The sequence below is a fragment of the Chlamydotis macqueenii genome, chromosome Z (genome assembly GCF_036417535.1).
Source record: "Chlamydotis macqueenii isolate bChlMac1 chromosome Z, bChlMac1.mat, whole genome shotgun sequence".
Lineage (NCBI taxonomy): Eukaryota > Metazoa > Chordata > Aves > Otidiformes > Otididae > Chlamydotis > Chlamydotis macqueenii.
In genome coordinates this window covers 83,853,791-83,925,427 of record NC_141593.1, presented here as the reverse complement: position 1 = coordinate 83,925,427, position 71,637 = coordinate 83,853,791, and the positions used below count along the sequence as shown (strand labels likewise).

The 71,637-nt window shown below is 50.1% G+C and overlaps 1 protein-coding gene across 1 annotated transcript; it reads right to left on the bottom strand.

The window, feature by feature from the left end:
* Window positions 1-49,989: 49,989 nt before the first annotated feature.
* On the bottom strand, window positions 49,990-50,913 carry LOC147596464 (olfactory receptor 14C36-like). The gene has a single exon (XM_086771414.1). It carries the CDS (start codon window positions 50,911-50,913, stop codon window positions 49,990-49,992), a length of 924 nt encoding a protein of 307 aa, XP_086627540.1.
* Between the last annotated feature and the right edge of the window lie 20,724 nt (window positions 50,914-71,637).

The window sequence follows — 71,637 nt, the reverse complement described above, 5'->3', positions numbered from 1 at the left end:
GACCCCAAAACGGAGCAGGGGAGGAATGCGAGGAGTTCTTCCCCCAACCATGAAGCAACGGCGTGAAACAACATGTGATGAACTGACCACAACCCCCATTCCCTTTTCCCCCCTGTGCCACTCGGGGGGGAAGGTAGTAGAGATAATGTTAAGCTTGGGAAGAGGGAGGGGTGGAGGGAGGTTATCTTGATCTCTGCCTTATTATCCTGATGTTTGTAGTAATAAATGAATAGTTTTCCCCAAGTCGAATCTGTTTTGCCCGTGATGGTAACTTTAAGGATTTCTTCCTGTCCTTATCTCAAACCTCGATCTGTTTTTCCTTATATTATCTCTTCCTGTTCTCTGGGAGGGTGGGGGGAGTGAGAGAGAGACTGCATAGTCTGGTCCCAATCGGGGCTGAACTATGACAACGTTAACGAGACTTTAATGAGACTTGGAAAGCCAGACAGTGTCCTTGGTCTCATTAACAACAACTCGTATCATCAGAATATTTTTATCAACATTCTTCACACACAAAATCCAAAACACACCGGCTACTGAGAGGAAAATTCATTCCATCCCTGCTGAAACCAGGACAATCTTAACAAACGTGTACCAGAGATGTTTAAGGGTCTTCCAGTGCTGCTGGATTCTCTTGGATCTGCAAAGGACTTCAGGGCTATTAGAATAACATCACCCTTGTGCGACAGCATTCTGCAAGTGTCGCTCATACTTGTCACCATGGTGTCATGTACAGGTGCTGCAGGCTGTGAGGAGAGCCCAATCTGAACAATTAGTCATTCACTATCGAACATTGGAGCTAAAATATTTCAGGCCCAAGAGGCAACATCACACCGAGAGGATAGACTGGTGCTGGGGATGCCATAATGGATGCTGATGCACATGCAGAGGAGGAATTCAAGACTGTAAGAATCACAGTACCTGTCACCAGAGGTGGCAGAACAACTGAGCCATTCAAGTCAGAAGGAACCTTGGGAGGACTCCAGATCAACTTCCTGCTCATGTCAGAAAGAACAATGATTTCCCATGACATTCCTCAGAGTTTTGTCCAACTAAGTCTTCAAAATATTTTCTGGGAACTTGGCCTAAGATCCAAGAGTGCAGGAGTCTGCAGATGGCAATGTAGCAGTCATAGGCCATGACAGTGAGAAGATAAAACTCTGCTGAAATGAAAAAGACAAATAGAAAGAATTGAGCAGCAAAACTTGGCAGGAAATGTCACTGGTGTCCCAGAGGGAACAGGCCATGGCCTTGGGAACAGGGGTGGAGATGGAGCCCAGGTCAAGGAGAGAGAGGTTGAGGAGGAAGAAGTACATGGGGGTGTGGAGGCGGTGGTCGCAGGCTATGGCAGTGATGATGGGGCCGTTTCCCAGGAGGGCAGCCAGGTAGATCCCCAGGAAGAGCCAGAAGTTCAAGAGCTGCATCTCCCATGTGTCTGCAAAGGCCAGGAGGTGGAATTCAGTGATGGAGCTGCCCTTGGACATTTTGTCCCACTGGACATGTGAACCTGTCCAAGGAGAGTGTCCTAGTTTTATTTGGTAAAAGGGGCTACGGTGACATCTTCTCTAAGAAGCTGCTAGAAATTTTTTTCCTCTTTGTCCATTGGACTCAGCCGGGCCTAAGGTGGACCCATCTATGGCCAAGGCTCAGCCAATTGGTACCAGAATGTTCTGTGATAACGCCTCTGCCATAACATATTTAAGAAGGGCAAAACAGGAAAAAAAAAAAAAAAGAAGAAGATGTGAAGAAGCAGAAGCAGGGGCAGAGAGGGGGAGGCGCGAGCCTTGTGGACCTTGCAGGCCTCACTCTCTGGCCTCCCGCCAGGCAGCCGATTGGGCCTGACTCAGCCCAGCCCAGCTGCAAGAAGTAAAGAGCAGATGGATGATGTGAAGAGAACCTGAGAGGCGTCTGCCTGCCTGCTGTGAAGAATTTGTTGTGAGAGGAACGGCTGCAGACTCCAAGGTCAGTAAAGAAGGAGGGGGAGCAGTAATGCAGCTTCTGGCCAGAATTCCTCTGCAGCCTGTGGTGATGGCCGAGACCCCTCCAGGAAGCTCCTGTTCATTGCCCTGCAGCCAGAGACTTACCGTGTAGAGGGCTGTGAAGGCTTCTCCTCCCGTAAGCTCTCAGCCCAGGCCGCCTTTAATCTCTCTCTGCCCTGCCTGTCCCCACTCAGTGCCTGCAGGCAATGCCCTCAGCCCTGCTGCGCTTTGCAGAGCAGCTGCTCCTGGGCAGAGCTGTCTCTCTGCTGTTCTGCCTCCTTGCTGTGAGCTCCCTGCATCCCAGGAGCCTGGAGCAGCTCAGCAGCAGAGGACCAGCCCAAGCCACTGTAATGACCTCTCTGGTGGGTTTGGGGCCGAGTCCATGAACCTCAGACACTGTGAGGAAGCTGATGAAACCTCTCCAGAAGTCAAAGTCAGATGCAAACTCCAAGGCTTCTTGGAGCCTTAATGGGTCCCCCTGAGGGACGTTACTGACAAAGCCTCCCTGGGGCTGGTGAGAGCTGAATGACAGGGAAAAACAATGTAAAGGTGGAACAGATTCTGAGTAAACCTGGACGTGTTATATTAAGCCAGAGGGCCAAGCCCTGACCCCTAGGCACTGGAAAAGGAGATCCTGTCCCTCACAGGTTTCTTGAGACTCTTTCTGGGGCAGTGTGATGTGGGGATGATGTGCAACGCCAAGTGCAAGAACAGGCTGTGACACCTCCCTGCTCCTGAGTGGGGAAGAGGAGTCCATGAGGCCCTGGTGCTGTCATGATAAAGTTTCTCCTAGGTGGCACAGGGAACAGCCATGGCCAAGGGGAGAAAGATGTCAGCTCTGATGAGGGTATTCAGCATTGTCAGCTCCCTCAACAATCTCCAACACAGCCTGTCCTCTGCTGCCCTACGCCTGCACCTGTTTCCGTGAAAGCTGTGGCCACCTAATCCTCTTCTTCTTGTTCTCATCTGAGCATCTCACTACCACTACTGATTTCTCTCCACAGTCCCTGTCTGTCCCTTGACACACAAAGCCTTGGGCTGGTCCAGACTCCCTCTGGGTAGACACACACACACACACACACACAAATCCATCCTCTGTCAGTCCATTGTTCCAAGGAGCTGAAGCCTCTGATCGTGCTGCTCTGAGCCTCTGTCTCAGCAGGCAAGAGCCCATGTGCCTCAGGATCCCCACAGAGGGCACGTAACCAGATTCCATCTTGGAAGACCTCTTCTGGGCACTCTTCAGTTCCTCCCAAGTTGTCTACAGCAGTAAACCCAACAGAGGGATGCATCAGTCCAAATGTGGCCACAACAGTTCTCAGTTGAGGGGAATGCTAACTCCCCTTTTCTGAGTGGCCACATTGTTCCTAAGGCAGCTGCCTACCCAGCTGATCTCACTTATGGTGAGCATGTTCTACTGGCTCATATGGCATCCCTCCTTGGGCCCAGGCCCTCCTCCTTAGGGTCCCTGCTCAGCCAGCCAGGTCCTAGCCTGCCCTGAGGTACAAGGTTATTCTTTCTCCTCAATGCAGGACTTGTTGCTTCTCCTTGTAAACTTCAGGATGTTTCTGTTGGCCGAATCCCAGAGATTCTCAGGGTTCTCCCAGACTGATGCTCCATTTTGTCAGCTGTTAATCTTGTAGGCAGCTGGCTCACCCTGCTTTTGGTGTATCTCACAAGAAAACAGCATGGTTTGCAGGGCACTACAAATACTAAAATGAGGTATTAATTCAAAGAAATTGCTTTCAAATATAGAATTATCCATGCTGACCACCTCAGAAAGAGCTACAAAGCAAGCAAAGCCAAGACCAGTGTGGAAAGAGCAAACAAAGGAGGGCTGTTTGTATGGGAGGCGCTAAGGATGATCAAAGGGAAGAACTCTTGTGGGGGAAAAGAGGGGAAAAGGACACAGCAGATGAAGCAAAGGGCATGATCAAGGATTTGTGGAAGTACCTGTCAAGCAGCTCTGCATGTGACCAGCAGTGACTTGCAGAAGACAAGAAAGATGATCTGGCCAAAGTCATGTTTGCTCACTTCCATGGCCATGACGAACCAGAGTATGGTCAAGGGAAGCCCTATGGTGGAAGGAAATGCACCATCACTGGTGCTGCAAGGCACCACTCTGGCTTTCACATCCCTCACCAGATCTTCTCTCTTGGTGAGTAACAGATGCAAATGGGTTTCACCATTGTTGGCCCATCTGACACCCCATCTACAGAGACCTGTTTCCCAAAGTGTCCCAAGACCCTCCAGCAACCTCCACAATATTTGGCATGCTGATTTGCTCCCCTTCCAGGTACTCCCAGGGACACTGGTCGTGAAATTCTCCATGAGGACTTGAATGGGTTCTTTGTCTCCCACAACAGTGTGCTCCTCAGCCTGAGGACATTGGTGCATGTTTGGCCTGGAGGTGAAGCCCATCCCAGCAAAGAAAGAGAGGGTTTTGAAAGCGATTTTGGATGAGGACATCCTGTGATACAGGAACATTATGAAACCTGTTGGATTAATCCATGATGGTATCATGAATGGGAAGGTTAAAGGAATGGGAGAGAAGAACCAGGAGGGTTTGAGAGTGACGGAACACTTGCAGAGACCTCCGTGGGAGATGTTTTGTGTTCATGTGCTGTCATACGTCTAGTGGATGGAGAAGGGACAGACCTTGTGTCTCTGCAGCGGTGGGATTCAGTCACTGGGCAAAGGCACTGAATTGGTCTGAGACGCCCTGGCTGGTGCCTGTCACACCACTCCTCTGAATGAGGCTGGGGTTCCTGCACAGGGCCGCTGCTGTCAGTGCCAGCTGCATGCAGCTGTGCTGCAGAGCCCTAATGTCTCGCATAGCACTACAAGCCCATGCTTGGCCATCAAACCGACATTCAACTGCCCTGATTTAGGTCAGGCAGAGGAAGGACATATGTGGGACAAGTGCCATTCTACCCAAAGGACAGGTGGAAAATACAGCTGCTGGTGAAGAGAAAGGAAAATGTGCTCTCCCTGTTCTATTCCATGTGCTCAGCTGAACACCTCTGCCCTCTGCCCTGAACAGAATGAGTAGGGAAAGGTTCGCTTGTCCTGCATGTGGGCTTCTGCTGTCCTTTCAACTCCTCAAAGGGATTCCCCACCAGCCTCCAAGAGACACCTTCAGGTGCTGGCCTGTCTCTCAGCACTGCCTCATTACAGCTTGCAGCCAGCTCCATGGAGAGGGATGCAAGTTTTACTTCTTGCTTCCTCCACTCATTGTGGCATCACAAATTGTCTCGGAACAGCTTGCTATGACATCATCCTGGTGTCTCAGCATCCTAAGATCCATCCCATCTGGTGCAATGGACTCTTAAGGACTGACCTTACCTAAGTAACCTCTGACTTCATCTCCATCCACTGCTGTGTTCTGGCTGGGCTCTGCCTTTTAGGCACACGCAACGGAGAGACCTTGCTGGAGAAGACAAAGGCCGAGAGTACCTCCAACCTATCTATTCCTCCTCTTACTAAACCCAGCAGTGGCCACACATTCTCTTCATTTCTTCTTCACCTTTTCCTCAAGTAGGAACAGCTGATTGTTGTGCCTCTGAACTCCCTTGCAAGTCTCAACTCTGGAGCTTTCCTAAAACCAACCCTATTTCTGAATTCCTTCTTTGTTTCAAGTCTCTGCATCCATCTCCTGTATGCTTCCTTTTTGCCATGGAGCTTTCCCAGGAATTTCCTGCTTCCTCAAGCTTCTCTCCTGAATCTCTCTTCTTCTTTTCCTGACTGTTGGTGCAGACGGTCTTGGACTTGAAAAGCGCTGTCCTTGAAGACCAGCTCTACTGAGCTCTGCTGCCCTTCTGTGCTGCTCACATGGGCTCCCCCACTACAAATCACAGGACTAGGCCAAAGCCTCCTCCTCTGAGGTCAGGCATCTGCACTTTTCTATTTTCCTTCCTGTCACGAACCAATAAATATCCGGTTGTGTATGGTACGAATTTCTCGGGTACAGAATTAAGACACAATGGTGTCATACGCATATGTTGGTCCTTTTTTTCATTCACACACAAATGGTATTGGCGGGGATAGAATGAGAAAGAGAGGAGAGAGAGGAAAATAGAAAAAAAGAGTGGAGAAAATACCACCATGGAGAGTCAGCCTCCTGAAAGTCCGTGTTATATAGTGGGTGGGGTGTGTGCCTCAAAAGGATGACAATGCCACCACAGAGAATCGGTGTCCCAAAGGTCCATCTGAGTGGGGTGGAGGTCCACACACGGGTTCATGCGTTGACCCTTTTTGTAGTCCTTTGTATCAGCCCTCCCTTCTTGATGTTTTGGGGGCCTTTACCAGTCTTTCCATCTTAGGAGGTCAGGTGCTTCCTGCCTGTGGTTTAGCTTGTGATTGCTGCATCATGCTGATCTGTCTCTGTGGTGGTGGGTGTTAGCTCTCTGCAAATGCAAGGCCCGCTTGTTCTTTGTAAGCCGTGAGGTTACCTGAAGCATATTGTTACCTGATGTCCAGCAAGACGGTGTCCACAAAGTCATTTTGCATCCCCCAGAGCGGGCCTCCATTGTGCAGTCACTTGGCAATGCTGTGCATGTTTGGTATCATCCAGGGCCTGAGCTCATGCACAGGGTTTGGCTCTATTCTGGGGGAAGGGTACAAAAACAAGATACCCCGTTTTGCATTTCTTGGAGTTTTTAAGCACGTGTTGCTGCGTCAGCTACAAAAACAGGATGTTTGTCTAGACATATTTTCACCGTTATTGAAGTTTTTAGCATTGCGGTTTGTTGACATTTTGCTCGGTTCCATCCATCATTTAGCGATGTTGAGACATTAATTAACCTTTTCAGTCTCTGACAAGGGAGGTAGATTTAGATTAGATATTAGGAAAATTTTTTTTAAACTGAGCGTGGTGGAACACTGGCCCAGGTTGCCCAGAGAGGTGGTGAATGTCCCGTACCTGGTAAAATTCAAGGCCAGGTTGGATGAGGCTCTGAGGAACCTGATCTGGTTGAAGACGTCCCTGCTCCCTGCAGAGGTGTTAGACTAGACAACATTTAAAGGTTCCTTCCAAACCTAAATATTCCATGATTCTTAAATTTCCGCTTAAATAATATTATTCTTGGCATTCAATTCCTGGGGTTTTTTTTGATCCAAACACCTCATGTACAAATGGAGCTAGACTCCTTGTGTAGAGAGACACAATAAAGAAAACAGTTCAAATTTTTTTTTCCAAGCTCCCATCTCTACTGAACTTTTCCGGAGCAAGGTGCAGCTGCAGAATGCAGGAGGGGTTCAGGAGCCACGAGCCCAGATGCCTCATGGGGACCTACGGCCTTTCCATTGCTCTCCAGTTACCCCCTGCCCTTGCACCTTGTTCAGAATCAGATCCCTCTCAAGTACCCAGGTGCTGCTTTAAGCTTCAAGGAGTCAGAAGCCTCTCCTCGTCTGTCAGCAACAGGATTATCTCTTCAGCCAGCTCCCTCACTGTGTTTGTATCTACCTGTGAAAAGCATCTCCAGTGTGGTTATCCCCTGTGGATGGTGAACCTCATTGGAGGCACCTTGGACTTAGCATACAGATGAGGAGTGTGGGTTCTTGTTTATTAAACTTTACCGTCCTCTCCTTCCCTTTGTTTGCAATGAAGGAAACCCTGCTGTGCCTGTGTGCAGCCAGGTCTCTCAGGAAAGCAGGTGGGAGTTGGTGCAGAGGGTCTGGTCACCTCCAGCTGCAGACCTGGGTGGAGAAGTCTGATGTCAGGAAAAGTGATGCAAGTCCCAGAGGGTCAGATGAGAGAAATGGTGGGGCTGGAGTGGTGAGGAATCAGGTTGTCCATGCAGTGTCTGGCCTCCAGGAGGAGCTGGTCCTACCCATCCTGATACCATTAGCAAATGCCCTGCATCCAAATCGACTGGAGAATGCTGCAATCACTCCTTCTGACCACTGAAAAAGTAATAAAATTGAAAAAAAATTAAGAAACTTAAAAATAAAAAAATACTTTTGTGTTGAATACTCAGAAAAATCTTCCCCTTTATGTCCACACTGGAGACCCTCGAATTATTTCTCTAAGACTTGAAGATTGTAGGAAATAATTGGAAGGGACATGGCTTTTTGCATTTTAATGAGCCCCAGGGTGTACATGGTGCTGAGACTATGAACCTCAGACACTGAGAGGAGCCTGAACAAACCCCTGAAGAAGCCAATGTCAGAAGCAACCCCTACAGTTTCAGGGAGTATTAATGGGTCCCACTGAGGATCGTTACCAACAAAGCCTCCCTGGGGGCTGGTTACAGGAGAGAATGGGAGGCAGAGATGAGAGGCAGGCAAAGGCCATGTAAAGGTGGCTCTGATGCTGAGTGAACCTCCATGTGTTGCATGAAGACAAAGGGCCATGGCCTGACCCCCAGCCCCTGGGAAGGGAGATCCTGTGGGTCACACATTGCTCAGGGCTTTTCCTGGGGCAGTGTGATGTGGGAATGTGTGGTGCCAAGTGCAGGACTACGGTGCGATGCTTATGCATCTCTCCTTGGTAGGATGAGGAGGCCTTCATGTCCTGGTGCCATCAAGTTGTGGTGTCTCATGAGAGGCCTTGGTGGTCCAGGCAACAGCCATAGTGGGGGTAAAGACCTTGGCTCTGTTGGGAGCTTGTAGCCTTGCCACAGCCCTTGACCATCTCTACCACAGCCTGTCCTACAGCCTCACATCTGCAGCTCTTTCCATGCACGCTGTCAAAATCTTCCTTGCTTCCCTCTCCTGATCTCACCAGACCATATCCCTAACATTACCCATCTCTCTCTGTGCTTCCTGATTGTTCCTCAAAACACAAAGACACAGACTAATCTCAATTCCCTCAGACTGACCTGCTGTAGCACAGAACATTTGGAGAGACATTTCTTTCTCTTCATGTCAAATCTCAGCCTCCTAAGCTGTACTTTCTCCTTTTCTTTTTATCTCATGTTGTTTTTCATTGTGAAGAAAAGGTCCACCGTCTCTGAAACCATCCTTCAAGCACTCTCAGGCTACTCCTGTACTGCTCTGAGCCTGTCTGCCACTGGGCCAAAGATACCCAGGTCTCTCCTTCTCTATACATAGATCATAAGCTTGAAGCTCTGAATCCCATCTTGGGAGACCTCCTCTGAGCACTCTCCAAAATCAACAGGTAAGAGCTTCAGGGTCCAGACCATGGCCTTTGAGGGTGTTAAAGCTGGATGCAATGAGCTTCATGGGTAATGTGGAGCTGTCTGAGGCAGTGCCTCCCAGGCTCCCCTTGCAGTCAATGGAGTGGAGGAGAAGTTCACCTGACTTGGTTTACATGGTCACATAAAACACAGGAGGATTTGTGCCCCATATACATCTGTTCTCTCATCTGCTGAATAGATATCAGACAAGAGATCCTAGGATGATAAAAACATTGAGGTTCAGAGCAGATCTTGGGACATCTGTAGAACCTCAAAGCAGCGTCAGGTATATGGTCACACCTGGTTGCTCAGGGCTTGGTCCCTCTGGGTCTTGAAAATCTCCAAGAATGGAGGACTTCACAATGTCTCGTAGTGACCAAAGCTGGTTCCAATGTCTGGCTAGCCTCATGGTAAAAAAGATGAGCCCTCCCCCTTGCTGTGAGGTTCCCCTTAGCCATCCCTTCTGCAGGCTGAACAAGCCCAGCTTCATCAGCTTTTCCTCACAGGGAAAGTGATCCAGCCCCCTGACCATCTTCAGGGCCCTTCACTAAACCTGCTCCAGCTTGCCAACACCTTTCCAGTGCTGGGGTTCCCAAAACTGGACACAGTGTTCTGGATATGCTGGGAATATCATACAGCGCACAGGAAACAGTCCAAAAGGTTCCTAGAGGGTGTGGAAGATAGTTTCCTTATGCAGCTGGTACGAGAGCCTACCGGGGTGGTGCCCTGATTGACCTACTCTTTACTAACAGAGAAGGTCTGGTGGGAGACGTGAAGGTTGGGCACTGTCTTGGGCAGAGCGACCATGAAATTGTAGAATTCTCTATTCTTGGAGATGTCAGAAGGATCACTAGCAGAACGGCTATCCTGAACTTCAAGAGGGCGGACTTTGACTTGTTCAGGACGCTTGTTGTGAGGGTCCCTTGGGAGTCGATCCTTAAGGGTAAAGGGGTCCAGGAAGCCTGGACGCTCCTCAAGATGGAGATCTTAAAGGCACAAGAACAGGCTGTTCCTGAATGCTGTAAGGCGAGCCGTAGGGGAAGAAGACCGGTGTGGATGAACCGGGAACTATTGTTGAGGCTCCGGAAGAAAAAGAGAGTCTATGTCCTCTGGAAGAAGGGACAGGCTACTTGGGGAGATTACAAAGAAGTTTCTAAGGTATGCAGGGAGGAAGTTAGGAAGGCAAAAGCTCAGCATGAACTCAGATTGGCCACTGCAGTAAAAGAGAACAAGAAATCCTTTTACAAATATATCAGTGGTAAGAGAAGAAATAAGAAGCATTTACACCCTTTACTTGATGCAGCGGGGAATGTGATCACTGAGGATAAGGAGAAGGCTGAGGTCCTCAACGCCTTCTTTACTTCTGCCTTTAATAGGCAGATCAGTTATCCTCAGGGCACTTTATGCCCTAATCTGGAAGTCTGGGATGCCAGGCCGAGTACACCCCCTGTGGTACAGGTGGAGACAGTTAGAGAGCTCCTTCTCCATCTGGACTGCCACAAGTCCATGGGACCGGACGGGCTCCATCCTAGGGTGCTAAGGGAGTTGGTGGGGGTGATTGCCGAGCCGCTCTCGGCCATCTACCAGCGGTCCTGGTTATCTGGGGAGGTCCCGGAGGACTGGAGGCTTGGCGATGTGACTCCCATCTACAAGAAGGGCCGTAAGGAGGATCCGGGGAACTACAGGCCTGTCAGCCTGACCTCAGTACCTGGGAAAGTTATGGAGCAAATCATCTTGGGTGAGATCACTCGGCATATGAGTGGCATCCAGGGGATCAGGCCCAGCCAGCACGGGTTCACGAAAGGCAGGTCGTGCTTGACCAACCTCATTTCCTTTTACGACTGGGTGACCAGACTGGTGGATGAAGGAAAGGCTGTTGATGTGGTCTACCTGGACTTCAGCAAGGCCTTTGACACGGTCTCTCACAGTATTCTCCTAGGGAAACTGGCTGCCTGTGGACTGGGTAGGTATACCATTCTTTGGATAAAGAATTGGCTAGGGGGCCGTGCCCAGCGGGTGGTGGTTAATGGAGTCAAGTCCAGCTGGCAGCCTGTTACAAGTGGTGTCCCCCAGGGGTCGGTACTTGGGCCCATCTTGTTCAATATCTTTATTGATGACCTAGATGAGGGGATTGAGTGTACCCTCAGTAAGTTTGCAGATGACACCAAGTTGGGTGGCGGTGTTGATCTGCCTGAGGGTAGGGAGGCCCTTCAGAGGGATCTGGATAGGCTGGATCGCTGGGCTGAGCTGAATGGCATGAGGTTCAACAAGGCCAAGTGTCGGGTCCTGCACTTTGGCCACAATAACCCCATGCAGCGCTATAGGCTCGGAGCTGAGTGGCTGGAGGACTGTGAAGAGGAAAGGGACCTGGGGGTGTTGGTTGATGCTCAGCTGAACATGAGCCGACAGTGTGCCCAGGTGGCCAAGAGGGCCAACGGCATCCTGGCCTGCATTAGAAATAGTGTGGCCAGCAGGAGCAGGGAGGTAATCATCCCCCTGTATTCGGCGCTGGTGAGGCCGCACCTTGAGTATTGTGTTCAGTTTTGGGCCCCTCACTACAAGAAAGACATTGAAGCCCTGGAACGTGTCCAGAGAAGGGCAACAAAGCTGGTGAGGGGTCTGGAGCACAAGTCTTATGAGGAGCGGCTGAGAGAGTTGGGATTGTTTAGTCTGAAGAAGAGGAGGCTCAGGGGAGACCTCATTGCACTCTATAGCTTCCTGAAGGCAGGTTGTGATGAACAGGGGTTTGGCCTCTTCTTCCAGGCAACAAGCAGGACCCGAGGAAATGGCCACAAGTTGTACCAGAGGAGGTTTAGATTGGACTTGAGGAAAAACTTTTTCTCTCAAAGAGTGGTAAGGCACTGGAACGGCCTGCCCAGGGAGGTGGTGGAGTCTCCGTCCCTGGCAGTGTTCAAGAGGCGGCTTGATGAGAAGCTACAGGATATGGTTTAGTAGCTGTGGCAGCAATGGTAGTGGGAAGACGGTTGGACTAGATGATCTTATAGGTCCCATCCAACCATGTGATTCTATGATTCTATGATGTGGCCTAACAACCTCCACATAGAGGGGGAGTGCTTTCCGCCCATCTCCTGGCCATGCTCCTGGTCGTACAGCCCAGGGCACTGCTCTCCTCTCTTGCTACCAGGGCACACGGCTGCCTCCTGTCCAGCTCCCTGCCCACCAAGTCCTTTCCCACAGAGCTGCTCCCCAGCCTGTGCCACAGCCAGGGTGAGTGCCCTGCAGGGGCAGGAACTGGCACTTGTCCTTGTGGGATCTGTCCAGGTTCCTCTCAATACACCCTCTCCTCCTCCTTGAGCCCTGTCACTAAGGAGAGGCCTGGGAGACCTTATCAGGAAAGCCTGAGGCAAAGAAGGCATCGAGTGCCTCAGCCCCGTCTGTGTCTGCAGTTATGCCCCCTCCACCCCATCACTCAGCAGCACCTTCCTTGCTCAGCCGTTACTGCAAGCTCAGTGACTGAAGCTCTTCATTTTTCTCTTGACCTTTCCTGCAGCCCCCATCAGCTCCAGGTGATTGTCAGCTGTCCTAAACACGTGCCTGTACGCTGAGGTCACACTTCCAAATTTCTCCTTCATGGCCTGTCCTTGCTTCCACCTCCTGACTGTTGTGTTGTGGCTCCAATCTGTGACCCGTTCCTGAGCCAGCCCAGCCCCACTGCCCAACACACACCCCCACGCGCCCCCCTCATCACACACTGCACAGGACAGGGTGTGTTTGGGGTGGGGAAACTTCTGTCACCAGAGTTCCCCTGCCAGACCTCAGTGTCCATCCCCATCAGCCCTCCTTCTTTTGTAGTCCCCCAGTGCCCAGATCCAGCCAAGCCCCAGCTGTGTCCATGCAAGGGCTCACCAACAGCCCTGCTCTAGGGTCTGCCAAGGTCTGGGTGAGAAGAGCGGCTGGGCAGGGCTGGCTCTTCCCCCAGCACAGGCGCTGAGACCAGCAGGAGGATGGAGATGGCCACACAGCAAAAATACCCACAAACTGGTGTGAGTGGCCAGTGCTAGAAACATCTGACAAAGGATGTTGGGATGTGATGGGTGCCCTGGGGCACCTTCTTGGACTGTCCACGCCTCCTCTTTCCTGCACTTGTCTGTCTCAGCTGCCTTCCAGGAGACTGGGCTCTGCACCACACACCCACTGCAGCGTGTCCTCACTCTGCATGGTCAAACATCTATGCTAACACTGGTGTTGGCCTCTCCCAGACACTTTCCAGCCCAGTCTAGCCCCTCTCTAGCTCTTCCCACCTCCCCTGCCTGCTCCCCAGCCCAGCCCCACAGAGCAGCCCAGTCTGGGCTGGCCCCATGGCAGTGCCCACTGCAAGGTGCTGCAGAGCTCTGGCCATAAACCCCCCAGCCCCAGCTCCTCTGAAGTGCACAGCAGTTGCTGCGGGGCAGGGAGGGGTCTCAGGCCCAGGGATGGAGGTTCACCACGGCATGAGGAAATGGATGTCAGTGAAACTTCAGTACCCTTGGTCTCGGGACCAGGAGGTGCCCACCACAGACTGACTGTCCCTCCTCAGTGTCGACTGCTCTCCCCAGGCCAGCACAAGAGTCCTGGGCAGGTGACAGAGCAGCATGTCCTGCCCTTGTGTCTGCAGAAGGAGGTTTCTCCTTTTCATTGATTCCTCCCTGCAGGCACAGAAATGCTCCCTTGCTCTTCTCCAGAGTCATCCCTGCTCTCCAAGAGCCTTTCCCAGCTGAGCGTGTCTGTGCTGGCCTGGTCAGCTGTGCCTGGCTCCCTCCTCATGCTCTGTGCAGGACCCTGATCCTGTGGTGCTGCTCTGCAGAGCAAGAGGACTATGATGCCCTGGGGCCACAGAGTTACTGTCTACTAGCTGTGCTGGTGAGGGTGGGAAGTAGATCCAGACAGATAGAGTTCAGTGCTGCTGAGGCCCTTTCCATCTTCCCTTGACGGACCAAGAGCCAAAGACAAGGCTTAGCAGGACTATGGGGTGTCTCCAATTGCACTAAGGGCAAGGGAGGGCTGCACTAGATCCAGCCCACGGGGTTTCCAAAAGGGTGTCCTGAACCACTCTCCAGTCTTGTGTCCCTTTGCCTTCTGGCTCCTCACAGCCTCTCCTGGCATTGCAGGGCCCTCATCAGCCCATGGTGTCCTCAGGTTCACCTCATCCTCCAGGAGACTCTGCCTTGGTTGGCTGTTTATTTTATGGGGTGCCACTCACTGCCCACCCAGACTCACATACTGTCCCTGGAGATCCCCTGAGCTCTCCTGGCAGCTCCCACTTCCTCTCCAGGATGGCATCTGCCATAAGCCCCACTGCAGGAGGGACAGTGCCAGGCAGATAAATCAAAGACCAGTTGCTGTCTGCTTAAACATGTGCAGCTAAGAAGGGAGGTCTCTCTCCAGCCTTGGGTCCCTAACATGTCCAGTTGTGGCTCTGAGCTTGTCTCCCTGAAACCATCACGAACCCCAGAAGAGGAAAAGTCTTTTTGAGGGAGCTGCTCCTTGGATCTATTCCTGACACTGGTTTTGGAAGAGGCATCCAGTCTTCTGGCCTTGCCCTGAAGAACCCCTTTGGTTATGGTGGTCCTTGCATGGAGGCCAGCTCTGACACAGTGGTTCACACTGCCTGCTGCTGCCTGCAGCCACAGGGATGCCACTGTGGACACAACGGGAGTGTCCAAAGTTACACAAGACCTTGGAGGTAGCCCAAATGCAAGGGCACAGCAGGACAGTGTGGAAGTGAGACACCAGCACTGAAAAGGCCATGTCCTGCTGCTGTCCTTGGCCACGGCTCCAGGGAAGCATTAGCCCCGATTCGCAAGGGGTAGAGAGACCATGCCCACCATGGAGCGAGGGGGAGCCCTGAGGGCAACAGGGGCTGCTTCTCCATGTCGCAGCTGGGTATTTGCTTCCTGAATCCATCCTGTGTGCCGGGCTTTTAGCTCTCACAGCTCCAGAGGAGAGCTGAAGAGATGGGAGCAAAGAGAAATAATTTTCTTCTACCTTCTTTATTGAGTTTATCTAAACAGAGAGTATGAATCTTTATGTACATGAGGAAATTGGGTCAAGAAAAAAACAGGTAGGGGGCCAATAATAAGATAATTATACGTTTAAAAGAAACAAAACCAAAACCCAAACAACCACCCCTACAAAGTTATAATAAAGACACACAGAATAAAACTTAAGCCTAGCTTTTCCAGAGATACAGAAAGAGTCATAGTAGAATAATGGACACCTTATTAATCTACAGTAGCTTATGTTCAAATACTTTCCCCAGGGCAGCTTTGATTTCATTGTTCCTCATACCATAGATGAGGGGATTCACTGCTGGAGGCACCACTGCGTACAGAATTGCCACCACCAGATCCAGGGTTGGAGAAGAAAAGGAGTAGTGCTTCAGGTTGGAAAACATGGCAGTGGTGATAAACAGGGAGACCACGGCCAGGTGAGGGAGGCACGTGGAAAAGGCTTTGTGCCGTCCCTGCTCAGAGGGGATCCTCAGCACAGCCCTGAAGATCTGCATATAGGACACAACAATGAACACAAAACAGCCAAATCCAGCAACGACACTAAACACAACAAGCCCAACTTCCCTGAGGTTGGTGTCTGAGCAGGAGAGCTTGAGGATCTGGGGGACTTCACAGAAGAACTGGTCCAGGACATTGCCTTGGCAGAGTGGCAGTGAAAATGTATTTGCAGTGTGCAGCACAGCAGTGAGAAACCCACTGCCCCAGGCAGCTGCTGCCATGTGGACAGAAGCTCTGCTGCCCAGGAGGGTACCGTAGTGCAGGGGTTTGCAGATGGCAATGTACCAGTCATAGACCATGACAGTGAGAAGGGCACACTCTGTTCCTAGGAATAAGAAAACCAGATGGACTTGTGCAGCACATCCCCAGTAGGAGATGGCCCTGGTGTCCCAGATGGAATTGGCCATGGCTTTGGGAACAGAGGTGGAGATGGAGCCCAGGTCAAGGAGGGAGAGGTTGAGAAGGAAGAAGTACATGGGGGTGTGGAGGTGGTGGTCGCAGGTTATGGCAGTGATGATGAGGCCGTTGCCCAGGAGGGCAGCCAGGTAGATGCCCAGGAAGAGCCAGAAGTGCAAGAGCTGCCACTCCCGTGTGTCTGCAAATGCCAGGAGGAGGAACTCAGTGATGGAGCTGCCATTGGACATTTGCTCTTTCTTGGTATGAGAACACTGCTTTAAAAAAGGAAAACCTAGGGAAAAATTAGGACAAACTTCTATGAGGAAAGCCCCTCCAATTTTCATAGAATATCCCCACGCCTCCCCACTGAAATTCTTTTTCTCTCTCTGATTCGTACTGCCTGAGTTTGCTGTGAGGAGCAGGAGCTCTGCCTGTGCGCTGCTGAGGAGTCAGCTTTGCCCTGCTGTAGTGGGTGCGTGGGAGCTGGTTTTGTGACAGTTCCAGTGTTCACAAGGGATGTCAGATGTAATCCAGCTTTAATGGAAAAGTTCAGTGATTCCACTCATGGCTCCGAAGAGAGTGCGGAAGAGATTCTTGGCATGTGTTTATAATAATTGTTTTCTGTATTGGGTATTTTTCAATATCACGTCTGGTGAGTGTTTGTTTTAGGGGTAGAAATCCTTGGGTTTATGACTGCAAGTGTGAAGAATCTTGAGATGGGACAGGCAAATGGCTCAACTCTCTGTGTCTTAGTGCAGCATTGCACTGGAGAGCGGCAGTGTCCAATCGTAATTCTCCCATCTGCCCTGTGCTTTCACTTCTTTTGCTTACAGTATGACTTCATGCACATATCACTCTTATAAAAAAGAAACAAACAAAACAACTAAACACAGCTGGACTCTGATGAGAGCAAGGAAGCAATGTTTTAAAGAGTGGACCTGTGAAGTGTTCTCCTTCCCAGCCCAGAGGTGGAGTTGTGACAGAGCAGGACACAACCCCTCTCCTTTCTTTCCAGGTACCCTCTGCCTCAATATGCTTCTTGGAAAACACTTCGGGGAATATCCTGTGGGTGGTTTGGAGCTCTGAACAACCCTGACCCACCCCTCATGACAGCAGAAGGACCCTGCTTGGCCAGAAGTTGTTCCTCCCACCCACAACTTCTTTCCCCAGTGCCATGGGGAGCTCACAAAGGGAGGCTGAGTGCTGAGCCTGGCAGAGGCAGAGTCCCTGCCCCAGCACACAGCCCCTGGGGCGCAGGGACCCTGCTCTGAAGGACAGCCCTGGGCACCCCTGGCTGCACACACACATTCACACCCCTGCAGCCGTCCCTGGGAGAAGGCAGCTGTTGTGCTCTGTCCCTCTCACAGTGCAGCAGGGAATCCTGCTCTGGAGCATCTCCTCCTCCTCCTCTACAGCAGAGAAGGTCTGAGAGTGGCACTTACAGATCCCGCAGGCTGGGGGAGGTGCCAGCTTTACAAAATCCCTCAAGAAACTGAAGCTTCAATGACCTGCAGCCAGACACTTAATATGTCAAGGGCTGTGAAGTTTTCTCCTCCAGTGGCATCTCAGTGGCCTCCCACTCCAGGCTGCCTTTCAGCTCTCTCTGCCTCGCTCCTCTCCCCTCGGTGCCTGCAGGCAGTGCCCTCAGCCCTGCTGCGCTTGGCAGAGGAGCTGCTCCTGGGCAGAGCTGTCTCTTTGCAGTGCTGCCTGCATGCTATGAGCTCCCTTTGTCCCAGGAGCCCGGCCCAGCTCAGCAGTAGAGGCCCAGCCCAAGGTGGCACTTTCTCTGCCCTCCTGGTCTCCCTGGAGATGTCCCTGGGGCTCCAAGGTCTGACAGCACCTGGGAGGCAGCCGTGTCTCTCCTGGGGAGTGTAGGCTGATGCAGAGTGAAGTAATCACTGTCCCTCTCTGAACATTGTCAAGACTGATTTTGGAAGTGAGATTTGTCCTTCCATGGTGTTGTCATCCAGGAGAGATGTCAATGCTCACCTGCCTTTACCCTGATCCCTGTCCCATTGCCAGGCAGGACACCGCGGCAGGGACAGGCAGGGGTCATTTCTGCCCACGCAGGGCAGGGATTTGAGTCTGTACAGGTGTCTCCTCTCTGGTGAGAAGCCCAGAGCCTGGAGTGGGGTTCACCTCTGCCCCATACACCCCACAGACCCACAGGAGGCAGGAATCCTCTTGCCTCAGCTCAGTGTGCACAAAATAGGGGCTACAGGCCAGCCACTTCCCTGAGCTTCCACCGTCATCCATGGGTATGGAGGGTGGCAGTGAGCTGCTCACACACAAACCCCTGCTAGGCACTGGAGGCGCCAGGGATGGTCCAAGACTTGTGTACATGTCTGTAAGCTGTGATGGAGCACACATGGGACACCACCTGCATAAGTGTCAGCTGTGGGGCTCTGAGGACAGGGACACTTTGTCAGCTCAGATTGCATTCAGTGTTTAGGGCACCTGAACATAGAATCATAGAATGGTTAGGGTTGGAAGGGACCTTCAAAGGTCATCTAGTCCAACCCCTCTGCAAGGAGCAGGGACATCCCTGACTAGATCAGGTTGCTCAGAGCCTCATCCAGCCTGGCCTTGAACGCTTCCAGAGATGGGGCCTCCACCACCTTTCTGGGCAACCTGTTCCAGTGTTCTATAACCCGCATCGTAAAAATTTTTTCCTAATTTCTAATCTAAATCTACCCCCCTCTATTTTAAAACCATTACCTCTCATCCTATTGCAACAGGCCCTACTAAACAGCCTTTCCCCATCTTTCCTGTAGGCCCCCTTGAGGTACTGGAAGACCGCTATCAGGTCTCCCCGGAGCCTCCTCTTCTGCAGGCTGAACAGCCCCAACTCTTTCAGCCTGTCCTCATAAGAGAGGTGCTCCAGCCCTTTTATCATCTTCGTGGCCCTCCTCTGGACCTTCTCCAACTGGTCCATGTCCTTCTTGTGCTGGGGGCTCCAGAACTGAACACAGTACTCCAGGGGGGGTCTCACCAGGGCAGAGTAGAGGGGGAGAATCCCCTCCCTTGACCTGCTGGCCACGCTCCTCTTGATGCAGCCCAGGATGCGGTTGGCCTTCTGGGCCACAAGGGTGCATTGCCTGCTCATGTTAAGCTTCTCATCCACCAGCACTCCCCAGTCCTTCTCCTCAGGGCTGCTCTCAATCCATTCCCCGCCCAGCTTGGATTTGTGCCTGGGATTGCCACGACACAGGTGCAGGACCTTGCACTTGGCCTGGTTGAACTTCATGAGGTTGGCACAGGCCCACCTCTCCAGCCTGTCAAGGTCCCTCTGGATGGCATCCCTCCCTTCCAGTGTGTCAATGGCACCACACAACTTGGTGTCGTCGGCGAACTTGCTGACGGTGCACTCTATCCCACTGTTGCCGACAAAGATGTTGAACAGGGTCGGGCCCAACACGGACCCCTGAGGGACGCCACTGGTGACCGGTCTCCACTTGGACATTGAGCCGTTGACCACCACTCTCTGAGTGCGGCCATCCAGCCAACTCCTTATCCACCGAGTGGTCCGTCCATCAAACCCATGTCTCTCTAGTTTAGAGAGAAGGATGTCGTGCGGGACAGTGTCAAAAGCTTTGCACAAGTCCAGGTAGATGATGTCAGTTGCTCGTCCCTTGTCCACCGATGCCGTCACCACCAAATTGGTCAGGCACGATCTGCCCTTGGTGAAGCCATGTTGGCTGTCACCAACCACCTCCTTGCTCTCCATGTGCCTTAGCATGGTTTCCAGGAGAATCTGCTCCATGACCTTGCCAGGCACAGAGGTGAGGCTGACCGGCCTGTAGTTACCTGGGTCTTCCTTATTCCCCTTTTTAAAAATTGGGGTTATGTTCCCTCTCTTCCAGCCAACGGGGACCTCACCAGACCGCCACGACTTCTCAAATACGATAGCCAGTGGCTCGCAACTTCATCCGCCAGTTCCCTCAGGACCCGTGGATGGATCTCATCAGGCCCCATGGACTTGTGCACCTTCAGGTTCCTTAGATGATCCCGAACCTGCTCTTCGAGTACAATGGGCAGTTCTTCATTCTCTCAGTCCCTGCTTGCACCTTCTACAGCTTGGGTGATGGGACAAGAGCTCTTATCGGTGAAGACTGAGGCAAAAAAGTCATTGAGAACCTCAGCCTTCTCCATGTCCTGGGTAACCAGGACACCAGTTCCCTTCTAGAGGGGGCCTACATTTACCCTGGACTCTCTTTTGTCCCCTACGTACCTATAAAAGCTCTTCCTGTTACATTTTATATCCCTGGCCAGATTCAGTTCTGCCAGGGCTTTGGCCTTCCTTACCTTATCGCTGGCCACTCGCGCAGCCTCTTTGTAGTCCTCCCAGGCTACCTGTCCCCACTTCCACCCTCTATAGGCTTCCTTTTTCACTTTCAATTGGTCCAGGAGCTCCTTGCTCATCCACGCCGGCCTCCTGGCCTTTTTGTCCGACTTGTTTTTCATCGGGATGCACCTCTGCTGAGCTTGGAGGAGGTGCTGCTTGAATATGGACCAACTTTCCTGGGCCCCTCTTCCCTCCAGGGCTGCCTCCCATGGCACTTGGCCCATCAGGTCCCTGAAGAGGCCGAAGTCTGCCCTCTTGAACTCTACGGCAGAGAGCTTGCCGTGTAGTTTCCTCGCTGCCCAGTGGATCTTGAACTCCACCATGTCATGGTCGCTGCAGCCAAGGCTGTCCTTTAGTTTCACATCCCCGACCAGTCCCTCCCTGTTGCTGAGCACAAGGTCGAGCATGGCACCCCTCCTTGATGGCTCCTCTATCGCCTGCAGGAGGAAGTTGTCATCCATGCATTCCAGGAACCTCCTGGACTGCCTGTGCCCTGCCGTGTTGTCTCTCCAACAGATGTCAGGGTGGTTGAAGTCCCCCATGAGGACCAGGGCCTGTGACCGTGAGGCTGCTCCTATCTGCCTATAGAGCACTTTGTCTGCTCTATCCTCCTGGCCAGGCGGCCTGTAACAGACCCCTACCTTGACGTCCCCTGTCGGTCGCCATCCTCTAATCTTGACCCATAAGCTCTCTGTCAGCTCCTCCTCCATCCCCAGGCAGAGCTCCACACACTCCAGCCGGTTGCTGATGTAGAGAGCGACACCCCCCTCCTCGTCTTCCCTTCCTGTCTTCTCTAAAAAGCCTGTACCCCTCCATGTTGACGCTCCAGTTGTATGTGTCATCCCACCACGTCTCCGTGATGCCAATGAGGTCGTAGCCCTGCTCGTGTGCAAGCATCTCCAGCTCTTCCTGTTTATTCCCCATGCTGCGTGCATTGGTATAGAGACACTTCAGCTGGGCCCCCGACAAAGCCGACTTGCTGGCTGGAGCGACAGGGGTGCTATTGCACCGCAGTTTAGGTTTATTTGCACTTATCTGTGATCCCTCCTCAGCCTCTGGACCCTTGGTGCTGGCACTGGCGCCATGCTGACAGCAGTGGGCTGAACTGTGCTCCCCCTCCCCCAGCAACACTAGTTTAAAGCCCTCCGGACAAGTCTGGCAAGTCTTTGTCCAAGCACACTCTTCCCCCTCTTGGTTAGGTGCACGCCATCCGCCCCTAGCAGCCCGGGCTTCTCAAAGCACGCCCCGTGATCTAGATACCCAAAGCCCTGGCTGTAGCACCACTCCCTGAGCCATGAGTTAACCTGCCAGATACGTCTGGCCCTTTCAGGTCCCTGCCCTTCAACCGGGAGGATTGACAAGAAGACCACCTGCGCCCCAGAGCCTTTGACTGTTGAACCCAGAGCCCTGAAATCCCTTTTGATGTTTTTTAGACTGCTGCCAGCTGTGTCGCTGTCCCCCACATGAAACACCAGCAGTGGATAATAGTCTGTGGGCCGTATGAGGCTAGGTAGTCTCTCTGTGACATCCCTGATACAAGCCCCTGGGAGACAGCATACCTCCCGAGAGAGCGCATCGGGGTGGCAGATGGGTGCCTCCGTACCTCTCAGGAGGGAGTCACCCACTACTACCACTCGTCTCTTTTTCTTGGTAGCGCTAGTTATTACATGAGCTGGGCGTGCTACCTCGCATGGCTCCCATGCCTCCCCTGAAGTGCTGGGTCTTACTTCCTCAGTTTGCAGAGCAGCAAAGCAGTTCTGCAGGGGCACCTTGGGGTTCTGGGGAAGCTGCTTCTTCTTCCTCCTGCGCCTTGCCCTTGCAGCTTTCCATTCAGTGGCATCTTCTGCCTGCTTGCTTATGTCATGTGTCACTGCGGGGGGGGGTTGATTGGTTCACTGGGTGCTGCGGTTCCGGTGCAGCCTGTGCCTGGAACCAAGCATCCAGCTCCCTCTCAGCCTCCCTGATGTCCCGCAGCCTCCTGACCGCCTCCTGCAGCTCAGCCACCTGCCGCAGGAGCTGCTCCACCTGGGCACACCTTCTGCAGTCACGGCTGCTGCCTGCCCCTGCCCCAGGAGTAGGGTCCAGGCACTGCCTGCAGCCCGAGGTCTGCACCGCAGCCTCCCCCCTCGGCTGCTCCGTCTGCACGGAGGCATCGACCGCCGCAGGGGGTGCCGGTGCAGACCTTCCAGCCGGAGGTGCAGCCTTTGTTCTCAGGCGGGTGTTGGCCATGTCACCCTGAGAGGCGTGAATCACCAAGTGCCTCGGGGCAGTGCCCTCGCTGATGCGCCCTTCCTGCGCGAACTGCCACGCTAACTGCCGTGCCACGTCCTTCCTGACGTGCCACGCCCTGTTTGCCTGTCCTGTTCGCCGTGCTCCGGGTCGCTGGCGCTCCCTAGGCCCTGCTTTATACGGGGAGAGGGGCCGGACTGCCGGTGCCCCCTGGCTCCGCCCACATCTCGTCAGCCGCTCTCGCGCGAGCTGCGGGCTCCTGGCGCCTCACTCCACTCCCCCCTGAACTTCCCTGCCTCGGGGATCTCCTGGCTGTGCTGCGCTGTGCCGCGCCGCTGCGAATCGTGCCGACTCCGAAGCTGTTGCCTCGGCGACTGAGAGCATCTGGTAGACACATTTCCATGGCAGCTGCTGGACTTCCAGATGACCAAAAGGATGAGTGCACCAGAAGGGAAGTCAGATCTCTCTCTAGGTCCCATCCTCTATACTCAATAGAGCTCAGCTCACTGCAGAACTGCATGTGCACATCCCTCTGTCACAGGCACTGACATTATTTCAAGGTTTTCCCTCAATGGCATAAGAAAGGTCGCTAGTGCCCAGTCTGGTCCCCGGGGTGCCCAGCACAACTGCTTGTGGCTGGCAAATACAGCATGGGACCTCCAGGAAAGCCATGTCCCCCTGGAGTAGGGGCTGGGCAGAAACCCCAGAGCCTCCCAAAGGGGCCTGGTATGTGCAGCATCTGAACACCAGCACCACGGCAAGCATGCAAGATCCATCCCATCTACACCCAGGGGTACTGCAGGATTGGGAGGAACATCACACCAGGGTCACCACTCATGTCCCTGTGCTCTCAAGCCCTGACAGTTCTCCTCTCGTTTATCCTCTACCCATGTACCTGATGACATAAAGAAAAACCACGCCACTGATGTCCACAGCGTGGCTGGATCACAGGCCCTGCCACCCAGGGACATTCTTAGTGGTCCCTTGTGTTCCTGGAGATTGGCACAAGGCACTGCAGAGTCACCTCTGCTAGAAAACTCTTCTCTTGCAAGGTCCCAAGCGAGGCTAAACTACGACACATGGGAAGTAAGACAGAAGAGCAAGAGAACTCAGGTTTGAGATCTCAGAGAAGCAGACATTGGCCTGCTCAGGGTTGTTGTTGTAGGAGATCCCATGGAGAGGAAGCTCTGAAAGATAAAAATCTATGACAGCTGAGAGTCCTTTAAGGACATCTTCCCCCAAGCACAGGAAAGGTCTGTCCTGATACTCAGGAAAACAAGCCTTCATCTCAGGAAACTGGCTGGGCTAACCAGGAACCTCACGGCTCAGCTCCAGTGCCAAAAGGCAGCACGCAGGAGGTAGAAGCAAGGACAAGCTGCAAAGGTGGAGTCTAGAAACGCTGTCTGGAGAAACAGGGATTATCTTAGGACAGTTAAAGCTCCCCAAAAGTTCAAGCTTGCAAGGAATGTCAAAGGGCAACAAGATGAGCTACTACCACTTCCTTAACAGTTAAAAAACCCCCAAATAAATGTGAAGTAGGCCACAGTTGAATTTAGAATAGAATAGAATGAAACAGAACTGAACTGAACTGAACTGAATGGAATTGAATTTTGCAATTGGAAGGGACCTACAGCAATCATCTATTCCAACTACCTCACCACTTCAGGGCTGACCAAAAGTTAAAACATGCTGTTAGGGCATTGCCCAAATGCCTTTTAAACACTGACATGGGGCATCAACTGCCTCTCTAGGAAGCCTGTTCCAGTGTTTGACCACCCTCTCAGTAAAGAAATTCTTCCTCATGTCCAGTCTAAAACTCCCCTGGTGCAGCTTTGAGCCATTCCCACACACTCTGTCACTGGATACCAGGGAGAAGAGCTCAGCACCTCCCTCTCCACGTTCCCTCCTCAGGAAGCTGTCTTTACAGCATTGAGGTCGCTCCTCAGCCTCCTTCTCTCCAAAGTAGACAAACCTAGTTTGTCCTCAGCTGCTCCCCATAGGACATGCCTTCCAGCCATGTTGCCCTCCTCTGCATGCATTCAAGTACCTTAATATGTTTCTTAAATTGTGGGTCCCACACCTACACAGTGCTCAAGCTGAGGCTGTATCAATAGTAAATAGAGCAGGAAAATCACTTCTTCTGACTGACTGGTTATACTGTGTTCAAATTTAGGAAGAGTAGATGAGCTAGGTCTGAAGTACCCTGTGTCTTTTTTTCCTCTGTCTTCACTAGCAAGGTCTCTGTGACGAATGCACTAGAACCCTAGCTGTACTCTAGTTTGGGTTGACTGAGGAGCCTAAGTCAGTCAACTAAGGATAACTCATGGCCTGCAGTGAACCTGCGAGCTGTTAGGTCCTGGCTCACGCACAAGGGAGAGAAGGTGCCTCAGAAAAAAAAATTGAGAGGTGGTCTTGAAGCCCAAAAATGCAAGATAACTAAAGTACAGAAGAAGACACCAGAGCTAAAATGATGACGTCTATCTTGTCTGTACTATTGACTAGCAGCCAACTGCTCTATAAATACTACCATCAGGATGGGCCCAGTTTGAGCTCTCCCTGAATGGCAGCTGGACTGCATGCCAGGTGACTGTCCCTTTGAGCAGGGACACCTCTCAAAGTTTGAGATCCCTCACCTGAGACTAAGGGATCTTAGTTTTGGTAAAAAGAGTAAGGGATCTTATCTTGGCATAAATCTCTGCCCAAGGAGGGGAGATGCCGTACTCATGAGAGATCCTTGCTAAGTGACTGCTGGCATGCTGAATTAATCCTAATGAAACATTACTAATCCATGTAGCTACTCAATATTGATTATCATAAACTTTGTACAAATTATTCCATTAGACATAAACCATTGTCCAGGTCTGAGGCTGAGATTGGCCCTTGCAGCACCTAGGTTTCACAAGGAGTTTCTAAAGCAAGGGAATCCACTCTGAACTTCATGACTTGGCAAAAGAGACTTCCTTATCCTTTTCCTTATCCTGGTAAACCTCTGTAAAACTTTGTTAAATTCCATCAAGTATGTCAAACTCTGTCTAATTATTATTATGCCTCAATAAAACATATTACAGCTTCTCTCTTTTGAGTGAGGCACATTCCACTCATGCGAGAAAACAAGTCCATGGAAAAGGACAGGATACACCCAAGGGTGCTGGGGAAGCTGGACTTGCAAGATTGTGCTTGTCTGCCCTTGAAATTTCAGGGCCCTCTGGGAAGGCTGTTGACTGCAGAAAGGCAGATGTTGCACCCATCTTCAAGAAGGGTCAGGAGGAGGATTTGGAGAACTACAGCCCAGTCAGCCTCACCTCATTCCCTGGTAAGATGGAATGGTGATGACCATTTCCAGGGATGGGGCCTCCACTCACCCGAACTGGCCAAAGAGAGTATTCCATACCATAAACGTCATGCTCAGTATATAAGTGGGAGCTGGCCAGGGCGGGTATCTGCCTTCCTGGCGTCCACCTTTCTCCCTCATTCACTCGCAATGTTCCCTCTACCTTGCTGGCTCCCTTTTGCTCCTTTGCTTGCTGCTGAGTTTCATTTCCATGATCGCTGATCAGGAAGGGATGTATTGGTCATTGGGACATCGGGTGGTGAAAAAATGTACATTGTACAATTTTTATATTTTAATATCCTTATATTCTGGTATGATTGTAGTTTTCCTTTATGATTTTAGTAAACTGTCTTCATCTCAACCCATGAGTTTTCCTCCTTCTCACTTCTTTCCCCCATCCCAGTAGGGGAGAAACTGTGTGGTAATTCAGGCTAAAACATCACATTCAGCCACTGAGTTTGCAGTAAAGGCTGAGCAAGGAACAGGCTGCTTAGTGATGGGGTGGAGGGGGCATAACTGCAGACACAGACGGGGCTGAGGCACTCGATGCCTTCTTTGCCTCAGGCTTTCCTGATAAGGTCTCCCAGGCCTCTCCTTAGTGACAGGGCTCAAGGAGGAGGAGAGGGTGTATTGAGAGGAACCTGGGCAGATCCCACAAGGACAAGTGCCAGTTCCTGCCCCTGCAGGGCACTCACCCTGGCCCTGGCACAGGCTGGGGAGCAGCTCTGTGGGAAAGGACTTGGTGGGCAGGGAGCCGGACAGGAGGCAGCCGTGTGCCCTGGTAGCAAGAGAGGAGAGCAGTGCCCTGGGCTGTACGAACAGGGGTGTGGCCAGGAGATGGGGGAAAGGACTCTCCTCCTCTATGTGAGATTGTTAGGCCACGTCCAGAACACTGTGTCCAGTTTTGGGGACCTCAGCACTGGAAAGGCGTTGGCAAGCTGGAGCAGGTTTAGTGAAGGGCCCTGAAGATGGTTAGGGGGCTGGATCACTTTCCCTGTGAGGAAAAGTTGAGGAAGCTGAGCTTGTTCAACCTGAAGAAGGGATGGCTGAGGAGCACCTCACAGCAAGGGGAGGCCTCATCTTTCCCACCATGAGGCTAGCCAAACATTGGAACCAGCTTTGGTCACCATGAGACATTGTGAAGTCCTCCATCCTTGGAGATTTTCAAGACCCAGATGGACCAAACCCTGAGCAACCAGGTGTGACTGTATACCTGACCTTGCTTTGAGGTTCTACAGATGTCCCAAGGTCTGCTCTGAACCTCAGTGATTTTATCATCCTAGGATCTCTTGTCCGATGTCTGCTCAGCAGACAAGAGAGCAGATGTACATGGGACACAAATCCTCCTGGTTTTTTATGTGACCATCTAAACCAAGTCAGGTGATCATCTCCTCCACTCCATTGACTGCAAGGGGAGCCTGGGAGGCACTGCCTCAGACAGCTCCACATTACCCATGAAACTCATTGCATCCAGCTTTAACACCCTCAAAGGCCATGGTCTGGACCCTGAAGCTCTTACTCTTTGGAGAGTGCCCAGAGGAGGTCTCCCAAGATGGTGTTCAGAACATCAAGTATATGATCTATGTATAGAGAAGGAGAGACCTGGGCATCTTTGGCCCAGAGGCAGACAGGCTCAGAGCAGTACAGGAGTAGCCTGAGAGTGCTTGAAGGGTGGTTTCAGAGATGGTGGACCTTTGCTTCACAGTGAGAAACACAGTGAGACAAAAAGAGAAGAAGAAAGTACAGCTTAGGAGGTTGAGATTTGACATGAAGAGAAAGAAATGTCTCTCCAAATGTAGTACTGTGCTACTACAGGTCACCCTGAGGGAATCTACATTAGCACATGTCTTTGTGTTTTGAGGAACAACCAGGGAGCACAGAGAGACATCAGTAATGTTAGGGAGACGGTCTGGTGAGATCAAGAGAGGGAAGCAAGGAAGATTTTGACAGTGTGCAGGGAAAGAGCTGCAGATGTGAGACTGTAGGACAGGCTGTGCTGGAGAGGATCAAGGGCTGTGGCAAGGCTACAAGCTCCCAACAGAGCCAAGATCTGTACCTCAATATGGCTGTTACATGAACCACCAAGGTCTGACAGGACACACCACAACTTGATGGCACCAGGACATGAAGGCCTCCTCACCCCACCAAGGAGAGACCCATAAGCATCGCACCGTAGTCCTGCACTTGGCACCACACATTCCCACATCACACTGCCCCAGGAAAAGCCCTGAGCAATGTGTGACCCACAGGATCTCCCTTCCCAGGGGCTGGGGGTCAGGCCATGGCCCTTTGTCTTCATGCAACACATGGAGGTACACTCAGCCTCAGAGCCACCTTTACATGGCCTTTGCCTGCCTCTCATCTCTGCCTCCAGTTTTCTCCTCTAACCAGCCCCCAGGGAGGCTTTGTTTGTAACGATCCTCAGTGGGACCCATTAATGCTCCTTGAAACTGTAGGGGTTGCTTCTGACATTGGCTTCTTCAGGGGTTTGTCCAGGCTCCTCTCAGTGTCTGAGGTTCATGGTCCCACCACCAAATGCACCATGGGGCTCATTAAAATGCAAAAAGCCATGTCCCTTCCAATTATTTCCTACAGTCTTCAAGTCTTTGAGAACTACTTGGAGAAGTCTGCAGAGTGTACGTAAAGGGGAAGTTTTCACTGAGTATTCAACACAAAAGTATTTCTTATTTTTAAGTTTCTTAATTTTCTTTCAATTTTATTACTTTTTCAGTTGTCAGAAGGAGTGATTGCAGCATTCTCCAGTAGATATGGATGCAGGGGATCTGCCAATGATGTCAGCATGGGTAGGACCAGCTCCTCCTGGAGGTCAAACACTGCATGGACAACCTGATTCCTCACCCCCTCAGCCCTGCCATTCTCTCATCACCCCCCTGGGACTTGCATCACTTTTCCTGACATGAGACTTCTCCAGCCAGGTCTGCAGCTGGAGGTGACAGCTCCTCTGCACCAACTCCCACCTGCTTTCCTGAGAGACCTGGCTGCACACAGGCACAGCAAGGTTTCTTTCATTGCAAACAAAGGGAAGGAGAGGACGGTAAAGTTTAATAAACAAGAACCCACGCTTCTCAACTGTATGCTGAGTTGGAGCCTCATTGAGGTTCACCACCCACAGGGGATAACCTCACTGGAAGAGTTTCAGACAAAGAGGTGGGCAAGGGTAGATCTACACACAGTGAAGGAGCTGGCTGCAGGGATAATTAGACAGGGGCGAGCTTCTAACTCCCTGGAGCTCCAAGCTTCAACCTGAGTGCTTGAATGGGATCTGACTGAGCAAAGAGCGAGGAGAAAGGGAAACTAGAGAGGAGTGGAAACGACATCGATTCAGATGTTCTGCTGAGAAGATGCCTTTAGACCTGGAGAGGTGGAAAAATCAGGGAGGTTAAATGCACCGTACAGACTTCTGGCAATGAGAGTACAGGGACAATTACAGTACCGTATTTTCTCCCCTGCAATTAATATGCATCCTAGAAATTCCCATTTTCTCGTGGTGGAAAATCATCATCATTTTACTAAAGTTTTCCTTACTCTCAGGTGACGGAAAGGTGCTCAGGTGTTCTTTAACTGCTGCAAGCAGTTCATCCCCTTTCCAGGCAGAGCTCAGCCGTCTGACCACGGACATCGAGTGCCACTCGTAGACGCCCCCGTGTATGTGATGCTTTTCCCTGTGAGCAGTCGCTGTCACACAGGACAGGAGGTGTCCTGCAGGAGACCAGAGCTGCTCAGGAGCTGCTGGCTGAGGCCAGGCAGAGGCCCAGGACACCTCCACTGGCACCAGGCATCCATGTCCCTGTAACTGAAGACATCTGTGTTCCCTGCAGCTACATCCCACCCTAGTTCTGGATTTTTTTTTTTTTTTTGCACAATATTAATTTTAAAAAAATTAATGTAATCTCCCAAAGACTGGAATATTAAAAAAAAAATAAAAAAGATAAAGTAGGAGGAAATAAACACAAAGAATTTTAAAAGCTGAAAATTGTATTAGAATTTGGTCTTTGTTTTACATCTTTCTTTATTTCTTCTTTGTTTCATTTTTATTGACATTTTCTAAGCATTGCTATCATAATCAGGCCTTCAGTATATGACAAAAAAAAAAAAGAAAAAAAAAGGTGTTTGTAAGTCTTGCAGAAATACCAGTGTGCCAAAACCCTTCTACACCCAGGAGCATCCATGCCACTCCTCACTCTTTGCATGGAGCTCACCCGCTAAGGCGGCAGGCTTTCCCACCTCATACTGGGAAGCAAACCAGCCTGGGTTTGGGTGGCCAGATTTGTACTCATCTCAACACATCTGTGTTACAGTGTCTACTTGAAGGGGTCTCTAGATCATCCCTGAATACTCCCCTTCTCCTTCGTTCCAGGGTAAATGAAGAGTGACTCAGTTTTAAGTGAAGAAAGGGAGGAGACGGGTCTCCCCCAACCTCCGTGCAGATGTCTCTGTCAAATCCAGTTGTCTAGACTTCCCTTTCTAGTCAGTGGAGAGGAAGAAGTTGTCTCAACTGAGGTGTCTGGAGATACATTTCCTGGGATCAGGGAATGCTCCAGAAGGGCTCCCATAGGTCCTGGGTCATGTTTCCAAGCAGCATATGGGTATTTCCTCTACCCCAGGTCACAGCTGAAGGATGTGAGCAAAGGAATTACCTGAATTAATTGGCTCCATCACCTTCCTGGGGACTGAGATGCAGCTGCCCAGCTGAGGCAGCTTCAGCTCCTGGATACTCCCTCTTGCACTGCTTAGAAATGGGTGTGGTGTCTGCCTTTTCCCAGTCTCTGTTTGACCTCCCATTTCAAAGATGACCAAGAGCAGCCTGGCCATGACTGCAGGCAGCTCTCCCAGCATCCTTGGGCACATCCCCTCTAGGCCCATGGACCTGTGTGTGCCCAACTGCCATTGAGTCCCCTCCAGATACATCTTCCTCTGCCATGGGTGCAACCTTGCTAGCACAGATGTTGGTAGGAGACTGGAGGACCAGGGAGGTCCGAGGGCATTTCTTACCAGGAGAAAAGGATGGAAACACAGCAATGAGTTCCTCAGCCTTTTTTCAGGTTTAGTCACTACATGTCCTGCTGCACTGAGCCATTAATCCACACTTTCCTCAGCTGATTCCTTGTGCTGCCAGTGAATTTACAGAAGGCTTTCTGGTTGCCTTCCACATGGGAGAGCTCATGGACACCCTGCTCAGCATTTTCTGTTCTGGAGCAGACCTGACACCAAGCAGCATGTTGCTCCTTGCCCGGATCTGCTTTGAGAATGTGCCCCTGACTGTTGTGTTATGGCTCCAATCTGTGACCCATTCCTGAGCCAGCGCAGCCCCACTGCCCAACACATGCCTCACAGCCCCCCTCATCAGACACTGCACAGGACAAGGTGTGTTTGGGGTGGGGAAACTTCTGTCACCAGAGTCCCCATGCCAGACCTCAGTGTCCATCCCCGTCAGCCCTCCTTCTTTTGTAGTCCCCAACTGTGTCCATGCAAGGGCTCACAAACAGCCCTGCCCTAGGGTCTGCCAAGGTCTGGGTTGAGAAGAGCAGCTGGGCAGGGCTGGCTTTTCCCCCAGCACAGGTGTCGAGACCAGCAGGAGGATGGAGATGGCCACAGAGCAAAAACACCCACAAACTGGTGTGAGTGGCCAGTGCTAAAAACATCTGACAAAGAGGGCTGGGTGGTTACGGGTGCCCTGGGGCACCTTCTTGGGCTCTCCATGCCACCAAGGGAACGGACCAGCCTCCTCTTTCCCGCACTTGCCTGTCTCAGCTGCCTTCCAGGAGATTGGGCTCTGCACCACACACCCACTGCAGCCTGTCCTCGCCCTGCATGGTCAAACATCTACGTGAACATTGGTGTTGTCCTGTGCTATGTGACACCTGTGCCCTTGGCTCCTGAATCCCTTCTGCCTGCTGGGGCTGGGCCCCAAGCTCCAGAGGAGATCTGAGAGATGAGAGTAGGGGCAAATGACTACATTCCAGCTGCTTTACGTATGGAATGAGCCCAGTTCCTTATGTACATTGGGTTTACCAGAGAGAAAAAAGAGGTCTCAAAATTAAGAAGTTGTATGAACAATACATAATTACAATTCATATTATCACAATTTTGAAGAACAAATACAAAATTAAAAAATAGAAGAACAAAAGATAGACTGGGATTTTATTGCATTCCTGGGAGTTACATTTAGATGGTGAGTTGTTGTGGTTTTGTTTAGTGAGGGGGGGGCCTAAGGTGGTAGCTTCTGTAGGAAACTGCTGGAAGTCGCTCCCCTTTGTTCAGTAGACTTGGCTGGGCCTAGGGCAGACCTGCTGGTGGCCAAGGCCGAGCCAATTGGTAGCAGAATGTCCCGTGATAACGCCTCTGCGATAATGTATTTAAGAAGGGGAAAACAGAAAAAAAAAAGGGAGAAAAGAAGATGTGAAGAAGCTGAGCGGGGGCAGAGGCGCAGAGGGGGAGGTGCAGGCCTCATGGGCCTTGCAGGCCTCACCCTCTGGCCTCTTGCCAGGCAGCCGACTGGGCCCAACTCGGCCCGGCCCGGCTGCAAGAAGTGGAGACGAAATGAGATGGATGATGTGAAGACATTCTGAGAGGCATCTGCCAGCCTATTGTGAAGAACTTTTCTTGTGAGAGGAGAGGAACGGCTGCAGACGCCGAGGTCAGTTCAGAAGGAGGGGGAGGAGTAACACGGCTCCTGGCCAAGATTCCCCTGCAGCCCGTGGTGACAACCATGGTGGGGCAGGCTGTGCCCCTGCAGCCCATGGAGGTCCACGGAGGAGCAGAGATGCACTTGGAGCCCATGGAGGACCCCACATCAGGGGAGGTGGATGCCTGATGGCGGCTGTGGCCCGTGGAGGGCCCACTGGGACAGCCGTTCTGGAGAGACTGAACTCTGTGGAAGAGATGACCCACACCGGAGCAGTTTCAGGAAGGACTGTGGCGTAGGGGTGGGACCCCACGCTGGAGCAGGGGAGGAATGCAAGGAGTTCTTCCCCCAACCATGAAGCAGCAGCATAAAACAACGTGTGATGGACTGACCACAACCCCCATTCCCTCTTCCCTCCTGTGCCGCTCGGGGGGGAAGGTGGTAGAGATAATGTTAAGCTTGGGAAGAGGGAGGGGTGGAGGGAGGTTATCTTGTTCTCTGTCTCATTCTCCTGCTGTTTGTAGTAATAAATGAATAGTATTCCCCAAGTCGAGTCTGTTTTACCCGTGATGGTAACTTTAAGGATTTTCTCCCTGTCCTTATATCAAACCTCGAGCCGTTTTTCTTTTCCTTATATTATCTCTTCCTGTTCTCTGGGAGGGTTGGGGGAGTGAGAGAGAGACTGCATAGTCTAGTCCCGATCGGGGCTGAACTACAACAGTTATTTTGGCGCCCTATGTGGGGCTGGAGGAATTTGAGATAAGGATTGAGTTTAATTGGGAGCAGTAAAGGGCAAAACAGGGATTGAACTTGACAAAAGAGCAAAATGATTAGGGGAAATTTATGTTCTGATTGTTGTTGCAGGCTCTCTTGCCAGCTAACCTACCCCGCACGCACCGAAGCCCCCCTCCGGGGAAAGCAGGGCATCACACGGATACCGTCAAGCCAAGCCTTCAATTTAATGCTGCGCAACACAGGGTTAAATACCCGTACACCTGTGATGCACGCGAACGCACCCACCCCCTGCGCCCATGGACCCATCCACGCCCGCCACGCACCTTCCTCTGCACTCGTGGACTTATCTGCGCCCAGCACGCGAATCGTCATGGACCGCCCCTCCAGCATACATGCAGCCCTTCTAACATTACCCCACAATTCCCCCCCCTCTATGCTAAATCAACCTGGTCTAATGGCTGGTACCCTGGGGCGGGTGCCGCCATAACATAGTTGATCATGGATAGTCGCCTAGTGACCCCTCAATCATAGCATGTAAGAAACGTAACAATAACAGAAACAAACAAAGCATTATCAAAGCAACTGCTAGGATCGTCAGACCTATAGACACAATATTTCTTAGCCATCTAGGTAAACTGAACAGGTCTGGAGAGCACCCCCAGTCCTTTAGGGCTTTGACGTTGAACACTGACTGGGTAGCATGCACATGCGTCTTCTCCAAGGCCAAGGAGGCGTTCTTGCTGAAGTCCAAACAGAAGTAACCCTGGAGACCTAGAACTCCCTCTAGGTCGCTGCAACCGATGCCAGGCTTCACAAAGGCATAATCTAATGCCAACGTCATTTGTGTCAGTCCTTCGTCCTGTGCTGCTAAAGCAGTCGCCAGTTCAGATATGGCGAGGGCTGTGCGGTTGGCATTCCCAAGAGCCCAACAGGCCACGCGCTCTGCAAACCTGAGTAGAGTCGGTGCAGTTCGTGAACCACTCCCAGAAATTAGTCGTTATCACTGGCATTGGAAGACTCACAATCAGGATCAATCCCACCAGGGTGAGCTGGAGAGCGCCGCGCCGCTCGGTCACCCTGCCGATCCTCCAGCCACGGCTGTACCAACCGGGCCAGGATCCATCAGGTCCCCGCACCTGTGGAGATACAAGCATACCCTGTCCCCATATTAGCAGATCAGCGGGACCTTCCCAACGTGGGTTTTCTGGCAGGCGGTACCGGACCTTTGGGAGTGCCTTCCCCCCAAACAGCGGCTGACGCGAGGAAAAATGCTTTTGGATAGGGGAAGCGGATTCAGCCAAGGATATATGATTCAGTACTACAAGCGCTTTATTGACTAAGACCTCTGGCGAACCCCTCTCTCCTCCCTCTCTTAAGCACGTTAGCTGTGCGCCCTGTTGTAGTATTCTCTGTATCATTTTGTAGGCAGGTGACCAAACATGAAATATTAATTATTATACCTAGTATGGTGCCTAGTATCACAATTCCGATTTTAGCCAAGGATAGCAACCACCCAGTTATGCCACACACAAGCTTAGTTAATAAAATTACTGATCACATGTTATACATATTCATGACTGCTAAGCAAAACTAAGTTTCACTACCTTCTAGTAATTTTCTACTACGGCATTCTTCTACTATTACAGACATAACAACTCCAGTAACTTTCTTATCTACAAGGCCAGTGACTAGTTTTTTTTTGCAAGCCTCTGTTGAAACAAGCCATAAATTCTGCTAACAATGTCTTGTCTCTTAAAGCTTCCCTTTTCATTCCACGGCTTTCTTCCAGCGAGCATGATTGTATCCCTCTCCCAAGGTCAGTTTGCTTTCACTGACACCGTACTGGCTTGAGAAATACCCACATCTCCCCTTTGTTGTTTATGAGAAGAGGCTTGTTCCAACGCTTTATCTATTAAAGTCTGCACATATTTCAACACACACGGAATACAGATCAAAATACATATATAAAAGGAATGAATAAACATCCTACAGCTATTAGTAACAAGCTTATATCAATCCACCAAAAAGATTTCTGAATATATCAAAACCATCACTTTGTTGCAGTTTTTGTACTCCTTTTTGCAAGTTTTGAATACTTTGTGAATAGATTCCGAATAATCAGATTCATGCAGCAAAGCCCATCAAAATCCTGACAACCATGATTTTGTGCTAATAATAAAAAATCTATTGCTGATCTGTTCTTTGACCACCCGACTACGCCAAAGCCACTGCTGAGCAAGAGGATGACGATCAGCCGGGTCAGAGCAGAGAAAGGAGGCAGGCGCAGCACCTTCAGGGCGGCCCCTGTTGTAAATAAACTGTGCCCTGGGTCCATCCTCTCTCCTCCGCTCCAAGCCACCTCTGTTTATGCCCTCAGCAGATTCAGTGAAAGAGTACTGACCAGACGTTGCTGCATGCATGGCCAGCACATACAACAAGGCCTGTCAAATATGTGCTCTGCAGGCCAACAGCGGTTCTGTTTTGTAAACTAGCTTAGTGTATAGAATCTACATCAGTTAACAGTGTTAATAGTACCGATGCAGTTGCGTTTGTTTGCTTAGCAAGCCAACAGCCCAATTTATTTGGCGTAGCTAACTCCTGGGCACTTGCCACATCAGGTGTAAAGATTGAAGCAGCAATAATTTCACCTGGTTTCCAAAACTCTATATTGTCTTGGCAATCAGATTCAAAGCTATGTGCACTTTGTTTAGGTCTTTTATGTTGTCTGGATTTTGATATGTGCTCGCATGATTACACCATGCTGTATCATTGCAATGTATAGGTCTTAAAGCATTTACAATCACTACCCCTCTAGTAACATTTGCTCCTGAATAGTTAAAGAAAAAAAAAAAAGACAGAAGTCCATCTTTATGGATCCCAAAAGTTCCATGTCTTGTAGTTCAGCACTTGGCACTCACAGCTGCTGTTGTTTTACACAGGGTTGCCGTCCTACCACTATCTGGCAGATTGACCAAGCATGTTCTGAAAGGCTTATTTGCAGATGATACAGACAGAAAAATGGCACCAGCCATACTTACCCACACGTTTGTTCTTTCCATGACTGATGTCTGTGGAGCTGCCACACAGCTTGTTAACAATCTGACGAACGCAAGGCAGCTTGGAGCGCTGGTCGTACCCATCGTGCAGGGATCCACTTGTTTACTGCTCCTGTAGAGACACAAGCGCATCCTTTCCCCCACGTCATAAGATGGAATGGTCCCTCCTAATTACCTGTTTCCAGATTCTTATTTTCACTCCAACATTTTTTTATTATTTTTTATTTATTTATTTTCTTTTTTTTTTGGAACTGGTCATACAACAAAGGATTATTAATTTCCTTTAACATTGTCCATTCAGCGCATTGTATTACATTAACCACATAGGCAGAACCTGAGACAATATTGAGGGATTCATCTTTTCACTTATACAAAGTTCGTACCTCAAAGGAGATGGTAACCCCTGTTGCAAAGGTCCCATATCCTCAATTATTGAATTTACTGCCCTTAAATCCTGTAAGAGTCATCATTTACCTGATTTGTCTGTATTACAAACACAGGTGTATTCTAAGAACTGTCTGTTGGCTTTGTATGTCCAAGTTGTAATTGCTCGTCAACTCACTCATTCAAATGGTGCAGCTTTTCTCTTGCTAAAGGCCACTGGTCATCTCAGACGGGAGTATCTGTAACCATGGCAGTTTTTGGGTAAGCTGCCCCCGCCCCGCCGGATGGGGATAGGGGGGGAGCGCCTGGTGGTGGCCGCGGTAAGAGATCCTTAAAGCCACCGTCACAGGCAAAACAGACTCAACCTGGGGAAAATTATTCATTTGTTACTAAAACCAAAGCAGGACAATGAGAAAGGGAACAAGACAACCTCTCCCCAACCCCCGCCCCCCATGCTAAATCATTCTCGCCTAAAGTTGAAATTTCCAAAACAAAATATAAAATTTTCTTAAACCACTGATCTATAGTTCTATTAAGTACATAGCCAAAAGTCTTATGCTGTATTCCCGAGTAAACTGATGGGTTTGTTTCCCAAGCAATTAAATTGAAAGCATCACAGAAAAAATAAATGTTTTTCAAATCAAAAGGCACAGTCAATAACAAATAATTAGCAATTATCTGCTTCATTTCATCTATCTGGAGCTGCTTTGCCACAGGCGCTTGTTCTGCCAACTCCACCTTTGCATTCAGTTGTTCCACCACAACTTGATCCACTCTGTGCAGCTCTTTGAGTTTCATTTCATCAACGGTTTTCATTGCCTTGGTGAGTTCAGGAAGGAGTTTGCTATTTGTATCCTGCAAGCTACTATATCTCGCCTTTTCTTCATGTGCCTTGGCTCGTTCCAGCTTGACCTCTGCCTGCATGCTCTCCACCTGAAGTTCCAGCTTCTTGATGGTGTCTATTAGCTGCTGCTTCTCCTCCAGTTCTAATGCAGCAGCTGAGCTTTTTCTTTCCAGTACTTGGCACTTTTCTTGAAGCTTCTTCTGAATCAATTCTGCTTCTTTTACCTTCTCAAAGGCTTCCTGAAGCTCTTTAAACAGAGCACAAACTTGCAAACGCAGAGTTTCTACTTCACTGCCAACAGCCTCTGAACTCTCCTCTGCTTGCTGTTCAGTTTGTGTCCCACTCTTCAGGCAGTTGCTGGTTTCCTTCTCCCGTTTTGACAGTCTCTCTTTGTGATCCTGCAGCTCCTTCTCAAGTTCTTCCCTCTTCTGAGTTTCATTTCTAAGGCAGTAGAGCAGTTGGCTTACAGTTAGCTCCTCAGACTGCAGATTCTTTGATTCATCGGCAGTTTTGCTCCTGCCATAGATATCAAAGTTACTGGTCATTTCACCACTATTCTCTTGATGTTCCTTTGCAGTTCTATTTATTTCTCCTTCGTCCATCCCAATCTCCACAAAGGAATCCTCTGCTGAGATGTTCAGTTTGACCTGCAGTTCTGAAATGATGCCTAGCATATCGGCCTTCTCAGCCTGGAGATGTTGCACCTGGGACATCAGCTGCCTCATTTCCTTCTCAGGAGCCGTGCAGCCCTCCATTTCAGCTCCTTCTCTTTCCTTTAAGTTCTGAAGTTGTTGTTGTAGCTTTTCATTTTCCATACACTTGTCTAGCAAGCACTGCTTAACTTCCTTAAACTTTAACTCATAAAATTCTTGTTCTTCTTTCTGCTTCTCTCGACAGATGGAAAGTTCCTTGTACCGGTCCTTCATAGCTTGGTTATGCAACTTCATGGCTTCTTTTAACTCATTGCTCTCAGTGATGGGCTCTTTCATCTGCTGTACCATTTCTTCTGGGGTGTAGGTGCTAAGGGCTGAGGCAGCCATGCTGTCCGTTCCGTTTTCCGTTTTTCTCTTGGGATGCTCTCCATTTTCAGCAGGATGGCTTTTCAGCTTGCTGGACATCTCTGAAGCATATACCTGGATCTGCTGAGTCAGCGGGTGAGCCCGCCCACAGTGACCGTGACAGAAACCGGCCTCCGCCTGCCGTTTCTCCCAGTACCGGGCTCGCCTGAGGGGCAGCCACCGCCGAGCCTCTCCCCGCTCACCCCCCTCACAGCTCGCCCATGGCGGCGGCGGCGGTCCTGGCTCAGCTGACTGCCCTCTGGCCAAGCGTGGCTGCAGACACTGTTTGGCAAGATGTCCGCCCCGCCCACATCTGTTCTGGCCACCTGTAAGTTCTATCCCCTGATCGATCCCTGAAGGACACTGCCGCTTGGAATGTCCTACACCCCCACAAACAAAGCAGGTGGGGCCTGCGGGGGGTGATCGCATAGCGGAAACTGCTGTAATGAGCGGTTTTGCTTGCTGCAACGCTTCTGCCTCCATAACTCGCTTAATCATCTGCGCCACACCCGCATCCCCAGGCAATTGCGCCAAAACTTGTTGAGTTACCTCATTTGCATTCTGTTTAGCTAACTCTTTCGCGACTATAGGTTTCACATTCTCTGGTAAATCAGAATTCTCAATCGCCTTCTGTAGCCTTTCCAAGAAAGAGGTATACAACTCCCCTACGCCCTGCCTCACCTGAGTGTACAGCTGCCTTTTGCCCTCATATTTACCCATTTTTGTGAACGACATCCGTGCTGCCTGTGCGGCGGCATTAGTGTCCCTGCCCCGCATATTAGCCTGTGCGGCCGGATCAGCGAAGTCACCTGACCCTAGAATCCTTTCCACACCAATCCCCTGCAAGGGGTGATTCAGATCTAAAGCTTCTAAAACGACCTTGTCCGCTTCCTCCTTTAACGCAGCCTCCCACAGCACCATTTGGGGGGCTGTAAAAACCGCTCTAGCCAGCTGCCTGCAACCAAAGGGAAGCGGGTTTGCTGCCCAGATCACATCCAAGATCGCTCGAGCTGCCACCCCATTAACACCTTCCTCCTTCCCTGCCTTCTGTCACTCCCTGAGCAACTTGTAATTCAATGGGCTCCACTGCTGCCCCTGCTGCCCCTGTATCACTGGGGACACCATTATACCCCAGTCTCCGTCTGATGGCCCTAGAGATACCCCTTCCAATACGCAATACTTAGCAATCAATGTCCAATCCGTTAATCCACTACCTGTTTTCTGTTCAGCCGCTGCCTCCTCTTTCCGCGAGACCGCTCTACTTTACTCAATGTCTTTTCTACATCTGCTGCCAACCGCTCGAACCCGCGGATTAAAGCATCCACTATTCCGGCTTCGCTGCTCCCTCCCCTGTCTGCAACCCATGAATCCTCACGGAGAGCTGGTAAGCTGGTATCACCCCTCCGCGAATCCACAAGCGGTGGAGCCGATGGGGCAGAAGGAGACAGAGGGCACCCCCGCGTCCTCACATCCGGGGGGTTGCTCCTTGGCCCAGGCGCCCCCAGCAAGCAAGGCGCAACACATGGGGGAGTACACCCAAACTCCATCACCCCTTTATCACTGTCAGAGGCTCTCGGCCGAAAAGGGCAGACCACCGGAGCGGCACCTCCTGTCCCCTCCGTGCTGTCTCGACCCCGTTCGTCCCCCTCCCCTTCCGACAGCTCTCTCCCTGCCGCCTGTAACCGCACCACGTCCATCACCTCTCCCGGCTTGTTAATCAAGCCCTTCGTCAATGGTGCCGTATGCACCGGACAATTTACCTCTTTTCCCAACGCCTTTACTGTATCCTGGATGGATGCTATCCTAACAGCAGGTAGGCATGACCGCCCCGTGGCCACGACTCAAACCTGTCCGGACCACGACCGCCCCGTGGCCACGCGTTACCTTCTGACACGTCGGGGGTCACTGTTTGTCACTGCACGACAACTCACAGACCATTCCTCTATCGGCATCCCATCCCGGGGAATCACGTTGGGGTCACCACTTGCCAGCTCTCTTGCCGGCAAACCAACCCAGGACGCACCGGAGCCCCACCCTGGGGAAAGCAGGGCATCACATGGATACTGTTAAGCCAAGCCTTCAATTTAATGCTGCGCAATACAGGGTTAAATACCCGTACACCCGCTACGCACGCGAACGCACCCGCCCCCTGCGCCCATGGATCTATCCGTGCCCACCACGCACCTGCCCCTGCACCCATGGACTTATCCATGCCTGGCGGGCGAATCACCGCGGACTGCTCCTCCTGCATACATGCAGCCCTGCTAATGTTACCCCAGAGGGCAGAAGCTATCGAGAAGGCTTCTGGAGGGTAGCAATGCTAACTTCCCAAACAGTGAGACATGGGGTTAGGAAAGCCAGAGCCCACCAGCCGCTCAATGTGGGAAGGGAGGTAAGAGCAGCCAAATGATTCTACAAGTACATCAACAGCAAAAGGAAGGCAAGGGCAAACATGGGGCCACTGCTGAATAGGGCAGGGGTCCTGGTTACATGGGTCATGAAAAAGGCTGAGGGAGTAGAGTATGAGACTGTAGTCAGTGGTGCCCAGCAACAGGGCAAGAGGCAGTGGCACAATCTGAAACAAAGGGAATTCCACCTAAACCAAAGAAAGCACTTTAATTTGGAGCATGTGGTTGATCATTGGAAGAGGCTGCCCACAGATGTTATGAAGTGTCCCTCCATCCCTGGAGGTATTCAAAACCCAACATGGCTCTGAGCAACCTGCTCTAGCTGACCTCACTTGACCAGGGAAGAAGGAATAGAGGATCTGCAGAGGTGCCCCCCAACATCAGATATGTTGTGATTTCATGATGTCTAGCAGTGTTTCTAACATCTCTGTATTATCTCTGTATTGGTCTGACTTCTGATGTCCATGGAGCAGAACTTCCTTTGAGGATAAACTCATTCACTGTGTGACTCTGACGACAGGGTTGACCAAGGATTACAAATATCAGCAATGCTTCAAACTCACAGCAGTGTCTCCTGCCAGCAACTGTGGTGTCCAGCCCCTTTCTCAGTGAGGATTTGCATCAGAAGACACCTCTGGAGGTCTCTAGCACCATGATCGACTCTGAGGAGGGATGACGTTGCAGTTACATGTGGTTGGTCATGGTTGAGTTGAGTTTTTTAAATCTCTGGGCCCCTTACCCACTGCTGATCCGCCAGTATCACGATCTTTTGGGGTTTGGAGTCCCCCTCCACTCCCTCACCTCACTGTTTCTTGTCCTGATTCCCCTTTGTCCTTTTCTAGCTCCAGCGAGATTCTCACACCTACTCTGAGAACGGACAATCACAACCTACTTTCCAAGCACAGATGCAGCAGCATCCCCTGAGACCTTGCAGGCAGGCTGTGGTGGTGTGATGGTTTAGCCTAAATCACCACACAGTTTCTCGCTCACTCTCCCCCTCCCCAGGGGGATGGGGGAGAGAATTGGGAAGGAAGGAGAACTCGTGGGTTGAGATGAAGACAATTTACTAAAATAAAAGGGAAAACTACAATAATAACAGAATATAAGGATATTTAAAAAAATATACAAAGTGAACAATATGTGTTTTCTCACCACCCGATGTCCCAATGACTGATACAGCCCGTCCCGAGCAGCGATCACGGAAACCCGAGCAGCAAGCAAAGGAGCAAAAGGGAGCCAGCAAGGTAGGGGGAACGATGCCAGCAAAAACAAGCAGGAAGGATGGATGCCAGGAAGGCAGATACCCACCCTCGCCTGCCCCCACTTATATACTGAGCATGACGTTTATGGCATGGAATACTCTCTTTGGCCAGTTTGGATCAATTATGCTGTCTGTCTTTCTCCCAGCTTCCTGCATCTGCAAATTAGCGAGACTTGGAAAGCAGGACGGTGTCCTTGGTCTCATTCACAACAACTGGTATCATCAGGGTGTTTATGAACATTCTTCACACACAAAATCCAAAACATACCAGCTACTGAGAGGAAAAATTAACTCCATCCCTGCCAAAACCAGGACAGTATCCACCCCTTATTCCATACCATCTACGTCATGCGTATACATATACACACACACAGATGTAACTCCTTCAATCTATGGGCTATCCCTCCAAAGTCTGTTGAGTTCATTTAGTCCATGACTGTGGGTTCCATATGTCATACAGTCTTTCAGGACAAGAGAGATGGTATGTAGCATGGGACTGTTGCATGCTGCATCTGGAACTCGCAGTTGGTACATCTGGTGTGGCTGGTGTATCATGTCCATGGTCTGCAAATTGAAGATGTTGATCTTGAGGGAATTGTTGGGCGCCAGTTCCTGTTCCATCATCGTTGCATCTCTCTTGGTTTTATTGAAACTCATTCTTCACTGATCAGGGTGTTCCTTGCTGCAATACCTTTGATATGACATATAAGAACTATGGAAATGATTATATACAGTTCAAATTATTGGCTGTTCTCACCTAAAATCAGATCTCCTTGAGGTACACATCGGACTTCCCCATCCTCCCGCATCACCCACCAAGTACATCCAGGTCCCTGAGCAAAAGCAATCCCTCGGGTGGGTTTGCCTTTGCCCAGGGGAGGAATAACCCAGACCGTCTTTCCTAACATATTCCTTAGATGCACTACAGGGACTTTATCACCCTCTACAATATGTAACAGTTCTGACTGGGCAGGGCCAGCTCGATTGGTGGATCCCCAAGTGTTAACTAACCAGGTAGCTTTTGCTAAATGTTTATCCCAATTTTTGAAGGTCCCACCACCCATTGCTTTCAGTGTAGTTTTCAGCAGTCCATTGTACCGTTCAATCTTTCCAGAGGCTGGTGCATGATAGGGGATGTGGTATACCCACTCAATGCCGTGCTCTTTGGCCCAGGTATCTATGAGATTGTTTCGGAAATGAGTCCCGTTGTCTGACTCAATTCTTTCTGGAGTACCATGTCGCCAGAGAACTTGCTTCTCAAGGCCCAAGATGGTGTTTTGGGCAGTGGCATGGGGTACAGAATATGTCTCTAGCCACCCAGTGGTGGCTTCCACCATTGTAAGCACATGGCGCTTACCTTGATGGGTTTGTGGGAGTGTGATGTAATCAATTTGCCAGGCCTCTCCATACTTGTACTTCAGCCATCGTTCCCCATACCAAAGAGGCTTTAACCGCTTGGCCTGCTTAATTGCAGCACATGTTTCACATTCATGGATAACCTGTGCAATGGTATCCATGGTCAAGTCCACCCCTCGATCACGAGCCCATTTGTATGTTGCATCTCTTCCTTGATGGCCCGAGGTGTCATGAGCCCACCGAGCTAAAAATAGTTCACTTCTGTGTTGCCAGTCTAGGTCCACTTGGGAAACTTTAATCTTAGCAGCCTGATCCACCCTGTGGTTATTTTGGTGTTCTTCTGTGGCTCGACTCTTGGGTATGTGGGCATCTACATGACGTACTTTTACAACGAGATTCTCTAACCGGGCAGCAATATCTTGCCACAGTGCGGCAGCCCAGATGGGCTTGCCTCTGCGCTGCCAGTTGCTGTGCTTCCACTGCTTTAACCACCCCCACAGAGCATTTGCCACCATCCATGAGTCAGTGTAGAGATAGAGTTTTGGCCATTTTTCCCGTTCAGCGATGTCCAAAGCCAACTGGATGGCCTTCACCTCTGCAAACTGACTCGATTCACCTTGGCCTTCAGTAGCTTCTGCAACTCGTCGTGTAGGACTCCACACAGCAGCTTTCCACTTCCGATGTTTTCCTACAATACGACAGGACCCATCAGTGAACAGGGCGTATCTCTTCTCATCTTCTGGTAAATTATTATATGGTGGGGCTTCTTCAGCACGTGTCACCTCTTCCTCCGGTGGCATTCCAAAATCTTTGCCTTCTGGCCAATCTGTGATCACTTCTAAGATTCTTGGGCGATTGGGGTTTCCTATTTGGGCTCGCTGTGTGATCAGTGCGACCCATTTACTCCATGTGGCATCAGTTGCATGATGTGTAGAGGGGACCTTCCCTTTGAACATCCAGCCCAGCACTGGCAGTCGGGGTGCCAGGAGGAGCTGTGCTTCAGTACCAATCACTTCTGAAGCAGCTCGAACTCCTTCGTATGCTGCCAGTATCTCTTTTTCAGTTGGAGTATAGCAGGCCTCAGATCCTCTATATCCCCAGCTCCAAAAGCCTAGGGGTCGACCTTGAGTCTCCCCTGGTGTTCTCTGCCAAAGACTCCAGGTAGGGCCATTCTCCCCGGCTGCAGTGTAGAGGATGTTTTTAACATCTTGTCCTGTCCGGACTGGCCCAAGGGCTACTGCATGAACAATCTCCTGTTCAATTTGTTCAAAGGCTTGTCGTTGTTCAGGGCCCCATTTAAAATCATTCCTCTTTTGAGTCACTTCATAGAGAGGGCTTACAATCATACTGTAATTTGGAATATGCATTCTCCAGAAACCCACAACGCCCAAGAAAGCCTGTGTTTCCTTTTTGTTAGTCGGTGGAGCCATAGCTGTTATTTTGTTGACCACATCCATTGGAATGTGACGACGTCCATCTTGCCATTTTACTCCTAAAAACTGGATCTCTTGTGCAGGCCCCTTGACTTTGCTTTGTTTTATGGCAAAACCGGCTTTCAGAAGGATTTGGATTATTTTCTCTCCTTTTTGAAAAACTTCTGCTGCTGTGTTGCCCCATACGATGATGTCATCAATGTATTGCAGGTGCTCTGGAGCTCCACCCTTTTCTAGTACAGTCTGGATCAGTCCATGGCAAATGGTGGGGCTGTGTTTCCACCCCTGGGGCAATCGATTCCAGGTATACTGGACACCCCTCCAAGTGAAAGCAAACTGTGGCCTGCATTCTGGTGCCAAAGGGATGGAGAAGAATGCATTGGCAATATCGATGGTGGCATACCACTTGGCTGCTTTTGACTCCAGTTCATACTGAAGTTCTAGCATGTCTGGCACGGCAGCACTCAGTGGTGGTGTTACCTCATTCAGGCCACGATAGTCCACTGTTAGTCTCCATTCTCCGTTAGATTTTCGCACTGGCCATATGGGACTGTTAAAGGGTGAGCGGGACTTGCTGATCACTCCCTGGCTCTCCAGTCGATGAATCAGCTTGAGGATGGGGATTGTGGAGTCTCGATTGGTGCGGTATTGCCGCCGGTGCACTGTGGTGGTAGCAATTGGTACCTGTTGTTCCTCAACCTTCAGTAATCCCACAACAGAAGGGTCCTTTGAGAGCTTGGGCAAGGTGGCCAGCTGTTTATTTTCCTCCGTCTCCACAGTGGCTATACCAAAAGCCCACCGGTACCCTCTTGGGTCTTTGAAATACCCACTCCTGAGGTAATCTATACCAAGAATGCATGGAGCATCTGGGCCAGTCACTATGGGGTGCTTTTGCCACTCATTTCCAGTCAAACTTACTTCAGCCTCCAATACAGTCAGTTCTTGGGATCCTCCTGTCACTCCAGAAATACAAATGGGTTCTGCCCCTTTATAGCTTGATGGCATTAGGGTACACTGTGCACCAGTGTCTACTAGAGCCTTATACTCTCGTGGGTCTGATGTGCCAGGCCATTTAATCCATACAGTCCAATAAACTCTGTTGTCCCTCTCCTCCGCCTGGCTGGAGGCAGGGCCCCTCTAATCCTGTTCATAATATTCATCGCTCACTTCCTGTGAATATGAATCAGAATTCCCTTCCATAGGATCATAGGTAAGATCAGCCCTTCTATTCCGTCTGGGGAACTGCCCACTGGAGACCGGAGCAGCAGTTTTCCGGGGAGAACCTCTATTTGCAAATGTTTTTCCCCGCAGCTCACGTACCCGTGCCTCTAGGTCTGAGGTAGGTTTCCCATCCCGCTTTCTCGTGTCCTCTCCTTGGTCACGCAAGGTAAACCACAGGATACCTCGCTGTGTGTACCGTCTCTCTTGAGCAGGGAAACGTTTACTCCTAATAGCTGAAATACTGCTCTGTATGGGCGGGGAGTAGGACCTATCCTCTTTTAACTGCTGGACCTCCCGAGACAGTTTCTCCACAGCTGAGACGAGGGAAGAAGAGAGGGTGTCTTCATATTGCCGGAGCTGAGTAGCCAATTCATCTATTGTTGGTCCCTCTCCCTCTTTCCAGAGCATAATTGCCAATGAATTGGCATACGATGATGGTACACTCCGTAGAAACTTCCGCCACATGAGCCGTGTGCACCGGACTTCATCTGGATCTTGGGGTGACTCCTCGCTGTCTAGGTCACTATAAATGGCTTCCAGCACAGCTAATTCCCTTAGGTACTGGATACCTCTCTCTATAGTGGTCCACTTGCCTGGATGATAAGTAATATCTTCCTTGAAGGGATATCTTTCCTTCATACTTGACAGGAGCCGCCTCCAGAGGCTGAGAGCTTGTGCACCTCTTCCAATTACTTTGTCAATGCCTGCTTCCCTAGAAAGGGATCCCAGCTGTTTAGCTTCCTTACCTTCTAATTCCAGGCTACTGGCCCCATTATCTCAGCATCGAAGCAACCAGGTGAGAAAGTGCTCACCTGGACGGCGGCCAAAATCTTTTCGTATGTCTCGCAACTCATTCAGGGATAAGGATCGGGTGGTTTCAGTCTCATTTATGAGTTCCTCTCTCATGAGTTCCTCTCTCATGAGTTCCTCTTCTTCTTCCTCTGTTCGTGATGGTCCTGGTTTTCCCTCATCCCTTACTAAACGAGCTGACTTTCGCTTCCAAGATTTCTTCTTCTGTACAGGGGTGACTGATACTGACACAGGTTGGTTCTCTGATTCGGCTGCAGTGCCAGTAGCTAGAGTTGGAGTAGCTGCAGTGCCTGTCATTGGGGCTGGAGTAGCCACAGGGCCGGTAGCCGGGGCTGGAGCAGCTGCAGGGCTGGTAGCCGGGGCTGGAGTAGCCACAGGGCCGGTAGCTGGGGCTGGAGCAGCTGCAGTGCCGGTAGCCGGGGCTGGAGTAGCCAGGGTATCGGTCGGTTGATTTTTTCTCCCTTCTTCCTGAGGGTGCTGCACGTTAAGCAGTGTTTGGTAGATACTAGCCAGTGCCCAGCACAAAGCGGTAAGCTTTGCCTCTTTAGAATAGCTATGGCATTTTTCTTTCAAATATTTAATCACTTCATCTGGATTCTGTAGTTGTTCGGGAGTGAAGTTCCAGACCATTGGAGGTGAGAAGTTTTCTAGGTACCTGCCTGTCTTCTCCCACATACCATGCCACCCCTGCCCCTCCAACCTCAAGGTAGATCTCCGGGTGAATTTTGTAAATAATTGTTTAATCCTAAACAACATCTGAAACCCATTTAGGACACAGAGCAATAGGAGTATGCTGGCTTGCACATCCCAAGGATATTCAAAATTCTCGAGAGCTGATGTGACTCGCTCAAAAGAAAAAGGGAAGGTAAAGGAGTATGGGAAGGTACCCTCCTCTGACTTCCCCATAGATTGGTTCTCTGGGGAGAAAAAGAAAAATGTGTGATTATTAATAATTCTTACCAAATGGCATCCAAAGTACGGAGTTGCCAGCAATGCCGAAAACAAGGACCAGATTAGTTTAATGACCAGTGATGATACCATATCATAAGCCAGTAGTGCCCAGTAAATCAAAATGAGAATTCTCATCCATTTCCGAGAAGTGATAAACAGCACCAAAGGAAATATGTGATGCAACTTAGGAGAGACATAACACAACCATGTGAACACGTAGTACAACATTGTGACCAGGGATTCAAATAAAATAATGAGCACTTGTAACAACTTTAACACACTCTAGTCAGATCTGTCCTTACCTCAACCCTTCGAGCCCCACGTTGGGCGCCAAAATGACTGTGATGGTTTAGCCCAAATCACCACACAGTTTCTCGCTCACTCTCCCCCTCCCCAGGGGGATGGGGGAGAGAATTGGGAAGGAAGGAGAACTCGTGGGTTGAGATGAAGACAATTTACTAAAATAAAAGGGAAAACTACAATAATAACAGAATATAAGGATATTTAAAAAAATATACAAAGTGAACAATATGTGTTTTCTCACCACCCGATGTCCCAATGACCGATACAGCCCGTCCCGAGCAGCGATCACGGAAACCCGAGCAGCAAGCAAAGGAGCAAAAGGGAGCCAGCAAGGTAGGGGGAACGATGCCAGCAAAAACAAGCAGGAAGGATGGATGCCAGGAAGGCAGATACCCACCCTCGCCTGCCCCCACTTATATACTGAGCATGACGTTTATGGCATGGAATACTCTCTTTGGCCAGTTTGGATCAATTATGCTGTCTGTCTTTCTCCCAGCTTCCTGCATCTGCAAATTAGCGAGACTTGGAAAGCAGGACGGTGTCCTTGGTCTCATTCACAACAACTGGTATCATCAGGGTGTTTATGAACATTCTTCACACACAAAATCCAAAACATACCAGCTACTGAGAGGAAAAGTTAACTCCATCCCTGCCAAAACCAGGACAGGTGGCCAGCTCCAAGCAGAGACACACACTGCACATCCCTGCATGGGCTCAGAGCAGGGCACACAGACATGCACAACACCCAGCACAGAGGGATGACAGCAGTGCCCACGTGTTTTTGGAGGGAGTCTGGAGCATTTTCAAGGCCATGACATGAGTTCTGCTCTCACTCTAGATCCAGCTACTGACACATCACAAAGGGTGACATGAATCGCTCTCCAACCTCCCTTCCTCGTGCCTACTGGCTCCCCACTGCCTCCCCTGGGATCACAGCATCCCCATTTGCCTGTTAATACCTGCATTTAGTGCTTTACCTTTGGGTGATTCCTCCTTGGGCCATCTCTCGCTTTGTGGGTCTCTGTCCATTTGCCACCCAAGGCATACGCTGTCCTTGGAAACACCCTGTGCTCCCAGATTCCCTTGCTGATGGATGGCTGTCTGCCGTGCCATATGCGTTACAGCCCTGGGTGTGTCCCTCAGTGACACTCACCATCCCCGCTGTCAGTAGCCACACACACAGATGAGTTCTAAATCCATCCCTTGGTCTCTCACAGGTCTTGGTGTGACAATGAGGTTTTTGCTTGCAAGTCAATGGATCAATGGGTGTTTTTGGGGTCTTGCTCTTCTTGACACTAGCTTTGGAAGAAGGGCCAACCGTGCAGGCAACGCGCATGAGATATCACACTTTATTAGAGGGATAGCGTGAGACAGACAGCTCTGAGCCAGTTCTACACAAACATTTTTATCATCGTCAGGCGAGAGAAAGAGCACGTTCATGCCTCAGATGTAGTGGGACAGATCCAAAGAATCATGTAGGAGGGAAAGAGAAATAACAGCAACAAAACCAATAACAGAGTGAATAATAAAAGCTCTAACAGACTAAGAGAACAACTCATAATCGTGTGTGAAGAGACATGGCAGGTGTTAGGTGTTTAAAAATGTCCATTAAACCATTTCTTAATGGCATCCTTGAGCTCCTGGTTCCTCATGCTGTAGATGAGGGGATTCACTGCTGGAGGCACCAGCGAGTACAAGAAAGACACGACCAGGTCCAGGACTGGGGAGGAGATGGAGGGGGGCTTCAGGTAGGAAAACATTATGGTGCTGAGGAACATGGAGACCACAGCCAGGTGAGGGAGGCACGTGGAAAAGGCTTTGTGCCGTCCCTGCTCAGAGGGGATCCTCAGCACAGCCCTGAAGATCTGCACATAGGACACAACAATGAAAACAAAACAGCCACAACCAAAAGAAATACTAACCACAAGTACCCCAGCTTCCCTGAGGTAGAAATCTGAGCAGGAGAGTTTAAGGATCTGGGGGACATCACAGAAGAACTGGTCCAGGGCATTGCCCTGGCAGAGTGGCAGTGAAAATGTATTGGCAGTGTGCAGCAGAGCATTGAGAAACCCACTGCCCCAGGCAGCTGCTGCCATGTGGACACAAGCTCTGCTGTCCAGGAGGCTCCCGTAGTGCAGGGGTTTGCAAATGGCCACATACCGGTCATAGGCCATGACAGTGAGAAGAAAATACTCAGTAGATACCAGGAAGAAAAAGAAAAACATCTGTGTAGCACACCCTGGATAGGAGATGGCCCTGGTGTCCCAGAGGGAATTGGCCATGGATTTTGGAATAATAATCGAGATGCAGCCCAGGTCGAGGAGGGAGAGGTTGAGGAGGAAGAAGTACATGGGGCTGTGGAGGTGGTGGTCGCAGGCTATGGCAGTGATGATGAGGCCATTTCCCAGGAGGGCAGCCAGGTAGATGCCCAGGAAGAGCCAGAAGTGCAAGAGCTGCAGCTCCCATGTGTTTGCGAATGCCAGGAGGAGGAACTCAGTGATGGAGCTGCCATTGGACATCTGCTGCATCTGAACATGAGGAACCCGTCTATGGAACAAAAGACAGGGAGAAGTTAGGGAAGACTTCTCTGAAGCAAAATCTATTCAGTTTCCCATAGAGACCCAGCAAATTGCCTCTGCCTATTAAGGAAGTCCTTTCACACTTCTTGGGGCTTTAGTTGGTGCTTGCTGAGTGTGTCATGAGGAGCAGAATCTTAGAATCATAGAATAGTTTAGGTTGGAAGGGACTTTTAAAGATCATTCAGTCCAATCCCCTGCAAGAAGCAGGGACATCTTCAACTAGACCAGGTTGCTCTTAAGCCCCGCACAACCTGGCCTTCAGTGTCTCCAGGGATGGGGAATCCACCACCTCTCTGGGCAACCTATTTCAGTGTTCTACGACTCTCATTGTAAAACTTTTTTTCCTTATGTATAATCTGAATCTACCTCCCTCTATTTTGAAAACATTACCCTTTGTTCTTCCAAAACAGGCCCTACTGAAGTGTTTCTTCCTATTTTTCCTGTAGGCCCCCTTGAGGTACTGGAACACCGCTATCAGGTCTCCCCTGAGCCTTCTCTGCTCCAGGCTGAACAGCGCCAACTCTCTCAGCCTGTGCTCACAGGAGAGGCGCTCCAGCCCTCTGATCATCTTCGTGGCCTCCTCTGGACTCTCTCCAATTTGTCCACATCCTTCTTATGTTGGGAGCTCCAGAGTTAGACACAGTACTCCAGGTGGAAGTCTCACAAGAGTGGAGTAGAGAGACAGGATCACTTCCCTTGACCTGCTGGCCACGCTTCTTTTGATGCAGCCCAGGATGCAGTTGGCTTTCTGGGCTGAAAGTGTACATTGTCAGCTCATGTTGAGCTTCTCATCCACCAGCATTCCCAAGTCCTTCTCCTCAGGGCTGCTCTTAATCCATTCTCCACCCAGCATATACTTGTGTCTGGGATCGCCCCAACCATTGTGCAGGACCTTGCACTTGGCCTGATTGTACTTCACGAGGTTTGCATGGGCCCACCTCTCCAGCCTGTCAAGGTCCCTCTGGATGGCATCCCTTCCCTCTAGCCTGGTGATGGCACCACACAACTTGGTGTCATTGGTGAACTTGCTGAGGGTGCACTCTATCCCACTGTCCATGTCGCCGACAAAGATGTTAAACAGGACCTGCCCCAATACGGAATACAGACCCCTAAAGAACAGCACTCATCACTGCTCTCCACCTGGACACTGAGCTGTTGACCACCACTTTTTTGAGGGTAATCATCCTGCCAATTCCTTATCCACCAAGTGCTCCATCCATCAAACCTATGTCTCTCCAGTTTACAGAGAAGGATGTCGTGCGGGACAGTGTCAAATGCCATGCACAAGTCCTGGTAGATGATGTCAGTTGCTTTTCCCTTGTTGACCAATGCTATAACCCCATCATAGAAGGCCATCAAATTAGTCAAGCATGGTTTGCCCACTAGGGAAACAGGAATGCAAGGTGATCTCAGGTTAAGCTGGGAGGATTTTCAGTTTTTTATTCTTTTCTTGTTGCCCCACTACACTTAAGGATTATTTTCAAATCAGAAACAGCTGGCATTTTTTCTGCACCAGTGAAACCTTGCTGGTCTGTAGAAGTAAAATGCCTGTTCTTTAGTGCAGAGTGAGTGCAGCCAGTCAGCCCCAGTCTCATCTGTCCTGTACTAGCACCTCTTTCAGCTGAAGGACAATCACTCCCAAGTGTTCCCCTCAAAAAAATCTGGACACTACTGGGAGTAGAGGAATTTCATTTCCAAGTGCAGATCTCAAACTCACTCAGTCCATTGTAGCTGAGGAGAATCTCAGCTTTGCCCTCCCAGTCAAGTACACAGAGAGGCTCATTGCAGCTGCTCACACACAGCCCTCCAGCAGCATTTCCATGGCCTCAGCATCGTGACATCTCCGCTGGAGTCTTGGGAAACACAGAGATGCCATGGGAGAGCTGTGCCTTTCTGGAGGGCAGCCTGCAGCCAAGCAGGACCCCCCAGCGAAAGAGTCAAAGAGCAGAAGGGTGATGTGTCCTCACAGGAGGATCAGATCATTGCCAGCCCCACACAATGCAGTGCCTAGACCCCAGAGTTAGCAGGGGACTTGGATGCTTTCCCAATGGACATATCTGCATGACAGGACTCACAACATCTGTGTTTGGGCTTCAGCTGAATCCTCACTCCCTACACCAGTGAGTGCAATGGAACAAACAAGGGCAGCAGGGACAAGAGGAGAACATGCCAAAGGACTACCGCCAAAGGTGGCAGGACAGGGAGACACGGATGGACACTTGACCGCCCCTACTCTTTGGTGTCTGGCTGCTAGGAGGGCAACTCTTGATGAAGTCCCGTGACATTAAGGGTGGGTGGCTCTGCTGGGCAGGAGAGGAGACCGGGGAGTAGCTCCAGAAAAGTTTTCTGCACTGTAAGGGATGGCAGGGAGGTGTCCGAATCCCCCCTCCCAAGATGTTTCTGGTAGAAGCTCCCTCTCCCTCCCTGCCCAGGTCTCTGCTGCCTGGAGCTGTCCCTGCCAGGAGCTGTTTCTGCATCCCTATGCCTCCTGCCAGTGATCACAGACCCCATCCCATCTGCTCCATGCTCAATGCTGCCCTGCAGAGAGCTGTGCAGCAAGCACTGCCCAGAAGCATCTCAGTGCATGCAAGGACTAAGGAGCAATTCATACAAACACTGACGAAACCACAAGTGTGATGGTGATGCTTTCTGAAGGCTGAGGGGCCCCGAAGGCTGTTGCTGTGGTTCCTCCTAACCCTCAGAGTGATGGTTTAGGAGTATCAGCACTTTCTCTGAAAGAACAGCTCTGTTCCTGTTACCTCCAAGTCGAACAACAGAAAACTGAAAGCAGAGACTCAGAAAGCCACACTCCGAAGCAGGTAATCCCAGCCTTGACCTTCCTCTTGCAAAGTCCCCTCAGAAATTTCCTGGAGGTGATGCTGTGAGCAGCCCTACACCACACAGCACCCTCTCCACAGCAGAAGGACCCTGCCCTGCCCTGCCCTGCCAGGACTCTGTCCTTCCACCCACAGCTTGTCCCCACAAAACCACAGGGAGCTCCCCGGGCAGGCTGAGTGCTGAGCCTGGCAGAGGCAGAGTCCCTGCCCCAGCACACAGCCCCTGGGGCGCAGGGACCCTGCTCTGAAGGACAGCCCTGGGCACCCCTGGCTGCACACACACATTCACACCCTGCAGCCGTCCCTGAGAGAAGGCAGCCGTCGTGCCCTGTCCCTCTCACAGTGCAGCAGGGAATCCCTGCTCTGGAGCATCTACTCCTCCTCCTCTGCATTAGAGAAACTGTGAAAGTCCTTCCAACAGATCCCAGAAGCTGTCGGATGTAGCAGATACAGGAGCTCCCTCCAAAAACTGCAGCTGCACTACCCTGCACCCAGAGACTTACCATGTAGAGGGCTTTTCAGATTCCTCCCCAGTGAGCTCTCAGTATCCTTCCACTCCTGACCAACTTTAATCTCTCTCTGCCTCACTCCTCTCCCCTCAGCTCCTGCAGGCAGAGCCCTCAGCCCTGCTGTGCTTGGCAGAGGAGCTGCTCCTGGGCAGAGCTGTCTCTCTGCGGTGCGGCCTGGTTGTCATGAGCTTCCTTCATCCCAAAAGCCCAGCCCAGCTCAGCAGCAGAGGACCAGCCCCAAGCGGCACTTTCCCTGACTCCCACACTGTACTCCCTCAAGATGTCCGTGGGGCTCCCCAGATACCTGCTTGGAAACAGACTGATGTAATCGCTCTTCCCTCTCTCACCTCTGTAGAGATACTTTGTTCTAGAACTGACCTTCCTCTTCTCAGGGACAGTCTGAGAAGGACCTTGCCTTGTCCCATCATGAGACAAGACACCTGGGCAGTGACAGGGAGGGATCTCCTTTACCCCTGCTGAATGAAGGGATCCAGTTGAGTCAGTCGAGGCATCTCCTCCTGGGTTTGTAGCCCTGGGACTGGAAGGGCACTCAGCTCCCTCCCACGGACACCACAAGCACACAGGAGGTGGGATTCCCCTTTCCTCAGTTCAGGTGAACTGCATGTGAGCTCCATGTCTAAGCTGCCGTGGTAACTGATGGAGATGGAGGCCAGCAGTGAGCTGTTTGGATGGGAACACCGGGTGCCACCTGAAGTGCCAGAGGGGGTCCAAAATACGTGCTGCTAATTGCAAGGTCTAATCGACCAGTGCTGATGGGTTGTGGCACCATCTGGGGACATCATCCTGGAGCCCGCTGGGGAATTCCTTTGGAAAACTTACAGTTAACAGCAGATGCCCACAATACAAACAACTAAATCTCCTCCACTTGTTGTGTTCAAGGCCACCTGTAGAGGTTTTCAGCTGAACAAATGGAGTTGTGTGCTATCAGGACAGCTAAGTCTCTTTTTCTCTTTATCATCAGCTCTATTTCCTAACTCCCAGTGACTCTAATGAAGTCTTTTACATGCGTATCCCTCTGTTGCCTAACCTTCATCAGAGCAGCTGCTCGATTTAGCTACCAAATACAGGGCTGTAGGGCTACAGGAAATGTCAGGGCACTCCAGCACAACTGCGTGTGGCTAACACAACAGCACAGGACCGACAAGAAAACCGTGCCCACTCAGAGTGGGTATGTTACAGGCATCTCAGGGCATCTTAGACAACTTTGGTACTACTCTGAAAGCAATTGCCACTGCTACAGTAAGGCCAGGTCTGTCCCATCTCTATCTACGAGATGCGTATGAAATATGAAGCACGCCACAGTGAGATCTCCAGTTGTGGGCACACATTCTCAAACTTTGCTGGTTCTTCTGTCCCCTTGATGACACAATCAAGGAACAGGCCAACAATTTTCACTGTGTGCTTGTATCACAAGATGTTCACACCTAAGGACATTTTGAGCAGCACCTTGCTTTCCCTGGACACCAGGTGTGATAACCGAGGACACCAAAAACTGCAGGACACAGTTACCCTTCAGCAGCTGAGGGCTGCTGCCTTGAACCCCTCTTCACACTCCACTGATCGCAGTAGGTATGTCTCCATGAGCTAACTGGGACAGTGACATCCCAATTCATACAAAAAAAAGTCCATGTGTTCACCGACACTGGGCTGTGTGCCTCACTCAGCTGAACCCCCCCTCTAGTTGCTGTTCCAAGTGGGTGCCGATGTCCAGGATGTCCTGTGTTATATGTACCTGTCGTCTGCAGGTGCCTTTGCAAACAACTAGCCATCTCAAGTGCCTGTCCTCAAACCACTGACCCAAACACTGAGTTTCTGAGGTGCAACAAACTGGCCGGTCAGCCTCACCTCTGTGCCTGGCAAGGTCATGGGGCAGATTCTCCTGGAAACCATGCTAAGGCACATGGAGAGCAAGGAGGTGGTTGGTGACAGCCAACATGGCTTCACCAAGGGCAGATCGTGCCTGACCAATTTGGTGGCCTTCTATGACAGGGTGACGGCATCGGTGGACAAGGGACAAGCAACGGACATCATCTACCTGGACTTGTGCAAAGCTTTTGACACTGTCCCGCATGACATCCTTCTCTCTAAACTAGAGAGACATGGGTTTGATGGACGGACCACTCGGTGGATAAGGAGTTGGCTGGATGGCCGCACTCAGAGAGTGGTGGTCAACGGCTCAATGTCCAATTGAAGACCGGTGACGAGTGGCGTCCCTCAGGGGTCCGTGCTGGGCTCAGCCCTGTTCAACATCTTTGTGGGCGACATGGACAGTGGGATAGAGTGCACCCTCAGCAAGTTCGCCGACGACACCAAGTTGTGTGGTGCCGTCGACACGCTGGAAGGGAGGGATGCCATCCAGAGGGACCTTGACAGGCTGGAGAGGTGGGCCCATGCCAACCTCATGAAGTTCAACCAGGCCAAGTGCAAGGTCCTGCACCTGCGTCGTGGCAATCCCAGGCACAAATCCAGGCTGGGCGGGGAATGGATTGAGAGCAGCCCTGAGGAGAAGGACTTGGGAGTGCTGGTGGACGAGAAGCTCAACATGAGCAGGCAATGCGCCCTTGCAGCCCAGAGGGCCAACCGCATCCTGGGCTGCATCAAGAGGAGCGTGGCCAGCACGTGGAGGGAGGTGATTGTCCCCCTCTACTCTGCCCTGGTGAGACCCCAACTGGAGTACTGTGTCCAGTTCTGGAGCCCCCAACACAAGAAGGACATGGACCAGTTGGAGAAGGTCCAGAGGAGGGCCACAAAGGTGATAAAAGGGCTGGAGCACCTCTCCTATGAGGACAGGCTGAGAGAGTTGGGGCTGTTCAGCCTGGAGAAGAGGAGGCTCCGGGAAGACCTGATAGCGGTGTTCCTGTACCTCAAGGGGGCCTACAAGAAAGATGGGGAAAGGCTGTTTAGTAGGGCCTGTTGCAATAGGATGAGGGGTAATGGTTTTAAAATAGAGAGGGGTAGATTTAGATTGGATATTAGGAAAAATTTTTTACAATGCGAGTTATAGAACACTGGAATAGGTTGCCCAGAAAGGTGGTGGAGGCCCCATCCCTGGAATCGTTCAAGGCCAGGCTGGATGAGGCTCTGAGCAACCTGATCTAGTCAGGGATGTCCCTGCTCCTTGCAGAGGGGTTGGACTAGATGACTTTTGAAGGTCCCTTCCAACCCTAACCATTCTATGATTCCATGATTCTATGATTGGTCATGAAATTCTCCACAAGGACTTGAATGGGTTCTTTGTCTCCCTCAACAGTGTGCTCCTCAGCCTGAGGACATTGGTGCATGTTTGGCCTGGAGGTGAAGCCCATCCCAGCAAAGAAAGAGAGGATTTGGAAAGTGGTTTTGGGTGTGGGCATCCTGTGATACAGGAACATCATGAAACCTGTTGGATTAATCCATGATGGTATCATCAATGGGAAGGTTAAAGGATGGGGAAGAGAAGAACCAGGAGGGTTTGAGAGTGAACAGAACACTTGCAGAGACCTCTGTGTGAGATGTTTTGTGTTCATGTGCTGTCATACATTTACTGGATGGACAAGGGACAGACCTTGTGTGTCTGCAATGGTGGGATTCAGTCACTGGCCAAAGGCACTGAATTGGTCTGAGATGCCCTGGCTGGTGCCCGTCACACCCCTGCTCTGAATGGGGCTGGGGTTCCTGCACAGGGCCGGTGCTGTCTGTGCCAGCTGCGTGCAGTTGTGCTGCAGAGCCCTGGCGTCTCGTGTAGCACTACAAGCCGAAGCTTGGCCATCAAACTGACATTCAACTGCCCTGATTTAGGTTAGGCAGAGGAGGGACGTATGTGGGACAAGTGCCATTCTACCCAAAGGACAGGTGGAAAATACAGCTGCTGGTGAAGAGAAAGAGAAACTGAGCTCTCCCTGTGCTACTCCACGTGCTCAGCTGAACTCCTCTGCACTCTGCCCTGAACAGAATGAGTAGGGAAAGGTTCGCTTGTCCTGCATGTGGGCTTCTGCTGTCCTTTCACCTGCTCAAAGGGATTCCCCACCAGCCTCCAAGAGACACCTTCAGGTGCTGCCCTGTCTCTCAGCACTGCCTCATGACAGCTTGCAGCCAGCTCCATGTATCTTGGTCCACCTCTGGCACCTCAGATATCACCAGTTGTCTCCCTCTGAACAGCTCTCTCCTGACCTCCATCTCCATTAATTACCATGGGAGCTGAAACAACAGTGTTTTGTGCACATCTGAACTGAGGCAAGAGCAATCCTACCTGTGTGTTTGTGGCTGCCATGGGAGGGAATTGGGTCATATTCTGTCCAGAGGACTGAAAACCCAAGATGGGATATTTCAATTTGCTTAAGTGAATCTCTCCCCTCATAAGGGGCAAAGGAGATTCCTGTCTGCTGCTGTCTGGGTGTCCTGCCTAAAAATGAGGTGTTAAAAGGTGACTCTTGGACCTAGAGCTGAGTATAGTAAGAGAAAGTACACTGCTGGAAAGAAGTGTCTCTGCCCAGGTGAGAGATGGACCATCAGTGATGGCTTCAGGCTGTTTCCCAGCAGGTTCCCCTGCAGCCCCAGGGACAGCTGGAGGGAGCCCAGAGGGGACAGAGAAAGTGCTGCCTTGGGCTGGGCCTCTGCTGCTGAGCTGGGCCGGGCTCCTGGGATAGAGGGAGCTGATGGTAACAGGGCAGCGCTGCAGAGAGACAGCTCTGCCCAGGAGCAGCTCCTCTGCCAAGCGCAGCAGGGCTGAGGGCTCTGCCTGCAGGAGCTGAGGGGAGAGGAGTGAGGCAGAGAGAGGATAAAGGCAGCCTGGGGTGGGAGGATGCCAAGAGCTCAGTGAGGCAGAAATCTTCACAGCCCTCTCTACGGTAAGTTACTGGATGCAGGACAATGCAGCTGGTTTTACTGGAGGAACATCCTAAAGGAGGAATATCTCACAGCATATATGGTCTTCCAGGAGTATTCTCTCAGTTTCTCCAGAGCAGAGGAGGAGGACATCCTCCAAAGCAGGGTTTCCCTGCTGCACCATCACAGGGACAGGGCACGACAGCTGCCTTCTCCCAGGGACGGCTGCAGGGGTGTGAATGTGTGTGCGCAGCCAGAGAGAGAGAAAATATGTTTTAATTGTGGCAAATTTGGTCATTTCAGAAAGGAGTGTTGGATTCCAGTTGATACTGAGAAACAAGTAAAAGGGTGGTGTATAAATTTTAAAAAAGACAGTCATGACACTCAGGAGTGTCGGCAGTCGGGAAACTGGCGCGCCAAACGTGTTATTGGCAATTGATATCGCCAAGGGAAAGCCAGAAGAAAAGGTAACAATTAAACATCCAAACGAGCAGTCCTTGGCGCTGTCAATGCTAATTGACACAGGGGCAGATGTAACCATTATTCCTGCAACAAAGCGGCCCTGTAACTGGCCACTGGTACCGGCAGTTACCACTGTGGTAGGGGTGGGAGGCGCACAGCGCACGATGATCAGTAAATCAACTGTGTCCTTTAATTTTGAAGACGGTACAGTAGTTACCACAAGGCCGTATGTAATGCACTTGCCTATAGCTCTTGCAGGTCGAGACGTGCTGTCCCAGATTAGAGCCCGGCTTGTAACTCAACATTTTTAGGGGTGGCCATGGTTAAGCAGCCCATTTTAAAACTCACGTGGACTATGACAACCCCGGTGTGGGTAGACCGGTGGCCGCTAAAACAGGAGAGGCTGCAAATCTTACAGAACTTAGTATATGAGCAATTAGAAGCAGGTCATGTTGTGCCTTCTACAAGCCCTTGGAATACTCCCGTTTTTACTAATTCCCAAGAAATCAGGAAAATGGCGACTACTGCACGATTTGCATGCAGTAAACGCCGTCATGGGAGCTTTACAGCCGGGATTACCTTCCCCTGTAATGATCCCTGAAAACTGGGATTTGCTTATCATTGATTTAAAAGATTGTTTTTTCACTATTCCTTTACATCCAGAAGACGCAGAAAAATTTGCATTCACAGTACCAGCAGTTAACAAACAGGAAGCTGCCAAAAGGTTTCAATGGGTGGTGCTCACCCAAGGTATGAAAAATTCTCCCACAATGTGTCAGAATTTTGTCGCATGGGCTCTGCAGCCATTTCAGCAAGAACATCAGTCTCTGTTAGTCTGTCTTTATATAGATGACATCTTAATTGCAGGCAAGAAAATAGATGCACAGAAAATATTACAAGAGCTAGTCAAAACTCTAGAGCAAAAAGGACTTAAAATAGCCCCTGAAAAAGTGCAGCGTCAAGGCCCATGGCAATATTTAGGTGGGGTAATTACTGTGTGCGACCACAAAAAATACAAATCCATACAGATATTAAGAACCTCTCAGATGTTCAGAAATTGATTTGAGACATACAGTGGGTAAGATCCATTACTGGAATCACTAATGACCATTTAACTCCTTAACTCCGACAGGCTGAGAGAGTTGGGGCTGTTCAGCCTGGAAAAGAGAAGGTTTCAGGGAGACCTTATAGTGGCCTTCCAGTGCCTAAAGGGGGCTTATAAGAAAGATAGGGAGAAACTTTTTAGCAGGACCTGTTGTGATAGGACAAGGGGTAATGGCTTTAAATTGAAATAGGGTAGATTTAGACTAGATATAAAGAAGAAATTTTTTTACAATAAGAAGAGTGGAACACTGGCACAAGTTGCCCAGAGAGGTGGTGGATGCCCCATCCCTGGGAACATTCAAGGCCAGGTTGGACAGGGCTCTGAGCAACCTGATCTGATTGGAGATGTCCCTGCTCCCTGCAGGGGGTTGGACTAGATGACCTTTAAAGGTCCCTTCCAACTCAAAGTATTCTATGATTCTATGATTAATGCCCCTGTTGGGAATTACGACCAAAGCAAATGAATGACGAAGCCTATCAGTAGAACAGAAAAAGGTGTTAGACCAGATTGTAGAAAAAATTCTAACAGCTAGTGCACAGAGAAAAATTATTGATTTACCTTTGCAGTTTTTGATTGTTAATTCGTTGCCTAAGCGACAACATCTAATAGGGCTCATAGTGCAAGCAGAGGAACAGCACATTAGAATTTTGGAACGGGTATTTTTATCTTATCAACCCAAAACCACAATTTGTACAAGGGTCGAACTGTTAGCTAACATGATTACAAAAGGCAGGAGAAGGATTTTGGAACTGTCAGCTCAAGAACCTACAATGCTGTTTGTACCAATAGCTCAAAACTATTTGGACTGGCTGTTGGCAACCTCAGAGACGCTCCAAGTCACTCTGACCGACTATTCAGGTACTGTAACTAACCATTATCCATCAGCCAAACTTTTGTCACTGTTGCAAAACCAAGACTTTGAGGAAGCTCCTTGCAGGTCGGAAGTACCAGTAGAAGGACTCACGGTATTCACAGATGCTGGGAAAAAGTCTAAAAGAGCTGCCATTGCTTGATACAGTAACAACCAATGGAATCATCAACTTCTTACAGGCCACACCACGGACTTTCTGCAGACGCTCGAACTGAGAGCAGTGGTATGGGCCTTTCAACATCGGCACGACGAGCCTCTAAAAGTAGTTTCAGATTCATTGTATGTGGTAGGCACAACAGAGCACCTGGAGTGCGCCATGATCAAAACCATAAAAAATAACACTTTGTATATGTTACTGATGCAGCTGTTGTTTTTGTTAGATCAATGCAGGGAACCTTACTTTGTAACACACATTTGTAGCCATCAGTTTAAACAAGGCTTCTCTATAGGAAACAACATAGTAGACAAGCTAGTTGCTGCTGCATGGAAAAATCAGTCAACCTGTTTGAGCAGGCCCGCTCATCTCATAATTTTTTACATTAATCTGCTAAAGTGCCAGCAATGCAGTTTAATTTAAAGTTGTCAGATGCTCAAGGCATAGTGCAGTCCTGTCCTGCTTGTCAAAAATCAGGAGTTGGTCTAGGTCTTGGGATGAACCCTCGAAGCTTAGGCGCCTTGCAATTATGGCAGATGGATGTTACTCATATTGCAGAATTCGAACATCTGAAGTATGTGCATGTCAGCATTGACACTTACTCGCATGCGATATGGGCCACTGCTCAAACAGAGGAAACAGCCAAGCATGTTCTGAAGCATATGCATGCTGCCATTGCTGCATTAGGAACTCCTCAAGAAATAAAACTGACAGTGGCCTTGTATGTGCTTCGCAGATGTTTGGATGCTTTCGCCAGCTGTGGGGTATTCGCCCAGTAACAGGCATTCCTCACTCCCCTACAGGCCAAGCCATTGTGGAGCATGCACATGCCACTTTAAAATCGCTTTTGCAAAAAAAAAATGGGGGAGAACTGGCACCCTCTGAAAGTCTTGCAAAAGCGCTTTATGTGCTAAATTATTTGAGATTAACAGGAGACCGCAAATCTCCTCCAATTGTAATTCACCACATGTCATTGCAATCTGGACTGCCGAAAGGTGATTCGGTGAAGGTGCAGTACTGGGATTTAAAAACCGGGGAATGGAAAGGTCCGGCGGAAATGAAAATGACCAGTCGAGGTTACGTTTGTGTTTTGACAGACGAAGGACCGCGGTGGGCTCCAAGTCGATGGGTGAAACCATGGAAGGAAGACCAGGGACAGCAGGATGCATCATCATAGCCCTCCTGATGCTGGTAACTGGGTGGGTCGGTGTGACTGCGGAGTTACATCACATTGACCCCAGACCAAACATGTGGCTGACATTTGCCAACATTACAAATCAATCATCATTTTGTGTGTCAATGGCTACTCCTGCTGATCCTTTCTGTACGTGTGTGATTGGTACTCCATATTGGAATCCGGATGATGGGAAAAGATGGGTCAATAATGACACTGTCTTGAATGAGATGGTGGTGAATCAAACATGCCACGCAAAGATGGAGTGCGTCAGCTTCCGCGCTGGACAGAAACCGGTATGTTGTTCTGGGAATAGCAACCAAACTGGAGTAGCTGCAGCATTGGTGATTAGGCATTTAAATTGTAGTTTGCCTTGGGATCCACAGGAGTTAGATCTATTGGGATCCTTAAATGGTTTGGGGGTCATGTTTTATGTTGGGAGGTCCCCTTTTTACAGGAAGGGGAGTAAATACAGTGTGGAACAGGAACCAATGGACTGATGTGACCAGTAAGACGATTAATGCCCAGGGAAAACCTGTGTATACTTATCAGAGCAGCTCAGGAGATTATTGTAACGGAGCAGTGGGAGCAGAAAACAAAGGGTCAAGGATGCCTCTATGGGTGAATGACACGGCCAAGGCCATACCCCCGGGATACTTTTTAATTTGTGGGGATTGGGTCTGGTCAGGAGTGCCAAAAGGGGCTATAGGAGGACCATGTTATTTTGGAAAGTTGATAATGTTTGCTCCATCTATGAGAACATTGCGGAATCATACTCGAGCAAGGAGATCACTAAAAGTTTTTGCTCCCCATTTGGATGGCAATTTAACCCTGTTGGGAACAGCTGAGCGGAAAGCATTATCTTTATTTGTTCCTTGGGTGGCATCTGCAAAAGCTTTAACTGATATAAATAAATTAGCTTGTTGGGCACAAAAGCAAATGAATTTAACCTCTAGCATGTTATCAGGATTATTAGAAGACATGGATAGAATGCGTCATGCTATTTTGCAGAATCTAGCAGCCATTGATTTTTTGTTATTAGCGCATGGACATGGATGTGAAGATTTTGAAGGTATGTGTTGCATGAACGTTTCTGATCACTCTAAGTCGATACGCTATGAGTTGGCAGAGTTACGACGCAACATGCATGCAATACAAGTGGAAAGCAGGTTAACAGACTGGTTGAAATCCTTGGGGGTCACAGACTGGCTAAAAGATTTGATAGTTTATGGGTTGGTATTATTGATGGGTTTCCTGTTGACACTGATGGTTTTGGGGTGTATTTTAAAATGCTTTGTGAAAACTATGGAGTGTATGATGAAAGTGGGTCTGGATTGTTCAAAACAAAAAGGGGAATTTGTTGGATACCTGGAGTATCAGGGACACTTAGTGAACAATCCAGACCGAATGGAATTGTTATGTTTGTGAGCAGCAGGCCTCAAGGACATCACTGAAGCCGCCTGTGAGAAAGTACTGAAGCCACCTGTGAGAAAATGAGGCCGCCTGTGAGAAAGTAATGAAGCTTCCTGTGAGAAAGTAAACGAAGCAACCTTGAGAAGAAGGAAAACAGCTGGCATACGTGACTGGGGGCTGAACGTGAAGCAGGGTGCAGGTGGAGAGAACCATGTGCGTGAACAAAGAGACTTAACGAATCATATTTTAGCTAAGAGCGCGTGCATGATATAGTTAGCCAATTAGTAGAGAGCTTGCACATGATACGGAACTAGAAGGGCTGTATTAACTGGGATGTATCAACAATAAATCAGCATTTGCTTGATCATATTGGTTGTGTGCAGTGTCCGTGACTTCCGCGTCAGGAACACAGCAGTGTGAAATATGTTTGCAGAATAATCTTAAGACAAGGCCTAAAGCCCAACTCGGACAAATAGGGAAAGGAAACTATCCAGGGCAGCAATGGCAAATTGATTTCCCAGAACTCCCAAAAAAGGGGGGTGCTGATATCTGTTAGTCCTAATGGACACCTTTTCAGACTGGCCAGAAGTATTTCCTTGCCAAACTAATAAAGCAAGAGAGGTAACTAAAGCATTATTAGAATAAATTGTACTGAGATTCAGGGTTCCTGCAACAATCTCCTCAGACAGAGGACCACATTTTATTGTAAAAATTGTTATAATTAAAATTGTAGATGCATTAAACCTAGTTCAAACTAATATTTTTAAAACACTCAGTTGTATCCAGGCCCAATTATGGATACAACCAATAGCAGCTGCAATCATCAGGGAAGGGGAGGATGGAATCCTGCCAAGAGAAATCCAAAAGGTAATTTGGGATAATGCAACTGAATTTGAAAAGAAATTCCAATCGTGGTGGCACTGAGTTAATTTTACCTTTGACCCTACTAGCAACACAGCCACAGCCTTTGTACTAACTGTATCTAAAGCCTTAATGTATAACATAGATCTGGTTGTTGCATTAGGATTAAATCACCATGAAACTGTACTTTATCCTGCAGAACATAGGGTATGGGCTATGAAAAATGGGAAGAAATGGCAAACTATTGATATCGAGGCCTGTGCTGTGTGAGACCAGCACAGGCAGGGATTTACTTGTGAAGGTAATACCATAAAAGCGCAGGATATTTGTCTGGATATGGAACAAAATGTTTGTCACTTTGAGATACACCCCAGTGAAACCCTAGAAACCATTGTAATTTACAAGGATATGGAATGCGTTTGCTTGAGGACTCTATGTGATTTTCTACAAGTTGATGATGGACACGAGTAGCCACTCAAGTATTTGCATCTGTAATTTTGTTAGTCTCACAGGATGTGATTTTAATTATACTGCTCCTGTCACTACCTATCAATTGATATGATCTAGTCATGAATTTATTCAAGATTTGCAGCCCACCCCTATTGGAATGACTCTTGCTCTGGTAAGGGAACTACTGCATGATGAAAATTTAGAGAGATTGATAAAGCAAGTCCAGGAAAGTGGCCGAAAGACTTTAATTACTATCCAACATGATGCAGAAAGAATACACCAAATAATGGAACGAGTGAAGTCAGATGGAGAGCATTATTGATGGGATGAGTTCACGGGTTATTGCCCGTCTGATACCAAGATCTTAAACATACTGACCCGCAGGATACTGATATTACTGATAGTCATGGCAACCTTAACCGTAATAAATCTTATCTTTTGGTAGAAATTGAAGAAGCTTGCTGAACAAATATGGGCCTTAAAAACAGTAATGAAATATAATGAACCACTTTTAACAGCAAAAGAATTTGCTTAGGAGAAAGAAAAGGGGGGAATTGATAGAGGGAATTAATGGTCTGCTAAATATTGCTTGATTTAGGAGACTAACTAACTGTCTGCTAGAGAATCCCTAACAATCCTGTTTGCCTTGAAACTCACTTAAGCTTATCAGGGACTGGTATGTGTCAAGAAATTGGTATTTGTCAAGGATTAATATGTCTAGCAAAGGACGGAATGTTTGTTCCGCCACAAATTCAGTCAGAAGTAGGGAAACTGCTGAAATCACCAAACGAAAGAAGACCATGGGTGAATGACTAAAGCTCATCTAGAGGAAGTTGAGACCCATGAAGAAGGAAACGACCAGTAGAGACAGATCTCAAATGCTAACGCAAGAGTTTTTTAATAACCCCGCCTCACTTATGCATATGAATGTCTGTATTGTGCAATCCTGTGAATATGTATACCTGCACCGCAAAAATTTTTCGTAAAATGTGCTGTCAGTGTGTGTGCTTTTGGAGGAGCGATCCCCCACGCACCCGGTGCCGAACACACATGCCTGCTTTATAACACTTCCCAAGTTGTAGACTTTGATACAAGCGTCATAATGAGTGGAGAAAGGAACAAGCAAATCTTGCATCCCTCTCCATGGAGCTGGCTGCAAGCTGTCATGAGGCAGTGCTGAGAGACAGGGCAGCACCTGAAGGTGTCTCTTGGAGGCTGGTGGGGAATCCCTTTGAGCAGGTGAAAGGACAGCAGAAGCCCACATGCAGGACAAGCAAACCTTTCCCTACTCATTCTGTTCAGGGCAGAGTGCAGAGGAGTTCAGCTGAGCACGTGGAGTAGCACAGGGAGAGCTCAGTTTTCCTTTCTCTTCACCAGCAGCTGTATTTTCCACCTGTCCTTTGGGTAGAATGGCACTTGTCCCACGTACGTCCCTCCTCTGCCTAACCTCAATCAGGGCAGTTGAATGTCAGTTTGATGGCCAAGCATGGGCTTGTAGTGCTATGCGAGACGCCAGGGCTCTGCAGCACAGCTGCATGCAGCTGGCACAGACAGCAGCGGCCCTGTGCAGGATCCCCAGCCCCATTCAGAGCAGGGGTGTGACGGGCACCAGCCAGGGCATCTCAGACCAATTCAGTGCCTTTTGGCCAGTGACTGAATCCCACCACTGCAGAGACACAAGGTCTGTCCCTTCTCCATCCAGTAAATGTATGACAGCACATGAACACAAAACATCTCACACAGAGGTCTCTGCAAGTGTTCCGTCACTCTCAAACTCTCCTGGTTCTTCTCTTCCCCATCCTTTAACCTTCCCATTGATGATACCATTATGGATTAATCCAACAGGTTTCATGATGTTCCTGTATCACAGGATGCCCACACCCAAAACCACTTTCCAAATCCTCTCTTTCTTTGCTGGGATGGGCTTCACCTCCAGGCCAAACATGCACCAATGTCCTCGGGCTGAGGAGCACACTGCTGTGGGAGACAAAGAACCAATTCAAGTGCTCATGGAGAATTTCATGACCAGTGACCCTGGGAGTACCTGGAAGGGGAGCAAAACAGCATGCCAAATTTTGTGGAGGTTGCTGGAGGGTCTTGGGACACTTTGGGAAACAGGTCTCTGTAGATCGGCTGTCAGGTGGGCCGACAATGGTGAAACTCTTTTGCATCTGTTACTCACCAAGAGGGAAGATCTGGTGAGGGATGTGAAAGCCAGAATCAGCCTTAGTTGTCACGATCATTACATAACAGGGTCTCACCTCCCAAGGAGAATGAGGAAGGAAAATTGAAAAGCGCAGATGCCCAACCTCCGAGGAAGAGGCTTTGGCCTAGTCTTGTGATTTGTAGTGGGGGAGCCCATGAGAGCAGCACAGAAGGGCAGCAGAGCTCAGTAGAGCTGGTCTTCAAGGACAGCGCTTTTCAAGTCCAAGACCGTCTGCACCAACAGTCAGGAAATGAAGAAGAGATATTCAGGAGAGAAGCTTGAGGAAGCAGGAAATTCCTGGGACAGCTCCATGGTAAATAGGAAGCATAGGGGAGATGGATGCAGTGACTTGAAACAAAGAAGGAACTCAGAAATAGGGTTGGTTTTAGGAAAGCTGCAAAGTTGAGACTTGCAAGGGAGTTCAGGAGCACAACAATCAGCTGTCACTACTTCAGGAGAAGTTAAAGAAGAAATTAAGAGTGTGTGGCCACTGCTGGGTTTAGTAAGAGGAGGAATAGATAGGTTTGAGGTACTCTTGGCCTTTGTCTTCTCCAGCAAGGTCTCTCAGTTGCGTGTGCCTAAAAGGCAGAGCCCAGCCAGAACATAGCAGTGGATGGAGATGAAGTCAGAGGTTACTAAGGAAAGGTCAAGCCTTTAGAGTCCATTGCACCAGATGGGATGGACATCAGGATGCTGAGAGACCAGGATGATGTCATAGCAAGGCTGTTCTGAGACATTTTGTGAGGTCATTGTCACATTCCGATTTCGGACAAGAGGAAGGCCCCCTTGCGTTCTAGCCGACCTCAGACGAGTCTGGGGAGCTAGGGGTGGCTGGACCGACCTCTCACACACCGAAGCGTGGTTTTGTTCATATTCTCGGGAACAGAATTAAGACTCAAAACGGAGTCAAGTGCCAGGTAGCTTTATTAACCCGACAAGAGGTTTGTAAATGGAAGAGAAAGGAAAGAAAGGAATGAAAGAGGGAAAAGAGTTTCGGTTGTAATAGCTACCACCACGGAGCTGCGGCATCCCGACAGTTCAGTTCGCTCGATGGGGGAACAATCCGTCCGGTGTTGGTCGTCTCGATGTCGGTTCTGTGGATGTGTATTCCGGCGAATGTGTATTCCGTTGAATGAAGTGAAGTGAAGTGTAGAAGCAGTGTCGAAGTCTCGAAGAAGTGTAGTGTTGAAGAAGTGTAGAAGTCTCAAAGTGTAGAAGTGTCTCGAAGAAATCTCTCAGTCTCGAAGAAGTGTCTAAGAAGTCTCCCTGTCTCAGTCCAGAAATGTCCCTTTTTATGTTGGTTTTTTTCATTGTATTTCGAGAGCTGGTTTTCCTAGCCGCACCCCTCACCTGGTGGCGATATGCATGCCCATTACCCGGTGATCCATTACCGGGCGATATGCATGCCCATTACCAGGTGATATGTATCTCTGGGCGCATGCCGGAGGCTAAAGCTAGATTTCTGGGAACCAGCTCTGCATTCAGGTTTGCAAGACAACAGCAGTTGCCTTGCAAGATAACGGGAAGCCATTGCTCGGGTGGTGGCCCACTGTTTCAACAATGTTGAGACAAATTTTTGACACAGTCTTTTACAGTCAAAATGAGTGGAGAAAGCAACAAGCAAATCTTGCATCCCTCTCCATGGAGCTGGCTGCAAGCTGTCATGAGGCAGTGCTGAGAGACAGGGCAGCACCTGAAGGTGTCTCTTGGAGGCTGGTGGGGAATCCCTTTGAGCAGGTGAAAGGACAGCAGAAGCCCACATGCAGGACAAGCGAACCTTTCCCTACTCATTCTCTTCAGGGCAGAGTGCAGAGGTGTTCAGCTGAGCACGTGGAATAGAACAGGGAGAGCTCAGTTTCTCTTTCTCTTCACCAGCAGCTGTATTTTCCACCTGTCCTTTGGGTAGAATGGCACTTGTCCCACATACGTCCCTCCTCTGCCTAACCTAAATCAGGGCAGTTGAATGTCAGTTTGATGGCCAAGCATGGGCTTGTAGTGCTATGCGAGACGCCAGGGCTCTGCAGCACAACTGCATGCAGCTGGCACAGACAGCAGCGGCCCTGTGCAGGAACCCCAGCCCCATTCAGAGCAGGGGTGTGACGGGCACGAGTCAGGGCACCTCGGACCAATTCAGTGCCTTTGGCCAGTGACTGAATCCCACCACTGCAGACACACAAGGTCTGTCCCTTCTCCATCCAGTAAACGTATGACAGCACATGAACACAAAACATCTCCCACGGAGGTCTCTGCAAGTGTTCCGTCACTCTCAAACTCTCCTGGTTCTTCTCTTCCCCATCCTTTAACCTTCCCATTGATGATATCATCAGGGATTAATCCAACAGGTTTCATGAAGTTCCTGTATCACAGGATGCCCACACCCAAAACCACTTTCAAAATCCTCTCTTTCTTTGCTGGGTTGGGCTTCACCTCCAGGCCAAACATGCACCAATGTCCTCAGGCTGAGGAGCACACTGCTGAGGGAGACAAAGAACCCATTCAAGTGCTCATGGAGAATTTCATGACCAGTGGCCCTGGGAGTACCTGGAAGGGGAGCAAAACAGCACACCAAATATTGTGGAGGTTGCTGGAGGGTCTTGGCACAGTTTGGGAAACAGGTCTCTGTAGATCGGGTGTCAGGTGGGCCGACTGTAGGCAGCTAGGGTCTGGCGGCCGGAAGATATCGCGCTGTACGGGAAGATAGGACCCCTCTCCGGAGAGCCAATAGCGTTTAGTCTATGATAGCCAATAGCGTTTAGTCTATGATGTAAGCAAGCCTGGCCTTGAACGTTTCCAGAGATGGGGCCTCCACCACCTCTCTGGGCAACCTGTTCCAGTGTTCTATAACTCGCATCGTAAAAAAATTTTTCCTAATTTCTAATCTAAATCTACCCCCTCTCTTTTAAAACCATTACCTCTCGTCCTATCGCAACAGGCCCTACTAAACAGCCTTTCCCCATCTTTCTTGTAGGCCCCCTTGAGGTACTGGAAGACTGATATCAGGTCTCCCCAGAGCCTCCTCTTCTGCAGGCTGAACAGCCCCAACTCTCTCAGCCTGATCTCATAAGAGACGTGCTCCAGCCCTTTTATCATCTTCGTGGCCCTCCTCTGGACCTTCTCCAACTGGTCCATGTCCTTCTTGTGTTGGGGGCTCCAGAACTGGACACAGTACTCCAGGTGGGGTCTCACCAGGGCAGAGTAGAGGGGGAGAATCCCCTCCCTCGACCTGCTGGCCACGCTCCTCTTGATGCAGCCCAGGATGCGGTTGGCCTTCTGGGCCACAAGGGTGCATTGCCTGCTCATATTAAGCTTCTCATCCACCAGCACTCCCAAGTCCTTCTCCTCAGGGCTGCTCTCAATCCATTCTCCGCCCAGCCTGGACTTGTGCCTGGGATTGCCACGACGCAGGTGCAGGACCTTGCACTTGGCCTGGTTGAACTTCATGAGGTTGGCACGGGCCCACCTCTCCAGCCTGTCAAGGTCCCTCTGGATGGCATCCCTCCCTTCCAGCGAGTCGACGGCACCACACAACTTGGTGTCGTCGGCGAACTTGCTGAGGGTGCACTCTATCCCACTGTCCATGTCGCCGACAAAGATGTTGAACAGGGCCGGACCCAGCATGGACCCCTGAGGGACGCCACTCGTGACCAGTCTCCACATGGACATTGACCCGTTGACCACCACTCTCTGAGTGCGGCCATCCAGTCAACTCCTTATCCACCGAGTGGTCTGTCCATCAAACCCATGTCTCTCTAGTTTAGAGAGAAGGATGTCGTGCGGGACAGTGTCAAAAGCTTTGCA

Coding starts and splice junctions, on each gene's coding strand:
- LOC147596464 (XM_086771414.1), bottom strand. CDS start 50,913: ATGTCCAATGGCAGCTCCATCACTGAGTTCCTCCTCCTGGCATTCGCA.